Raw genomic sequence first — 58,903 nt, 5'->3', positions numbered from 1 at the left:
CCTTTGACTGCTGATCATGGAAGTAAACAGAAGTCGGTTATCTGCTTTTTTTTATCCTTACGCTGTCAGCATGAAGAAAAGAAGAAAGGCATTACCGACTACTGTTAGAGGAACATCGGTCCCTTTACTGCCCACCGGTGCTGCTAATTAGTGCCCTCCAATGCTGCTAATCAGCCATTTTTTAGTGCCCATCAGTACTGCTAATCAGTGCCCACCAGTGCCACCTATCAGTGCCCATCAGTGCTGCCAATCAGTGCCGCATCATCAGTGTCACTTATCAGTGCCGCCTACCAGTACCTATCAGTGCCATTTATCAGTGCCATCTGTTATTGAGCAACATCAGGTTATTATTATTCAGTAGTACGGTAAAAATATATAAGTACACAACCTAAAAATGTTCAATATCAAACTCAATATTCATGCACAAAAAGAATAAAAAAATAATATACATAATTAATTTGTTCATAAACGACCTGGAGGATGGGGGAAACAGTTCAATCTCTGTGTAGCAATTACTCTTGGTGGAGCTGCTGGTTTAAGCGGGCTGTTACCGTCACCTTTGCTACCTCTATTTCACCAGAACTGGGTCTAGGGTCCCGTTGAGTTTAACACCAAACAATGTAGGCACCGGACACTTGAGTATCTTTTCCAATGCTTTAATAAACGTGAATTAAAGGAAATAGCAGGAAAGAGGTTGAAGGAAAGTTTCAGGGAAGTTCAAATACCTTTTCTTAGTGTAGTATTAGGAATTGAAAGCTTGTAGATGAATATACTCTCTCTGTAGAGTTCAATCTTTGCTCGCCCGGGTAGGTTTCTCTCACTAACCTAGCAGCCAGTACGCAGCACGAACAAAAGTCTCTGCCACAGACTTGATCGGAATGAAACCCGTACGATCCTCTGCCACAGGATGTATTGGTTTATGATGAACAGCAAACACAGCACTAGAACTTTTAAGCCAACTCGGCAGTACTATGCGGTAGGATTACTTTAGGATGCGTCCTCCAACAAAGTCACCAGGCCCCTCTCCAGACCAGCACTCTGCATGATCCTTCCATGGCGGGTCCTCCCCTGGGATCTTCTCAGTTGTCCAGCTTCTTCTCAGCTCAGGACCATTCCTCTGCCGCTGTGGTAGACCCCAGACAGGCTTCTGGGCCCACCCATGCGCCGCAGCGACATGGGCCTCCCGATCGAAGGACCACAAGGTGGTACTCTTAACGCATACCTGTCGGCCAGGAGGGGCAGCAGGTGGCTGAAAACGAACCCCTAAACATGGCGTCTGTCCCATAAATACCCTCCCCCAGAATGCAACTCAGAGGACCACCTCCACCGAGTTACCTCCGGGACAGAGGAGCACTCATACGCTTCAACGCGTTGCCTTTCCAACACCGACCCATGGTGACAACGACACCAACAGGCACAGTGTGAAACTACATGCAACTCAGCCAAGCTGGAACAGAGGCAAATCTGACTACGTATAACAGATAACCCACTAGGTTTACCTATCAGCAGTAGATTGAAAATCTACCAGCGCTACATTTGTATTTGCGGACGATACTAAGCTAAGCAGGGCAATAACTTTTTTGCAGGATGTGGAAACCTTGCAAGAAGATCTGAACAAATGAATGGGGTGAGCAACTACACGGCCAATGGGGTTTAATGTAGAAAAATGTAAAATAATGCATTTGGTTGGCAAAAATATGAATGCAATCTATACACTGGGGGGGGGGGCCTCTGGGGGAATCTAGGATGGAAAAGGACCTGGAGGTCCTAGTAAATGATAGGCTCAGTAATGACATGCAATGCCAAACTGCTGCTAACAAATCATACAGAATATTGGCATGCATTAAAAAAAGGGATTAACTCCAGAGATAAAACGATAATTCTCCCCTCTACAAGACTCTGATCCAGCAGCATCTAGAGTATGCTGTCCAGTTTTTGGCACTATTCCTCGGAAGGATGTACTGGAAATGGAGCGAGTACAAAGAAGGGCAACAAAGCTAATAAAGGGTCTGGAGGACATTAGATATGAGGAAAGGTTGCACTGAACTTATTCTCTCTGGAGAAGAGACGTTTGAGAGGGGATATGATTTCAATTTATAAATACCATACTGGTGACCCCACAATAGGGATAAAACTTTTCAAGTTTAATAAGACACGTGGCCACTCACTAAAATTAGAAGAAAAGAGGTTTCACCTTAAACTACGTAGAGCACAGGTGTCAAACACAAGGCCCGCGGGCCGAATCCGGCCCTCCAGGCCATTTTATGTGGCCCTCACACCTCTCCTGCAGCTGCAGGAGAGCTCCAGCCCTCCTCTGGTCCTCCTCCATACCCCTAGTTTCTGCTTTCAAGCAATGCATCCAGCTTCTTCCCAGCAGCAGCATAAGGAAAGGGGGGTGCACTGTGATGTTAGGGAGAGTAGGGGACTCAACTTCTGATGTGGGGTGGCTCTTGACATCTAATTTAAGGGGAGGGGATGCGTTGGACATCTAATCTTACAGATACAACCGGCCCTTTTGAGGACAATCATGGTGCTGATGCGGCCCACGATGAAGTTGAATTTGACACCCCTGACGTAGAGGGTTCTTTACTGTAAGAGCAGCAAGAACGTGGAATTCCCTTCCACAGGCGGTGGTCTCAGCGGGGGGTTTAAAAAAGCTATTAGATAAGCACCTGAACGACCACAACATACAGGGATATACTATGTAATACTGACATATAATCACACACATAGGTTGGACTTGATGGACTTGTGTCTTTTTTTAACCTCACCTACTATCTAACTATGTAACTATGTACATAATAAGTCCATAAAATAATAAAAAAATGAAAGGGTAAGCGCAAAATAATTTCTATATACAGTATATTATTGTTCAGTAGTATGCTGACATCTAGTGGTGTTTTATTAACAGCTTGTTTTCCGTGTGATCTGGTATCGTCCTCTGTCCTCTCTTCCTGTTTAGTGCTAGTTAGTTCAGTCCTAGCTAGACCCCATTTCTTTCATATTCCTTCAATCCGTGTTAGTATTTTGCAGAGACAAGGCTAAGGAAAGTCATCATATTCTTATACTTTAAAAGACTGGAAAAACTGCAATTAGCTGAAATATCTTTTCATTAGATTCAACTTCTGGGTCCTATTGAGTGGAACTGCAATCAGCAGACAGGTGACCACATTGTCTGGACAGACTGGATCTAAGGATATGTCAATGCATAAAGTGGCTTTTGAAACAGAACGCTGTCGTAAAAGAAAATGAGGCAACCATTATATCCATCTTTAAAAAAGATGCTAATTGTCTGCATGTAATTCTGGTCTTTTTTTTTATTATTTATAATATACTGTATATGGGTACAACAAAATATGTCCATTATTATTTAGAAGTCAGGTAACACTGAGGATTCGAGGAACAAAATAAAAATAAAATAATAATTCAAAAATGGGTCCTCAATTAAATGCTATTGAGATTAAATTGGGAAGTTAAAGAACACTAAGAAGCCTATTTATAGCAGAGAGCGGATATCGCTATACATGGTCAACTATACGCCACAAAGTTACTCCACACTGCAGCCATCATTTTACATTGCATTTATCAGGCTATGATGTGGAACCTATGGTGTGTCACAGAGCTCTAAGTCCGCATTTCTTTATTAATTTTAATTGCAGTGGAGCGCAACACAGAATTGTGCAGATTAATAGAAGTGCAGTGTGGTTTTTTTTAAACAACGGTAAGGCTACAGAAAGGAGCATTCACACTTTTATCTCCACCCTTGCTATAAGAATACCAGACCGGTCCATTCCAAAAGCCTATTCCCGTGACTATGAAAATGGAAAAAAAGGCTCATCAGACGTCAGCTGGTAGTCACCCCTCCAACAATTTCCCACTCCTCCTATTTTCTTGTTGCAGCTTCATTATGTGGTGGAGTTATTTTTTCTTGGGGGGGGGGGGGGGGGGCAGTTGCTATTTTTGATTTATATAAATATGGCGTCAGTCATAGTAGAGTTGGGCGAACAGTTTGGACCGAGCAAAAGTTTGGCCCAAACATTGTCTGTTTGGCAAACACCCGAATTTGCGGGACGCTTGACGGGATGTTCGCCCACTGAGCACCCGACAATGCACTACACGCTTCACGGTGCATTCTAGGGCCCTAATTAGACCACTGGCCAGGTTTGCCAATTAGGCAAAGTGATGATGACTTTGTCCAATCATGGCTCAGTGCTCATAGTTCCATCCCACACCATAAACGGTTCCTTCCCATAGGAAGCAGTGTGTTGTTGGAGTGGAGATATATAGAGCAGGGCTCAGTTTGCTACTAGCAAGTTAGTGTGTTCACTTATTGTGACTCTGAGTGTAGAGTGTTAAGTGTAGTGTTAGTATAGTGTGTCAGTATACTGTAGTGTAGTATGAGTATAGTGTGTAAGTATAGTGTGTCAGTATAGTATGAATATAGTGTAGCAGTAACTCACGGTGGAGCTGCTGATTTTCAGCGGGCTGTTACCGTCACCTTTTTCCCCTGTAATTTCACCAGTACCGGGTCTAGGGTCCCGTTGAGCTTACTGTCAGACAATGGAGGCAACAGTCACTTGAGTACTTTTCCAATGCTTTAATGGGGAGTAACTGGAAGAAGTAGCAGTAAAGAGGTAGAAGAAGAGTTGCAGGGAAGTTCAAATACCTTTTCTTGGTGTAGCATCAAGGAATTTAAATCTTTAGGATGAATGTATCCTCAGCTTAGGATTAAATCTTTGCCCGCCCGGATAGGTCTCTCTCACTAACCTAGCAGCCGGTATGTAGCATGAACAAAAGTCTCTGCCACAGACTTGGGTGAAACAAAATTGCACGATCCTCTGCCACAGGATGTAGTAGTTTTCGATGAACAGAAAACACAGTACCAGAACCTTTAAGCCAACCGGCAGTACTTGTGCGGTAGTGTAGCTTAGGATATGTCCTCCAACCGAGTCACCAGGCCCTTCTCAAGACCAGCCTTGCACGGTCTCTTCCAAGATGGGTCCTCCCCTGGATCTTCCCGATTGTCCGGCTTCTTCCCACAGGACAGACAGCACAGGACCATCCCAGCTATAGCAGGCCCCAGACAGACCTCCGGGCTTACCTGCACGGCTGCAGTAACGCAACCCTCCAAGCCGGAGGGCTACAAGGTATAACTACTGACACATACCTCTAGGCCAGGAGGGCCACGAGGCAAGAAGACCCTGAAACATGGCGTTTGCCCATAAATACCCTCTCCCAGAATGCAACTCGGAGGACCACCTCCACCGAGTTATCTCCGGGACAGAAGAGCACTCATACACTCCAGCTTGTTGCTTTTCCAACACCGGCCCATGATAACAACGACACCCACAGGCCCAATGTGGAACTGCACACAACACAGCCAAGCTGGAACAGAGGCTAAACTAACACTATATTGAATCTGAACTATGTACAGAACAGATGACCCACTAAATTTACCTATAAGCGGTAGATTGAAAAATCTACCAGCGCTACATACTCCCCCCACTACAATAGACGTTGTCCTCAACATCTGTCAAAATATAACTCTCAAGCCTGAGAGTAGGTATTTGAACTTAGAACTTGGATGAGAAAGAAGAAAAGACAGTATAGAAATGTTACAGTTTTAACATTTATACAACAACATATTCACATCAGTAAAAGAAATCACGTTAAACATGTCACAAAACCCCACTATCTACCTAGCTGAAAAGCCTAACAGCTTGATAGGAGATCTAGTTGTTCCTGAAAGAAACAAAGTTAGACACACACAAAATATGTATGGTAGCATCACTAAACAATTTAGGAGCAAAGCCTCATTCCACAAAAGAATGACACTCTTTTCCCATATATTTTCCTCTAATGAAAATAAACCAAAATAACTTCAAAAGTCCATCCCTATCTCTGGGTGAATTATATCCTTTCGATAAAGGAAATCCAGCTAGCCAAAAGTCTTTGGATTTAGAAGCGTTGAGATGAACAAAATCTCTTGACCACGGAGATCTCTAAACACTAACACTATCTGGCTATATACCCCAAAGTTCTTTTTCTTTTAGAAAAATAGAAGACAACAGTTCCTTTGAATAATCACCAATAAAACCGGGGATCTGGTAATGTCAGTTTCTTCCCTAGTTTATCCACAGTAGTGATAAAGTACACAATGTCATCTTTTCCGGGTCTGCAAATGACCACCTTGTCCGCATAGATGTGCCGACCATAGTTCCAATGCAGCAAACATCTATTGAAGCGTTCATCCATGGCAACAGAATACCCAGCTCTCCGGAAAGGTTTTGGCACAGACAAATGGTCCCAAACAGCTTCACGGTACCACTGTTCCCGGCTGGCCTCAATTTCCTGCATAATTTCCTGAGTAACATAGGGAAAAATTGAAATTGAAAAATCTACCAGCGCTACAATAGTATAGTGTGTGAGTATAGTTTGTGAGTATAGTGTGAGTATAGTATAGTGTGTGAGTATAGTGTGAGTATAGTATAGTGTGTGAGTATAGTCTGTGAGTATACTGTGTCAGTATAGTGTGAGTATAGTATAGTATAGTATAGTAGAGTATAGTAGAGTATAATATAGTATAGTATAATGTGTCAGTATAGTGTTAGTGTAGTGCAGTGTTTAACACAGCATTACATAACATTTAGTGCTGTATACAGTGCTGTATACCCCCCTTTTTTTTTGGTTGCTGCATGTTTTTTGGTTTGTTTTTGTTTTTTTTGTCTTTATTTTGTCCCCTGCCTGTCCCCTTTTCTTTAAATTGTCAGCCTCAGTTTTTTGACTGCGACGTTGGTGTCCCCCCCCCCCTTTTTTTTTAAGGTGGCAACGTTTAGAAGCAGTTGGGCGTTTTTTCAGTTGCCCCTGAACTCTCCTCTATGTTATCTTATCAGTACATGTACACATGTACACAGGGTCGTTTATAATTGTTTCTAGGCAGTTGAGATTAGAAGCATTTTTAGGAAGGCAAAAAAATGCATTCAGGACGGATGTTCAGAGGCATTTAAAGCGGGGTTCCACCCAAATTTTGAACAATATCTGTATGTATTCTCTTCCTTGCCTAGATGCTGACATGCCGTTTAAAAAAATTTAAATCGCCGTAATTACCTTTTATTTTTCTATTCTTCTTTGCACTTCCTGGTTCTCCTCCCGTGTGAGTAGGCGTGTTTCTAGCCTCTCCCAGACTCCTGGGAGCTAGTCTCAGGCTTCCCAGGATGCCACTGAGCATGTGCGGGAATGAGCAGTGAATGCTGGGAGCTTAGCATTCACCACATCCAGGAAATAAATGCTTGTGGGCTTCAAATGCCCACAATGAAGATGGAAACCGCCTGCAGTGAATAATATAAGTTATTCTTTCCGACGAAATCTGAGACGAGGCGGACATATTACACACAATATGTGAGTATGTAATGCTGAGAAGAAAAGTTTGTGAATGAACTCAAAAAAAAAAAAAAGATGGATAGGTGGACCCCCGCTTTAAAACCCCAAATGCCTGTAACAGCTTGTAAACACGGTAACTCGGGTTTAGCCGGTTTTCGTTTGCAGGCGTTTTTAATGGAGATACATTTTTGACTATTTAAAAAAAAAGCTTTTAAACACAATAGCGGCTAAACGCGACATGTAAACATGGCAAAACTGACGTTTTTAAATGTCAGTGACTATCTGTCAAGTTAAATCGTTCAGTAGTGGTTTCAAAATGTCCCACATACATTAAGCCTAATCGTTTTTACATTTCTTTCAGCATCAGTCCTCAATTTAAAGTGCACCAAACACCACTATTCATTCAATAAAGTGCATCCAATCACACATTTCCCCATTTCTATTAAATTTGGGTAATAACCCCCCCCATCATGTGTAGGAGGCCAACAAGGAGAGGCAGATGTTCCCACGCCACTATGGGGGAGCAAGCAGCGTCTGTGTTCAGAGGCAAAGGTGGACGTGGTCTGTCCTCAGGTAGGGCACGTTTGTCTCTCTTTAGTGAAGTTGTCCGTGCTATCCAGCCAGCCACAGCGAGCAGAGGAGGTGATGGACTGGCTTACTAAACCACCCTCATCCTCCATGACCCAAGCTGATACTAGTGCGCAGTCCACCACAGCTGCCAGAGCGGCTTATTCTGCCTCCTTGTCCACAGCTACTGCTGCCATAGCCACAGTATCATGCATGAAGGAATCAGCTGAATTATTTGAACACAGCATCAGCCACTTGCTTCTTGAGAATGCACAGATATTACTTGATTCTGATGTTGGTTATGAGGTTGGGGAAGGGAGTAACATGAGCCTACAGAGAGGGGATAACACTGATAAACCACAAATTGGCAGTCATTTTCCCCCATGAACTTGGGCCTAAGTGTACTATAATTTGGCCTCTTCACATAAGGCCAAATGTTCTAAAATGTGTTATTTCCATCCAAAGTCTGCCAAAGACACACCAAAATTTATCCAAAAAATCTCTAATCTTGTTCTGAGTGCACTAAGTTATGGCCTCATTAAACAGACTGGCTCCCCAAGCCGTTGTTTACAAAATAAAACGCTAAATATCCTATCAAATACTTACCATAATTTTCCTTTCCTAAAAGACACCATGGCAGCCTACATATGGGTTAATCCCGCCTCTCATACCTCATAGGACCCTTCTCCCATAAATCTTTGCTCATAGCCAGAGGCCATGTTCCCTAACTTAGCCTACTCCAGCAAATGGGAGGGAACTCCTGCTGCCATGGAGTCCATCAGGAAAGGAAAATTACGGTAAGTATTTGATAGGAAATTTTAGTTTTCCTGACAGACTTCATGGCAGCCTACGTATGGGAAATAACTAGCCATCCGGAGCGGTCACCACCTCCGGAGGTGCCAAACCCTTAGCCTTATAGGCCCACTAAATGGCCTGAACAATCCATGCTGCGATAGATCTGGAAGAGGCACGCAAGCCTTTGTTTTTCCCATGGAAGAGAACGAACAGATGCTCAGACTGATGAAAAGGAGCTGTGGCTTTTAAATACTGTTTCAGAGTTTCTCCAACATCTGGAGGGTGAGCACTAGAGTCCTCAGCTGACCTGAACGTTGGAAGAGCAATCTCCTGATTCTCATGAAAGATGGATGATACTTTGGGGTTTGAACCCAGCATAGGAATCAAAACTACCCGATCAGGGAAAAACGTTAGGAATGGCTCTTTGTATCCTAGAGAGCCAATTTTGGAGACCCTCTTGGCTGATGTTATGGCCACCAGAAAGGCAACTTTTAGAGAAAGTTCCTTGATAGAAAACTGATCCATTTGTTCCATCTCTCTCCCTGAGAAGAAGTCCAGGACAAGGGGAAGATTCCACTTGAAAAATCTTGGCTTTCTCTGAGGTCTGAGGGTTATTGCTCCTCTGAAGAATTGCCTAGTAAGAAGGGGTCTAGCCCAGGATATGCCCGTAAAAGCAGAAATTGCAGAGACTTGAACCCGTAAGGAGCTGACTAACAAGCAAAGATCCAGGCCCATTTGTAGAAAACCTAGGATATTCTGTATCTTTGGGTTATTGTAGGAACCTTCAGTGGTGGAAACTTAGGGGGAGATTTACTAAAGTTGGAGAGTGCAAAATCTGGTGCAGCTCTGCACAGAAACCAATCACGTTCCATGTTTTATTGTCAAAGCTTAACTGAACAAGCTGAAGTTAGAAGATGATTGGCTACCATGCACAGCTGCACCAGATTCTGAGTACTCGAGTTTTAGTAAATCTGCCCCTTAGTCTGCAAATTTTGACCAGATCATTTGGTAGACTCTGTTGGTACCTGCTATTCTGGCATTCAGCAACAAAGAGATTACCTTGCTTGGACAACCTAGTGCCTCCAGCCTTCCCCTCTCAAAAACCAAGCCATCGGGTGCAGATGGGCCGGCATTGGATGTAGAGTCATCCCTTGCGACAAGAGATCTGGCCTGGAGGGCAGAGGAACAGGGTCTCAGAAGCTGAGTTGCATCAGCAGAGGAAACCATGGTCTGTTTGGCCAGCATGGGACTATTGCCACTATCTCCGCTTCTTCCCACCTGAGTCTTGACAGGAACCGCAGAATGACAGGAACCGGGGGGGGGGGGAAGCATAGGCCCTGTGAAATCTCCACTGGTCTGTCAGGGCATCCACCCCAGGCCTGGGGACAATGGGGACAATGACACCTCGTGTAGTACCTCTTCAATTTGGAATTGCATGGGGAGGTAAACAGGTCCACCTCCGGGATGATTCCCAGAGACAGGACCCAGTTGAAGACCTCGGTGTGGAGAGCCCATTCCTTGTTGTCCAGAGATACTCTCGAAAGAAAGTCTGCCTGGATGTTCTGATCTCCTGGGAGAAAGACAGCTATCAGATTTGCCAAGTTCACCTGGGCCCAGGTCATGATAGGCCCCACTTCCTTCAGCAGTGAGAGACTGCGAGTACCTCCCTGCCTCTTGATGCATGAGACTGCTGTTGTGTTGTCCAGTCTCAGGAGGACTGAGGCTCCCGCGGTCAATTGGTGACATGCCTGTAGAGTGCAGAACGCTGCCCATAGCTCCAGAATATTCAAGACTACCCCTCGGGATGGAAAGCTCCATTTGCCTTGGGCTATTTTCGCCAGGCAGAGAGCGCCCATGCCTCTGTTGCTGGCATCCGTTGTGACCATAATCCAGGAAAAAGGTGCTATGGAGTGACAGTTGAGGAGATTCTTTCACTGCAGCCACCAAGCAAGGCTTTCCCCCATGGACGGGGTTATCCGGACAGAATGATCTTGGGACCTTGCTGGAGGGGCCGCATCTTCCACTGTGCCAATTTCACCATAGGCGCTGTGGCCACCATGGTGCCAATGATCTTCAGACACAGTGAGGCCCTGAGATGAGAAGAGGACATTGCAGGACAAACTTTGTCTCGAATCACCGGAATTTTCTCCAGGGGCAATGAGATGGTGTTCTTCAGTGTATTGAATTGAGCCCAGAGGAATATCAGGGACTGTATAGGTTCTAGGTGGCTCTTTTCCCTGTTCAACAGCCAGATGAACTCGGTCAGAGTGGAGATGACCTGAGATGGACTAACAGCTGCTCCCTGTCTATAGATAGTAACAGTAGGTTGTCCAGATAGTGATGCAGCCTATCTCTGATCCTGATTAGTGCCACGACATCCAATAAGAGCTTTGAAAATACCCGAGGTGATGTTTTGTCTACTGCAAATCGAAGACACTTCTGGAACTCTCCTGCTATCGGGACATGGAAATAGGCATCCTTCAGATCTATGGACACAAGCCAGTCGTTTGGCTGAATTGCCTGACGGATTGTGAGCAGCGTCTCCTTGATGAAAGAATTTAAGTGGGTCAGGTCTATGACTGGCCTCTAGGAGCCGTTCTTTTTCAGGACCATGAAGAGGGGCGAGTAGACCCCTTGAAATCTTTTGCCGGTTGGAACTTGTATGGCGGCGCTCTGAGCCACTAGAGAATCTGCATATGAAGAAGGACTTAAAATTGATGAAATAATTTTGAGCAAATATTAATAAATGATTCAAGATATAACTATCAAGTGAGGGTAAATAAATAAATAATAACTAGGATAAAACAACACAAATGTGAACAGTGAATTATATTAAAATGATGTGTTAATTAATACTAGTATCTTAGTGAATAAATTAAAGATGGCTTGGTGAAAGCATAATACAGTGAAATTATACTATATATGTGCACTTCAAATAGTGTATATAAAAATAAGCAAAAAATGGAATCATAAAATATAAGAAGTCCAGAGTTCTTGCAATTGGCGAAAAATGTGGGATTCAATAGTGTAAATAATTATTTTGCCCTCGTGGTCTTAATGCAGCTTCTTTAGTAGTCTGGTCTCCCAGAACTCTTACCTCAGTGCTAGTTATAGCATGCAGTCACCACTAGAGGGATCTCCCGTCCTTCCTAGATAAAATGTGTGATTCCTCTGGTTGGTTTAATGTATCCGTCTTTTTTCTCTCAGGTTGCAGCGGTTCACTCAGAGCTGGTTATAGCATATAGTCGCTACTAGAGGGATCTCTCGACTTTCCTGGATAGGGGATGTAGTTGCTCTGGCTGGTGTATTACATCCGTCTTTCTCCTTAGACTGCAGCGGTTCACTATCCAATCACCTAGTGAGGGCGGTGCCTCAATGCAGGGGGAACATAATGCAGAATCAGTGGGAGCCCCGAGCGTGTCACTAGCCACATCGCCTGCCACCAGATGCCATCAGGTGTCCCCAACGGAGTCCCTCCTTACATCAGGTGCCCCCAGCGGAGTCCCTCCTTACATGCAGCCTTTCACTAGAAACATTAGTTAGTCCAGTCCTGGAAATCTGCATCTGCTTTACTATTAATTTCCATAAAAATTGGTTTCCTGCAACTAGATGCGCCAAATGTATCTGGATGTGCGACCGCTGTGTATGTGACTTGCTTCTTCTCTTCTGAGTGAGGCAAGACTGTGGGTACAAACCGGAGTGTAGATGGTTTGCTGAACGTCCAGGCATGTCCTGAGGAGACCATTTTGACGGTCCAGTAAGATGCTCCCTTTGAGGATTTTTGGCCAGAAGGCTGGTTTCTCTTCCAGTTCTTCTTGAACTCACGGCAGGTCTATAGCGGCGAGCGTCTCTTGCACGATCAGGATCTTGCCTGGGTTGAGCTCTTCTCTGACCTAGCAGGCGACGATCCTGGGGTAAGAACCCTGACTTGACCCCCCCGTGGCATGGGTGATGGCACTGTCTAGCTTGTTCCCAAAGAGAGAGAAGCCCTCAAAGGGAATCCTGCACCACGCCTGCTTAGAGGCAGGATCAGCTACCCACGGGCGCAGCCACAAGGCATGCTTAGCCGTGACGGATGAGAGCATGAGGCTTCCCCCAGAAAGACTGACACCAGCTTTAGTTCATGTACTGGTGAACTCCTGGCTATCTCTTCAGAGACGCTTCCTAAGGATGCATCCACTTCATCTATCCAGGCCTCCATCGCTTTGGACAGGGCTGCAAGGGCCAGGGTTGATTAACAGGCCATACCCGCTGTAATATAAATGCGTTTTAGGTCGGTATCAATCTTCCTCTCCAAGCCATCCCTGAAAGAAACAGTGTCCTCCAGTGGGAGCGTGATGTGCTTCACCAATCTCATTAGGGCTGCGTCAATGAGAGGAGTCGACACTAGATGTTTTACATCCTCGCTCTTGAATGGGTCAATTTTTGCTATTTTAGTCAGTAGCAAATTTTTGCTCTCAACGCCACCCCATTCATCTGTAATAATTTTGCCAAGTTCACTCAGGAAGGGGAAGTTTGGGCACTCTTTCTTGAGGTGTTTGAAATACTTCCTCTGCTTAGAGGGTGCTTCCACTGGCTCTTCCCACTTCAAAGCTTCTTTGACTGCCTTGACCAACTGTGGTACTAGGGAAAAATCAAAACCCACGCCAGGGTCATCCACCTCACTGTCCGAGGCTTCACTTAAGGAGTGGCTATGATGAGAGGGACCTGGAGCCTGGAGCCTCAGGGTCGTCCCCCGCAGCAGGAGGATTGATGGTATGGCCAGAGTCCATTCTGATCAGGGATTCCTGAACCACCTTTCTGACCAGTGCTTCCACTTGTTGGTCTCCACCTCCTCTTTCCCTCGCAGTTCGGGTATAGCATGGCTCACAGAGGGATTTACCCTCAAGGACCTGAGCCCCACATTCCCAGCAAGCTTTCTTTTCAGAGCGGCTGGAATGGCGATGAGAATGGTGCCCAGACATGGTTTTGGGCTCTTCTCTGTGACGTCTGGAGGATGATCTAGGACATCTGGAACTTGATGAAGAATGATGGCATTGTGACCTAGAATGGTTATTATCTTTGCGTGCCGCATGCTGGTGTTCAAACCTAGAGGGGGCGAGGGGAAAAAAATAGAGTTAACATACTCCTGGTGAGTAACCAGACAAGCAGAAGTAAAATCCAATCCTACCTGCAGTGTAATAGATGGCCAGGGGAGGGGGGGGGGGGGTATGGGCGGTGACACATCCATGGCAGAAATAGCTTGGTAGCTGAAAGGAACCAATAATGCACATAAGAAGGGAGATGCCATAAGCCAGACCATTATCAGCAGCCAGGAAGTGCAGCATAAGCCCCTTACCTTGGCAACAACGAATATGTGCCCAGGGAAGCCACCGCCTAAGCCCGCAGAGCATACCAGGTAATAGCTGTATCTGACAGCTGTTTAAACTTGCTGCTGACGATGACGTCACTGTGCCCCACAGCGTGCCTGCGCTGGGACCGCCACCGCCTAGCGGTGCTCACACGCATGCGTGACCGCCTCCATCTTGCTGGGACTGCGCATGTGTGAACCAAGCCTCGATCGTGCCTTGGAGTTGCGTGGACAGCCTGGGACCCTTGAAACAGTGGACTGGAACGCAGATGTGTTCCAGCCCCCATAGCCAGAAACCGGAGCCAGAGCAGGAAAGTAGACAAACAATACCACAAATACATACACTGCTGCCATGTGTGATCATATATATACGTTACCACCACTGCACGACCTCGATCCAGCCTGGGACTGGGAGCTGTGTTGCACTCACTGCATGACCGGGGTGTTCAGGAAGGGCCTCCCGCTAATAGCTGGGACGTTTGGCCGTGTTGCTGCTTGCCTGCCAATGACCAGGCTAGTAAGCTCTTCATGGCATCGCATTTATCGCCCGTGTCCACCCTGCTAATAGCTGGGATTGCTGGACTCCAGAAAAGAAAAACACCTAATCCATCACTTTACGTGCAAACCGCCAGGACTGGATCGCAGAAATCTTCACAAGGTAAGACTTCACCTTGGTCCTAGGAGGAGGACAAAAAAGGAACACGGCCTCTGGCTAGGAGTAAAGATTTATGGGAGAAGGGTCCTATGAGGTATGAGAGGCGGAATTAACCCATACGTAGGCTGCCATGGAGTCTGTCAGGAAAGAAAGCTTGCAGGGAAAATCAATTTAAATGTAATTTTTTTTCTTTATAAATGTTAGTTTTGCTGCAGCAGGTTCTAAACAGGGTACAGATGCGTCGCTTTACAGGCAGACTAAGGGGACCCCCCCCCCCCCAGGCACAATATTTAAAGGAATTTTTCATCCTTATTGTTTCATTTTAAGCACCATTAAAATGACTTCTCCTTTAAAAAATGATCTTTTTAACAAAAAAATGTTTTTGCAATGATACATGTCCCCCAGGGCAGTACCCGGGCCCCTATACCCTTTTTATGGCCAACAACTTGCATAAAACCCCACCCCCATCAAATCATTCTTTGCAGCTATTACCTTTTGTACCACCACCCCCTCCCTTTAGAATGTAAGCTCTATGAGCAGGGCCCTCCTGTACCTTTTATATTGAACTGTACTGTAATTGTGTTGTCCCCCTTATACATTGTAAAGCGTTGCGTAAACTGTTGGCGCTATATAAATCTCGTATTATAATAATAATAATAATGATAATAATAATAAAAACCTTCAAAATGGACACTTATGATTTTTTCAAGTTTGGGTCCGAACTTTTATGATTATCGAGAGTTCTGGCGCGAACTGAACTGGGGGGGGGGGGGTTTCAGCCCATCTCTAAGCCATAGTCACTGATCTGACCGTACATGTGTTTATTGATACTTTAAATAAGGCTTATTTGATCATTTTAATGCCATTTTTTTTACTTTGCAGCTCCTCCAGAGTTACCATGGGTCTCTTGGCTGCTTCTCTGATTAATGCTCTCCTTGCCCGGCCTGTCAGTTTAGGTGGATGACCATGTCTTGGTAGGTTTGCAGTTGTGACATACTTATTCCATTTTCAGATGATGGATTCAACAGTGCTGCATGAGATGTTCAAAGCTTGGGATATTTTTTTTATAACCTAACCCTGCTTTAAACTTCTCTACAACTTTATCCCTGACCTGTCTGGTGTGTTCCTTGCCCTTCATGTTGCTGTTTGTTCACTAAGGTTCTCTAACAAACCTCCGAGGGCTTCACAGAACAGCTGTATTTATACTAAGATTATAATACACACAGGTGGACTCTATTTACTAATTAGTTGACTTCTCAAGGCAAGTGGTTCCACAAGATTTTAGTTAGGGGTATCAGAGTAAAAGCGGCTGAATATAAATGCACGCCACACTTTTCACATATTTATTTGTAAAAAATTTGGAAAAACATTTATCATTTTCCTTCCACTTCACAATTATGTGCCACTTTGTGTTGATCTATCACATAAAATCCCAATAAAATAAAGTGATCGAAAGAAACAGTACAGATTCTCCCATCCACACAAGCATGGTGCATGGAGCAATCCTCCCTCACAGCAGGCACTCCTCTGTTGTCAAAATACCGTGTTTCCCCAAAACTTATATTAATTTTGGCTACAAAAAACAGACTAGGGCTTATTTTCAGGGGATGTTTTATTAATTTACGGTATGTATAATAATCTACATTTATTCAAATACAGTCATTTCCTCTTCTGGAAAAATAAAATAAAATATCCTGATCCTTTAAAGCATGATAGTGCTTGTGCTGTTTCATTTATCGCTCTCTATATTCTAAAAAACCTGGAATAAAACAATAAAATATTTTTTTTAAAAGTTCCTGTGTCCCCTGTCTTCTTTCCCCCCTCTCCCCCTGTCAGCTCAGGAGTCAGCATTATGACATTCTGTAATCCCAAAACCTCGATTGAAGTCCTTGTACAATTATCTAATCTGTTCTGTTAAAAGATTATATAATGTGCAGTGTGCAGGGGCGGACTGACCTATCGGGCCCTCGGGCACTGCCCGAGGGCCAGAGCCGTTGGGGGCTTGTGAGAGGCTAGCAGGGATTCAGGAAGTATCTGTAATAATACCTCACACAGTAGGCTGCTCCCCGCGACCCCTCCTTCTCTCCGTCCACCCCAGGTGCTTGTACTGTACAAGACATCACCTGGGACGGACGAGAAGAGAGGAGGGGCCGGCAGGGAGCAGCGCGCTGTGAGCGGTATTACAGGCAGCGGGTGAGGCACTGTTTTTTTATTGGAGTACAATGGTCGCCATTGCAGGGGCTGGAGCGGGTGGCGCGGCAGGCAGTACAGGTGTAGGGGGCCCAGGCCCCAACAGGACTGCAGGAGGCCCCATGTAACTCTCACGGCCCTCCCCCTGCATGGTCTCCTCCTGTGCCCCCAACCCACACAGTATCCCCCTATGCCCTCAAACCCACCGTGTGCCCTCCACCCCCCCACAGTGACCCCCTGTGCCACCCCCCCCCACAGTGTCCCCCTGTGCCCTCCACCCCCTGCACAGTGTCCTCCTGCGCCTTCCATCCCCCCCACAGTGTTCCTCTGTGCCCTCCACCCACCACAGTGTCCCCCTGTGCTCTCCACCCCCCCACAGTGTCCCCCTCTGCCCTCCACCCCCCACAGTGTCCCCCTGTGCCCTCCACCCCCCACAGTGTCCCCCTGTGCCCTCCACCCACCATGTCCCCCTGTGCCCTCCACCCCCCACAGTGTCCTCCTGTGCTCTCCACCCCCCCCCCCCACAGTGTCCCCCTGTGCCCTCTAACCACAGTGTCCCCCTATGCCCTCCACCCACCACGTCACCCTGTGCCCTCCACCCCCCACAGTGTCCCCTTGTGCCCTCCACCCCCCACAGTGACCCCCTGTGAGTGTCCCCCTGTGCCCTCCACCCCCCCACAGTGTCCCCCTGTGCCCCCACCCCCCCCCACCATGACCCCCTTTGCCACCCCCCGTGTCTCCCTGTGCCATCCACCCCCCACAGTGTCCCCCTTTGCCTTCCACCCTTCAGTTACCCCCTGTGCCACACACCATGTCCCCTGTGCCCTCCACCCCCCACAGTGTCCCCCTGTGCCCTCCACCCACCATGTCCCCCTGTGCCCTTCACCCCCCACAGTGTCCTCCTGTGCCCTCCACCCCCTCACAGTGTCCCCCTGTGCCCTCCACACCTCCACAGCATACAGTGTCCTCCTGTGCCCTCCAACCCCCACAGTGTCCCCCTGTGCCCTCCACCCCCCACAGTGTCCCCCTGTGCCCTCCACCCCCCTCACAGTGTCCCCCTGTGTCCTCCACCCCCCCCCACAGCCCACAGTGTCCTCCTGTGCCCTCCACCCCCCACAGTGTCCCCCTGTGCCCTCCACCCACAGTGTCCCCCTGTGCCACCCAACCACAGTGTCCCCCTGTGCCCTCCACCCCCCCCACAGTGTCCCCCTGTGCCCTCCATCCCCCCCACCGTAACCCCTGTGCCACCCACCCACCATGTCCCCCTGTGCCACCCCCCACAGTGTCCCCTGTGCCACCCCCCACAGTGTCCCCCTGTGTCCTCCACCCCCCCACAGTGACCCCCTGTGCCACCCACCGTGTCCCCCTGTGCCCTCCACCCCCCCCACAGTGTCCCCCCTGTGCCCTTCACCCCCACAGTGTCCCCCTGTGCCTTCCATTCCATCCCATCCCCCCCATGGTGTCTCCACCCAAAACATCCCCCTGTGCCCTCCACCCACCTACAGTGTCCCCCTGTGCCCTTCACCCCCCACGGTGTCCCCCTGTGCCCTCCATCCCCCCATGGTGTCTCCCTGTGCACCAACCCAGAGTGTCCCCTTGTGCCCTCCACCCCCCCACAGTGCCTCCTTGTGCCCTCCATCCACCCCCCCCACGGTGTCCCCCCCACGATGTCTCCCTGTGCCCTCCAACCCCCCCCAACGGTGTCCCCCTGTGTCTTCTCCCCTAACGATGTCCCCCTGTGCCCCCCCCACGTTGTCCCCCTGTGCCCTTCTCCCCCCACAGTGTCCCCCTGTGTCGTCCACCCCCGCGATGTTGCCTCCCCCCCATGGCTACCCTGAGAGACACTGTGCTGAGTTTGGAGGATCCCAGTGCTCTATTGTGTGCCCTGTGTTTTGGTTTGTGCCCTGCTATTTGCCCTACTGCGTATCCCATGATCTGTGATGTGCCCTGCTGTCTACCCCCTGATGTGCCCTACTGTGTGCCCCTTGCCCTGTGATGTGTCCTGTGTCCTGTGCCCTGTGATGTGCCCGATGCTCTTCTGTGTACACCTGTTGTGCTCTACTATGTGCCCTGTGATGTGCTCTACTGTGTGCCCCATGCTCTGTGATGTGCTGTGTACTCCCTGATGTGCCATACTGTGTGCCCCATGCCCTGGGATGTGTGCTTTATGCCCTGTGATGTGCCCTGCTGTGTACCGCCTAATGTGCCCTGTTCCCAATGATGTGCCCTGGGATGTGGCCTACTGTGTGCCAGGTGCTCTGCTGTGTGCCCTACTATGTGCCACATGCTCTGTGATGTGTGGCATGCCCTGCTGTGTACCTCCTGATGTACCCTGTGATGTGCCCCGCTGTCCACCCACTGATGTGCCCTGTACCCCCTGTGATGCACCATGCTGTGCTCAATAATGTGCCCTGCTGTGTACAGCATAATAAACCCTGCTGTGTGCCCCCTGATGTGCCCTACTGCGTGCCCTGTGATGTGCCCCATGCCCTGTGATGTGCTCAGTGCCCTGCTGTGTGCCCCATTATATGTCCTCTTGTGTGACCTGCGATGTGCCCTACTGTGTGCCTCGTGTCATATGATGTGCTCAGTGCCCTACTGTGCGCCCTGTGATGTGCCCTACTGTGTGCCTCATGCCCTGTGCCCCATGATGTGCCCTGCTGTGCACCCTATGCCCTGTGATGTTCCCCCGTGCTCTGCTATGTGCCATGTGATGTGCCTTACTGTGTGCCCCATGAATTATATAGGTAGGGCTTTGTGTAGGTGTGGCTTGCGTGCGGGCAGGGACACAGGGGGCCCCATGATCTTCTATTGCCCGGGGGCCCCATGAGTTGTTAGTCTGCCCATGGCAGTGTGCCTCCTTGTATAACTTTATTGTGAAAAATACCTTGTTCACAGCGCCGCTGGGCACTCACCTGACCCGCCGGAGTTCTTCTTCCCCCTCTGCAGAGGGAGGGACCAAGATCTCCGCTAACGTCAGCCCCGCTTCGAGCACTGCAGAGAAGATCTCTGGTGGGTCACGTGAGAGCCCAGTGGCGCAGTAAATAAGGTATTTTCCACAATAAAGTTACACAAGGAGAAAAACTACACATTATATAATCTTTTTACAAAACGAATTACATGTTTTTACAAGGGCTTTAACCACTTCAGCCCTGGAAGAATTTACCCCCTTCCTGATCAGAGCACTTTTTGCGATTCGGTACTGTGTTGCTTTAACTGACCCATTGCCATGCGACGTGGCTCCCAAACAAAATTGAGGTCCTTTTTTTCCCACAAATAGAGCTTTCTTTTGGTGGTATTTGATCACCTCTGCGGTTTTTATTTTTTGCGCTATAAACAAAAAAAATAGCGCCAATTTTGAAAAAAATGCATTATTTTTTGCTTTTTGCTATAATAAATATCCCCAAAAAATATATAAAAAACATTTTTTTTCCTCAGTTTAGGCCGATACGTATTCTTCTACATATTTTTGGTAAAAAAAAAATCGCAATAAGCGTTTATTGATTGGTTTGCGCAAAAGTTATGGCGTCTACAAAATAGGGGATAGTTTTATGGCATTTTTATTGCTAATTTTTTTTTTTTTACTAGTAATGGCGGCGATCAGCGATTTTTATCATGACTGCGACATTATGGCGGACACATCGGACAATTTTGACACGTTTTTGGGACCATTGGCATTAATACAGCGATCAGTGCTATAAAATTGCATTGATTACTGTAAAAATGTCACTGGCAGTGTAGAGGTTAACCACTAGGTGGCGCTGTAGGGGTTAAGCGTGTCCTAGGGAGTGATTCTAACTGTGTGGGGAGAGGCTGTGTGTGACACATCACTGATCACCGCTCCCGATTACAGGGAGGGTGATAAGTGTCAGCGTCATTAGGCAGAACAGGGAGATGCTTTACTACATTAGCATCTCCCCTTTCTTCCTCACCGTGAGACGATCGCGGGTATGCCTGCAGACATCAAGTCCGTGGGACTCGCGATCCCGGTAACGGAGCTCCCGGCGCACCTGTGAGCCGCCTCTTAAAGGGCAATGTACAGGTACGTTAATCTGCCTGTACGTGCCCTTCTGCCGCAGTATATCTGCGTGAGTCGGGAATCGGTTAACTAGGGCTTATTTTTGGGGTAGGGCTTATATTGCAGCCATCCTAGAAAATCACACTAGGTTTTATTTTCGGGGTAGGGCTTATTTTTGGGGAAACAGGGTACACTGATGGGTGCTGCAGCCGATTGGCTGCAGGCGCTGATTGAATGAAAATTTACCAGCAGTCCTTTTCAAGAGGAGTCGATCACAAGACCCCTTTCACACTGAAGTGCTGCTAAAACAGCCGCTAAAGCGACGGTCGTTTTTGTGGTGCTTTAGCAGCGCTTTTCAGGCACTAGCGGAGAGCTATTTTTAGGCCCCTTTCACACGGACGGACCGTCTATCCGTTTTTCTTCCATCCGTCGACGGACGACAATGCATTCCTATGGGTAAACGGATGACCATCCGTTACCATCCGTTAACCTCCGCTTGGAAGCGCTGCCCATTCATTTCAATGGACAGGGGCGTTTTTTAAGCGCTATTTATAGCACTCCAAACATACCGCAAAGATGCTGCTTGCACACACATCGTTGGACTTGATGGACTTGTGTCTTTTTTCAACCTTACCTACTATGAAACTTTTTCTACCATCCCTCAAGCGCACCGCCCCAGTGTGAAAGCACCTATTCAAATGAATGGGAGGCAGTTTTCAGGCACTTCAGTGTGAAAGGGGTCTTATGCCACGTACACACGACCGTTTTTTCCATCAGAATAAACTCTGACGTTTTTTTCGACGGGGTTCCGATGGAGTTCCGCTGAAACGGACTTGCCCACACACCATCACACCAAAGTCCGATCATTTAGAACGCGATGACGTACGACGGGACTAGAAAAAGGAAGTTCAATAGCCAGTAGCCAATAGCTGCCCTTGCATCGTTTTTGGTCCGTCGGAACAGCATACAGACGAACGGTTTTCCCGATAGGAATTGATTCCGTCGGAAAGATTTAAAACATGTTCTATTTCTAGGTCCGTCATAATTTTCGAAAGAAAAAGTCTGATGAGGCCCACACACGATCGGAATATCCGATTGAATGATTCCGTCTGACCTTTTCTGCCGGAAAGTCCGGTCGTGTGTACGCGGCATTAGATTGACTCCTAGCGAGTGGGAACAGGCATAGATTGATCGAGAGTCGTCTGGTTCCTGCTGAATGGAACTGCTGATATATTCTGCCCTGCAATCAATTGTCTGTGTTACTGATCAGTGTATTCTGACTGTGGAGGAATCCCCACTGTCAAACAACAATAGAGCAACAACAATAGAGCAATAGTCAGTAAATCAGAGGGTTTTAAAGACACTGGATCAGCATGACCACCATTCTGGGTTGGCAACCACCCATTGCCTGTAAATATAAATTATAGCTCACCTGTATGGCTGCTGGTTTTATAGCTCACTTGTGCATGTATGAATTGGAACCTTTTAGGCAAGCCTGAGCAGAAATCCAAAGGAATGTTGTAAGATGGATGGCGAACCAGAGCTCCATACAGTCTTCCCTGTCAGCACCAGATGTCGAGCTGCTGCAAATACTACCTTGACTATGGTAATAATCAGGAAGCAGCCATAGCAGGTAAAGTAATGCTGGTTTGCAGGAAGTTTATGCAGTTGCAGGCACAGCTGATGTATGCCTGTTGCAAAAGGCAACACCTGAGATAGAGATGTGTTTTGATCCAGCATGTCTGCATTTTATTAGTGTGAATAGGATTGTATTCTGTGTGTCCTAGCAGTGAATTGCGTTCATCCAGTGTGATAAAACACAGGTCACCACACTATGTGTGAACAAGCCCTTAAACTGTAAAATATTACATTTTTTGTTTTTAGGTTTAATACTGCTTTAAGTGTCGGTTCACACCTGAATCGCATTTTGAACCCAGTGTGAGAAACGCTCAGAGAACAAAGGTTTCCCCCGTGTTCTGGTGTGAATGAGCCCTTAAGATGACAAAAAACCAACATCCTTTATAATATTATAATATTTTGGTTACTCTTCGTGCATACATAACACACTCATATACAGTAAATAATAATACTAGGGTTGCATCGATACCGATACTGGTATCGGCGCCAATACAAAGCATTTTGGTACTCGTGCAAATGCGCCGATACTAGAAACCGATACCTTCAGGTTCGTTGCTTTCATCTGTCAGCGGGATTCTCCCGCTGACAGCTGAAATGTATACAATAGAATGCCGGCAATTATCGGTTGTTAAGGAGCGGGGCCGATGCTGTTTCAGCTGTCAGTGGGATTTCCCTTCCCCGCCTCCTCCTTTCCCACCCACCAGCTCCACCGGGTACCTTCCACACCTCCTTTCTCTCCCTCCAGCTGCAGAGTGTTCTCCTAGCGGCAGGGGCAGACTGACCGGTCTGTCAGTTTGGCCATGATTCGAGGGCCCGGCCGTGAAAGGGGGCCTGCCAGCAGTGGCGTAGCATGGGGGGGGTACAAAATTATTACTGTGCTGAGTCTGCCAACAGTGCTGTCCCAAGTGTGCTGTGTGTTGCGGCCAAGTGCCTCCCCCCAGCCCCTACCCCTTCCGATGAGGCATATCCCGGGCATTGATCCACAGCACTCTCCCCCCGCCCAGGGAATCCTGTGGTTCAGCCTGTCCCCTGTGATCCCCCTGGTGTGGCCGGCCAGTGTGTGTGAAAACAGCGGGGGCGGGAGTGGTGCTCAGTGCAGAGCGTACGGCTGCTGTTGGTGGAGCTCTCGGCGGGCTGGGAGATACAGAGGAGCGGCTGGGTGGCAGGACTCCAGAACAGTACCGGTGCTGGGGAGAGCCCTGATCAGATGGATGATCATGGAGGCCACGGAGAGGTAAGCAAAATCCACCGATCTACATTGTACATGTGGGGGAGGGGGGGGGGAGTGTGAGTAGTGCAGGAAGTAGGAATCAGGTAGATCAGTGTAGGAATCAGGTAGGTTAGTATAGTGGTCAGGTAGGTTAGTGTAGGGATCAGGTAGGTCAGTATAGGAATCGGGTAGGTTAGTGTAGTGGTCAGGTAGGTTAGTGTAGGGATAAGGTAGGTCAGTATAGGAATCGGGTAGGTTAGTGTAGTGGTCAGGTAGGTCAGTGTAGGGATCAGGTAGGTCAGTATAGGAATGGGGTAGGTTTGTGTAGTGGTCAGGTAGGTTAGTGTAGCGATCAGGTAGGTAAGTATAGGAATCAGGTAGGTTAGTGTAGTGGTCAGGTAGGTTAGTGTAGCGATCAGGTAGGTAAGTATAGGAATCAGGTAGGTTAGTGTAGTGGTCAGTGTAGTGGACCCTCAGACAGATCTGTGTGTGATAGCCTGCATTGGAAGCCGTAAGAGAGATTTGGGGTCTAACAGACCCCAAATCTCTCCATAAAGAGGACCTGTCACGGCCCATGCTATTACAAAAGATGTTGTTCATCCCTTGTAATAGCAATAACATTGATCAAAAAAAAGTTACAGGTACAGTGTTAAAAAAAAATGTAAATAAAAAATAAATAAAATAACAAAACAGTTTTTTAAAATAGGTATCAGTAATTGGTATCGGCGGGTACTTGAGGAAAAGTATCAGTACTCGGTCTTAAAAAACTGGTATCGGGAAGGTGCAACCCTAAAAAATGCATACTGTAACATAAACACAACATACATTGACGCATGATTTAGAAATACTACAAACTAGTTTATTGTAAGATGTACTGCCTTCTATCTTTCTGGTTGACATCAGGAAGAAGCATATTCATTTTATAAGCCAGTGACTACAGGCCAATACAATTGCAGCACGGCTATCCAGGTCACCAGCAGGTCGATAATTAAGAGTTTGAAGACGATTATTCTGATGGCCAAGACAAAGAGGAAATCTTGCTTCACACGAAGAGCTAAAGAAAACAAAAGAGTCATTTAATATAAATTCAAGGTTTTTAATATCTGTGAACAGTAATTCCATGAATTTAGAATCATAAAGCAAAGTTTCCAGTATAATGCTGTTTTATTTAACTTCTAAGTTACCCACCTCCCTATATATTTAAAGTTGAACTCCAGGCCAAACCTTTTGTTTTTAGTTTTGTATAGCAAGAGAAAGCATTAGATCCCCTGCCAGGTTTTTATTGCTGTCTGGTGACAGTGCGATTAGCTCATTAGTAAATTTCCTGTAGATACATTTGGGGAATGCACTCCAGAGAGGAAAAAACAGGAAAGTTACATCGTTACATAGTAAGTGAGGTTGAAAAAAGACACAAGTCCATCAAGTCCAACCTATGTGTGTGATTATATGTCAGTATTACATTGTATATCCCTGTATGTTGCGGTCGTTCAGGTGCTTATCTAATAGTTTCTTGAAACTATCGATGCCCCCCGCTGAGACCACCGCCTGTGGAAGGGAATTCCACATTCTTGCCGCTCTTACAGTAAGGAACCCTCTACGTAGTTTAAGGTTAAACCTCTTTTCTTCAAATTTTAACGAGTGGCCAGGAGTCTTGTTAAACTCCCTTCCGTGAAAAAGTTTTATCCCTATTGTGGGGTCACCAGTACGGTATTTGTATATTGAAATCATATCCTAGTGAGCTCTTGGCAATGTCAGGGGAGTCACTGGGACAGGAAGTGAAGGAAAATCCCACAGACAGGGACACAGACAGTAGATCTTACCCTTCTCTACTTTAAATAAAAGGTATTAAAAATATTATTTGAGCTATCTTCTGCTTTAAAGTGATCTTGTACTTTGTCAATACTAGGTAATTTACCAGGTTTGCTTCATGGGAAGCACCATACTTTATTTGCCATCCCTAAGTGTCCCTGCTACTCCAATTTGCCATCAGAGAACCAAGAAATACCTGGTACCCCTGGAAATGGGAAGCATGGGACACTCCTTTTGCCTCTCCAGCATCTATCACACAGGGTGGGGAAGTGGGGAAGATTTAGCTTGTGTTAACCACTTGAGCTTCGGAAGGTTACACCCTTCCTGACCACACCATTTTTTGCAATACGGCACTGCGTTACTTTAACTGACAATTGCGCAGTAATGCAACGCTGTATCCAATTTTTGTTCTTTTTTTCCCACAAATAGAGCTTTCTTTTGGTGGTAATTGATTGGTTTTTATTTTTTGCGCTATAAACAAAAAAAGACAAATTATTTTGAAAAAAAAAACAATATTTTTTACTTCTTTGATATAAGACATACCCAATAAAAAAAATGTAAAAAAATCAAATTTCTTCATCAATTTAGGCCAATATATATTCTGCTACATATTTTTGGTAAAAAAAAATCCCCAAAAGCGTATATTGATTGGTTTGCGCAAAAGTTACAGCGTCTACAAACTATATATATATATATTTTTTTAAACTTTTTTTTTACTAGTAATGGCGGCGATCAGCTACTTATAGCAGGACTGCGATATTGGGGCGGACAAATCGAACACCTAACTGACACTTTTGGGGACCAGTGACACTAATACAGTGATCAGTGCTAAAAAAAATATGCACTGTCACTGTGCTAATGACACTAGCAGGGAAGGGGTTAATATCAGGGGCGATCAAAGTGTTAAATGTGTGCCTCGGGTGTGCTTATTCACTGTGGGGGAAGTGCTTTGACTAGGGGAAGGCAAAGATCCATGTTCTAGATTAGCAGAACGGACAGAGTGACAATCTTCCTCGTTTACATAGACAGATTGTCATTCTGCCTGTGTTTAGCGCCCTGGGGTTTTGTCAGGGAGCTCCTCGCCAAATTCCTTGTCAGGAGTAGCTACTGTAGTTAATTATTAGGGATCCATTGACTTCTCCCTAATTTTGGCCTGGTTGTACTTTCCTCTTCTACCACCAGGTGGCCGGGCACTTGGAGATATTAGACTGAGAAGGACAACTGAAGGTCAGGTTATGGGTATATGGGGTATCTCAGCCAATAGGCAGGGATTTTGTTGAATCCCTTTGGCCTCCTGGGAGAGCCTATATATTCGGGTGAGGTCAGGTGATCCAGGTTCTTGTGTGCCACCCAGACCGTCATCTCAGTGGACTGGTGTCGTCTACCCCAGGCTGCTAGGCCGGAGATTGGGCCTATCCTGGGGGCATCAGGCTGACAGGCTGTGTGAGGGCCTATCCAGAAGTAAGAGGGCAGCGCAGGGTTGGAACTGCGGCTTGCAGTCCAACCAAAAGTGACAGTTCTGCCGGCCAAAGAACCTGTCATGGTCGGAGGTAGAAGGGAAGCTGTTGCCACTAAGGGACAAATCGCCTTTACCGGGGACCACAGTGAGTAACTGAAGCAAGTAACGGAGCAGTATTCTCACCGAACGAGCATGGTGGAAAATCAGAAAACTTCAGGCGGTGATCAAGTCAGGGACCCAACCAGCGGAGGTGATGCTTGCAGAGCAGCCTTCTGTGCCAAGCTAGGGACAGAGCCGGTCAGCAGTGGTGAAGCTTGAAGGCAGTGGCGGAATTACCAGGGTCCCAACAGTCGCACTTGCGACGGGGCCCTGGCATTCCATCACTGTTGGGGGGCCCAGCGGGGTTGCTATTCACACAGCTCTGAGTGGAAAGCGTGTCTCTCATGGAACAGCAGCACAGAGACACCGGCATTGACAGTTCTCTCTCACGCAGCTGATCTGCTCCCCCTTCTCCCCCCTCCCCTCTCCTGTGTGTGCTCCACGGGAAATGTGAGCTTGTTAGCTTCACACTTGACTGCGCGTGGAGCACACAAAGGAGAGGGGAAGGGGAGAAGGGGAAGCAGACCAGCTGTGTCCTCTGTCATCCCATGCGAGAGAGGACGCGTGGAGAGGGAAATAGGACTGTCAATGCCGGTGTCTCTGTGCTGCTGTTCCATGAGAGACACGCTCAGAGCAGTGCTGTCCTGAGAAGGCAGACGGCACTGATGAGCACTGATAGGATTCACTGATGAGCACTGATAGAAGGCACTGATGGGCAGAGATAGAAGGCTCTAATGGGCACTGATAGAAGGCACTAATGAGCACTGATAGAAGGCACCAATGAGCACCGATAGAAGGTATTAATGGGCACTGATAGAAGGCACTGATGGGCACTAATAGAAGGCACTAATGGGCACTCATAGAAAGAACTAATGAGCACTGATAGAAGGCACTAATGGGCACTGATAGAAGGCACTAATGGGCACTGATAGAAGGCACTAATGAGCACTGATAGAAGGCACTGATGGGCACTGATAGAAGGCACTGATGAGCACCGATAGAAGGCACTGATGGGCACTGATAGCAGGCACTAATGGGCACTGATAGAAGGCACTAATGAGCACCGATAGAAGGCACTAATGGGCACCAATAGAAGGCACTAATGGGCACTGATAGAAGGCACTGATGGGAACTGATAGAAGGCACTGATGGGAACTGATAGAAGGCACTAATGGGCACTGATAGGAGGCATTTATGGGCACTGATAGGAGGCACTGATGGGCACTGATAAGAGACACCGATGAGCATTGATAGGAGGCACCGATGGGCACTGATGGGAGGCACTGATGAGCACTGATAGGAGGCATTGATGGGCAAACTTAAGGGGCATTGATGGGCACTGATAGGAGGCACTAATGGGCACAGATAATCTGCATTGATGAGCACTGATAGGCAGCACTGATAGGAGGCACTAATGTGCACTGATAGGCTGCACTGATAGGTGGCATTGATGGGCACTGATAGGTGGCACTGATGGGCACGAAAGAACATTGATAGGCAGAAATCAGGCAGTATTGATGGGCACTGATGGGCAGCATTGAAGAGTACTGATAGGTGGCACTGATGGACGCTGTTAGGCGGCATTAATGAGCAATGATAGGTGGTGCTGATAGGCAGACTTGATGGGCACTAATAGGCGGCATTAACAAGCACTGATGGGTAACACTTGTAGTCGGAATTGATGGGCACTGATAGGCAGCATTGATGGGCACTAATACAGTCAGGTCCATAAATATTGGGACATCGACACAATTCTAATCTTTTTGGCTCTATACACCACCACAATGGATTTGAAATTAAACGAACAAGATGTGCTTTAACTGCAGACTTTCAGCTTTAATTTGAGGGTATTTACATCCAAATCAGGTGAACGGTGTAGGAATTACAACAGGTTGTATATGTGCGTCCCACTTTTTAAGGGACCAAAAGTATTGGGACAATTGGCTGCTCAGCTGTTCCATGGCCAGGTGTGTGTTATTCCCTCATTATCCCATTTACAAGGAGCAGATAAAAGGTCCAGAGTTCATTTCAAGTGTGCTATTTGCATTTGAAATCTGTTGCTGTCAACTCTCAATATGAGATCCAAAGAGCTGTCACTATCAGTGAAGCAAGCCATCATTAGGCTGAAAAAACAAAACAAACCCATCAGAGAGATAGCAAAAACATTAGGTGTGGCCAAATCAACTGTTTGGAGCATCCTTAAAAAGAAAGAACGCACCGGTGAGCTCAGCAACACCAAAAGACCTGGAAGACCACGGAAAACAACTGTGGTGGATGACCGAAGAATTCTTTCCCTGGTGAAGAAAACACCCTTCACAACAGTTGGCCAGATCAAGAACACTCTCCAGGAGGTAGGTGTATGTGTGTCAAAGTCAACAATTAAGAGAAGACTTCACCAGAGTGAATACAGAGGGTTCACCACAAGATGTAAACCATTGGTGAGCTTCAAAAACAGGAAGTCCAGATTAGAGTTTGCCAAATAATATCTAAAAAAGCCTTCACAGTTCTGGAATAACATCCTGTGGACAGATGAGACCAAGATCAACTTCTGCCAGAGTGATGGGAAGAGAAGAGTAAGGAAAGGAACTGCTCATGATCCAAAGCATACCACCTCAACAGTGAAGCATGGTGGTGGTAGTGTCATGGCGTGGGCATGTATGGCTGCCAATGGAACTGGTTCTCTTGTATTTATTGATGATGTGACTGCTGACAAAAGCAGCAGGATGAATTCTGAAGTGTTTCGGGCAATATTAAATGCTCATATTCAGCAAAATGCTTCAGAACTCATTGGACGGCGCTTCACAGTGCAGATGGACAATGACCCGAAGCATACTGCGAAAGCAACCAAAGAGTTTTTTAAGGGAAAGAAGTGGCATGTTATGCAGTGGCCAAGTCAATCACCTGACCTGAATCCGATTGAACATGCATTGCACAAAACTAAAGGGAAAATGCCCCAAGAACAAGCAGGAACTGAAGACAATTGCAGTAGAGGACTGGCAGAGCATCACCAGGGATGAAACCCAGTGTCTGGTGATGTCTATGCGTTCCAGACTTCAGGCTGTAATTGACTACAAAGGATTTACAACCAAGTATTAAAAAGTGAAAGTTTGATGGATGATTGTTAATCTGTCCCATTACTTTTGGTCCCTTAAAAAGTGGGAGGCACATATACAAATTGTTGTAATTCCTACACAGTTCACCTGATTTGGATGTAAATACCCTCAAATTAAAGCTGAAAATCTGCAGTTAAAGCATATCTTGTCCGTTTCATTTCAAATCCATTGTGGTGGTGTATAAAGCCAAAAAGATTAGAATTGTGTCGATGTCTCAATATTTATGGGCCTGACTGTAGGTGGCATTGATGAGCACTGATAGATTACACTGATGATTGGGCACTGATTATCACTGTAAACAATTTACTGACATTCTTGACAGTTAACAGCAGTCCTTTCCTAAAACAGACACAACGTGAGAGGAAAGGGCTGCGGATAACCAGAAAGTCTGTTTACATGTGATCAGCTGATCACCTGGTAACGGGCCATTGTGATTATGCTGGATGCATGTCCCAGGGGGCATGCGGGAAGCACGGTTTTGGGAGGATGTCCATGGACACCCTCCCAAAATTGGAAGCCCGGGGCTCGGATGGAAGGGGGCAGGGGGGCCCATAATAGTTTCTTGCACGGGGCCCTGAAGGTTCTAGTTATGCCTCTGCTTGAAGGTATCCGGAGTGCCAAGCTAGGGACCCAGCAGGAAAGCGTGGGTGATGCTTGAGGGAGATACTACCACAAAGGCCTTTGAGGCGCTCATAAGATTCAGAGTCAGTGGATCAGAGGGTCTAGTGAGAGACCGGGAGTTCAAGGGGCTGAAGAACTACAAGCAGAAGTTCTAGTACAGCTGAGAGAACTGTTACTTTGAGTTAGGAACTGTTTAACTACTGTTACCATAGGAGACAGCAATTCTGCACACGCAGAAGTGGCACCTTGCAGTGGCCTTTCCCTGTACGGCTGTCCTCCTGTTGAAGTCTCGGAGTCTGCCATTTGAAATTGTAACTACTTAAGGGTGTCCTGGCCCTAACCCACTTTCCCTTGCAAAATATAAAAAAGGACTTCAAAGAAATAAAACCTCTTTTACATCCAAGAAGTGTCTGGCGCCCAATGACTTTTACCACCTTTGCACCCACTATGCCTCACAACCCACCACATATTGAAGGATGTCAACTATCTTTGGCCTTGAAGGTTCTCATTAGGCTAAGATTCTGCTACATGTGTCTTGTGTAATTGGCGGGTGGCGGCGGACATCGAGTCCGCGGTACCTGCTGCTGGGTTCCAGCTGTGTAGAATCACAAGGAGTTGCCAGTGGCGCACATGTGTGTGCCCCAGACCCGGAAGTGTCAGATCATGTACTAGATACGTGATCTGGCGCATAGCGGCCTCCCTGCCACAGTAAATGTACAGTGGGTGGTCCGCAAGTGGTTAAAGTTTTGACTCTCAAATTCAGCAAGAACCATGTGGTTGTCCACACAACTGGCACCTGTACATGTTGAGAATGAGGAGTATGTTCTATTTTTTTTTTTTTAAAGAGAGGGAGAGACTTCCATAACATTTCTGCAAACTAAAAAAAAAAATGACGTATTGAGAACAAAAGAATTTCCATACCCAACGCTGTAGAAAAGTCTTCATCATAGCACAAGGAGCGACTTGATCTTCCTGGAAACAAAAAATGTTAGAGTAATATCTACTATTTCTGCTTTCATGCATACAAGCCTTCACAATGACTGAAAAAATTAGGAATGCAGCTGCAAGAGTTTATAAAGGCTCCCACAGGTAAAAAAGGATCACAAGGATCACCACAATAGAATCTTCAAGGGATATAAGAAACCAGAGATTTAACTTTTTGGCATTCACCAAAGCGAATATATTCAACTTGGTTGAACACAGTTGTGTTACTACAAACCTAACAAGCAGTTACCTACTGGGGTGAATTTACAAATACTGAAGCAGGCAGAACCCGAAGCAGCTGTTCATAGTAGCCAATCAGCTTTTATCCTTAGTTGTTTAGCTGAGCGTTGAAAATTAAAGCTAGAAGCTGATTGGTTAAAAGGCACAGCTGCACCAGATTCAGTCAGCTTCAATTTTAGTAAATTCCCCTCGGTGTGTATTTTCAGATATATTGAAGGCTCTTTATTAAGGGGAGCTTGACTTCAGGAGTTGAAGGTGAAAGTTGTAGATTTGTGATTCAAGAATTAAACCTTTAAGAATGTGTTTTTCAGATATTCAGTGAATTCATTAGGTTTAGATTGAAATTATAATGTATTTTCAGTCCATCCTCCATTGTAGGGGACATTATGTATCTCATTTCAAGCAACTAGAGTTAACTCAAAAGTGGAACTTCCGCTTATCTGTCTCCTCCCCCCTCCGGTGCCACATTTGGCACCTTTCAGGGGGGAGAGGGGAACGGTTACCTGTTTTTGACAGGTACCATTCCCCACTTCCGGGAGACGGGGTCTGAAGTTCTGCCCCCTCTTCCTTCCTCCGCCGCCAGACCAATTAGAAAGCGCAACACACATGCACGGTAGGGAACCGGCTGTGAACCCGAAAGGCTTCCCTTACCAGGAATGGTAAGGGTTCCCTTACCAGGAATGGTGGCAGCTACACCCGATAGCCGATTCAAAGATCGGCTAGGGTGCCAACATCGCAGGCTCCCTGGACAGGTAAATGTCCATATATTAAAAGTCAGAAGCTGCAGTATTTGTAGCTGCTGACTTTTAATTTTTTGTGGGGGGGCTGGACCTCCTCTTTAAGTCAACAGCCACAATCGAAATGCATTTATTTCAGTGGGTTGGCAACATACTTTGATCTAAAAGTCAAAGTAGCTAGACAAGCAAATGTTGGCCAAACAGCTGTTGCATCCAAGGAGATGCAGCCACTATTCTGTATTCTGACAGCAAAGGGTGCTGGCTCTCAAAATACAGTAGCTGACAGGGAAGATTTGTCCATCCATGCTGTTTAGTGTGGATATGGGAAATTGATAGATTTTTACAGTGTATAGCCAGCTTTATATTGTAGAAATAAATGGTAAAATAACCACATGTAACACTGCAAAGCAGGAAGCAGAGGCTGCATATGTAATTAGCAGATATGGATATGGTTGCCCTCAAAGACTAGGCAATGATTACAATACAGTATATGTTAATAGTACAAACCTCAGCAAACATACTTGGCACATGTGACTTCAGCAGGAAAAGCTATTGGCTGGTTTGATTTGGCCAGCTATAGAAGCAGATGGCAATAGAAGCAATGCTAGTGCATAGACATGTATGACCATACTATATAATTGTGTAAGACAGAGACAAGAAAGAGCATATTATTGTTGATTATTCATTTTCCATTAGTCTGTTGCCACCATTGGACTAATAAAATAGAGTTAACTGCGCTAACCCCTCATGATGTGTGATAGGGTATATGTGAAGGAACACCAAATTAAATGTGAAAATATATATAAATCCTACAAAAATGGATTATCACAACAAAACCAATTATAAACAGTCCATAATAAGTGCATATGAATGAAAAAGGTGCCAAAAGCACAAAATAGTGAAAAATAAATATATAATGCAAAAAAAGTCCTAGGACCGGAAAGGAAATCTTCTAAAGAGATGGGACGAGTCCCTGATTAGCTCTTCATAGGGATCAGTGAATGAAAGTGGAAAATGGGAAAAACACCCCTTGCAGTGATCCTCCACCTTTAAGAGTACATGCTTACCAGATAGTAAGCTCAACAAGCTCGTAAATAAACCAAGGACCCGATAACCAGCAGGTATTGGAGCATCCCTCTGTTAGCGTGGCAGATGGCAGGCAAACCAGGTATATGCAGGACCTTGAATCCAGATAATCACCCAGCATTAGGACATCACTCAGGCAATATGCCGCAGGCATACATGGAGAGGGAGGGGGTTGCCACAACCCAAGTCACAGACATAGGAGCAAAGAAGAGAAGCCCATAGCGTAACTCCGTACAAATAATGTATTAATAACAAGTAGAAAACTTACATTCAGCATAAAAAGAGGAGCAAAATCGCCGGCCGGCTGGCGAGCGCCCGTTCAGAGTGAAAAGCGATGACGTTAGAGCGTCAACCTCCCGACGTACGTTTCGTCTGTATCCGACGTCGTCTGGGGAACGGGCGACGCTCTGAGTCATCGCCATTATATAGACAAATAAAACCACGCCTCAATGTGATCTCCCAAAGCCGCAGGCGCATGTGTCGAATCCACAAGAACGGTCGAAAACAGACCGTCCACGTAGCAAACAACCATCTTAACTGGTAAAATTAAAAAGGGGGAAATGTAAGTAAATATGTTAACCCCATATAGTACGAGCCAAACTAAAAAATAATTAATAATAATCAATAGGTGTTCGGCCATTGGAATAGAAAATATATACCCACATAATAATAGCAGCATAGATTGGCTATAAGACAGTATAACGCCATCTTGTGGGGAAAATGAATTTAAAAGGATGAAAAAATGAAAATTTATTTAAAAATAATCATAAAAATATTCAAATGAGAATAAAAATAAAAATAAAAATGAATAAAATAGGAAAAAATGAAAATAAAAGAATATTATAAAAATAAAAATAAAAATAAATATTAAAATAAAAATAAAATGAAAAAACTACAATGGTGTTAACACTGTCTTCTATCAATTAGAAAATGTAAACCATATATGTATAGACACATGAGATAACGGCACCGAGAAATCACATCGAGTTTACATAAATCTAAAAATGAACTCGAACTCTATAAAAAATTTTATTTTTATAATATTCTTTTATTTTCATTTTTTCCTATTTTATTCATTTTTATTTTTATTCTCATTTGAATATTTTTATGATTATTTTTAAATACATTTTAATTTTTTAATCCTTTTAAATTCATTTTCCCCACAAGATGGCGTTATACTGTCTTATAGCCAATCTATGCTGCTATTATTATGTGGGTATATATTTTCTATTCCAATGGCTGAACACCTATTCATTATTATTAATTATTTTTTAGTTTGGCTCGTACTATATGGGGTTAACATATTTATTTACATTTCCCCCTTTTTAATTTTACCAGTTAAGATGGTTGTTTGCTATGTGGACGATCTGTTTTCGACCGTTCCTGTGGATTCGACACAAGCGCCTGCGGCTTTGGGAGATCACATCGAGGCGTGGTTTTATTTTTCTATATAATGGCGATGACTCCGAGCATCGCCCGTTCCCCAGACGACATCGGATACAGACGAAACGTACGTCGGGAGGTTGACGCTCTGACGTCATCGCTTTTCACTCTGTACGGGCGCTCACCAGCCGGCCGGCGATTTCGCTCCTCTTTTTATGCTGAATGTAAGTTTTCTACTTGTTATTAATACATTATTTGTACGGAGTTACGCTATGGGCTTCTCTTCTTTGCTCCTATGTCTGTGACTTGGGTTGTGGCAACCCCCTCCCTCTCCATGTATGCCTGCGGCATATTGCCTGAGTGATGTCCTGATGCTGGGTGATTATCTAAATTCAAGGTCCTGCATATACCTGGTTTGCCTGCCATCTGCCACGCTAACAGAGGGATGCTCTAATACCTGCTGGTTATCGGGTCCTTGGTTTATTTACGAGCTTGTTGAGCTTACTATTTGGTAAGCATGTACTCCTAAAGGTGGAGGATCACTGCAAGGGGTGTTTCTCCCATTTTCCGCTTTCATTCACTGATCCCTATGAAGAGCTAATCAGGGACTCGTCCCATCTCTTTAGAAGATTTCCTTTCCGGTCCTAGGACTTTTTTTGCATTATATATTTATTTTTCACTATTTTGTGCTTTTGGCACCTTTTTCATTCATATGCACTTATTATGGACTGTTTATAATTGGTTGTGTTGTGATAATCCATTTTTGCAGGATTTATATATATTTTCACATTTAATTTGGTGTTCCTTCACATATACCCTATCACACATTATGAGGGGTTAGCGCATTTTTTTCTTTGTTTTTTTCCCATTGTTGTGTATATTGCACATTTGAACTGCAGCTCTTGTTGGTTTTTTCTAGCGCAGTGTTTTTTTGTATAATAAAATAGAGTTGTACCTCATTGCTCTTACTTTATTAGATATTACTGTAACAAACAATTAGGAAATAAATTACCTGAGAGGATAATATCATTAATGTCAACACTTTCAGCTTGAGCTAAAAAACAGGAGGCCGCTGAGTCCCATAATTTGAGGCTGTCGATTGGTAGACTTAAATGGGCAAAATTCTGGAGATTTCCAGTTAATACAGGTTGACCAATGTGAATATTGAGGTCCTGTTGAGAATCTGAGGTAAGGGAGCCAGCATTGTTGCTCTCAGTTAATTCTGGTGTAACGATGAGACCACTTTCACGGAAAGGTGAAGGAACAAAATTACGGACCTCTTTGCTAGAAGATAAGGAGGGCACCGCAGAATGAAGAGGCATATTCAGTGAAGTAAAAGGGGCAATGATGGGCAGCCTCTTAATGGACAAAGATATGGAAAGTTGAAAGCCAGCATTCCTGGTAGAAAAAAATGAGGAGGGGCCCCCAGGAGATGGAACTACAAAAACAGGAGGTTGATCATTGCCGGATGAATAGATGTATTGTTGGGTGGAGGATGCCGGCATAATGTTCATTTGAATGCCATCTAAGGTCCTTTTATTCGTTTCATTAACATTTGATATCCACACTGTGAAAATAGCATCTGGTCTGCTGTTCACCAAACATACGAGATTGACCTGATTTAGCCCATTGTCCAGCACACTCCAGACCACAGTCATTGTAGATGGGAGAGGTAGTGTCCAACACCCTAAAAATGAAAGAAACCTGTTCATACTGTGGCTACCAGACAGTTTTTCTGAAAAAAAATGCTTTAGGTGTAAACTAAATTATCATTAAAAAGCAATAGATAAAAAGCAAGGTCCATTCCATGCAGTTCACTACATTTTGTACTACTTACTGGTCCTCCACTATGATGAGGAAGATCTGATGTCCCTGGCCATTTGGTAGGTTGCACAGGCCCCTGTATCCAACTGTGGTATACAAGAGACTTAACTGCTATCTTATTTCAGAAAAATGCTAATTTTATAGGGAGTTTGAAGGACTCTGGGGACACTAAGGTAGGCTCTTCATCAAAGTGGGAGGCTTGCCTTGGCCTCTTTTGTTGCCAGTCTTTCTATGCATGTTTTACATAGTTTGTAAGGTTAAAAAAGACACATGTCCAACTAGTTCAACCTATAGAAACAAAAGTAAATTTGTTTTTGCTGGTTTTCTTTAATGCCATTTTCCCCAGCAGCACATGCTCACCTTTCCCTAAAGTGTTACTAAACCCACAGCAGCTGCAGGCGCCTGTTACTACCCTGACCCGTCTTTTACAGCCAAGACGTTCAGGAAAACATAGTGCATATGGAGGACCTGGGGGGGATTAGTTCACCTTTACCAAAAAACTGACAATACAGCATTGACTACAGTTGAATAATAAAAATGAGAAAAGAGAGAAAAGGAGGGCGCACCGACCTAGTGCATTACCACTGGTAAAGCTTAATTAAAGCATAAAACAGCAAAATATATACTCACAAACGAGCATGGATAACAGGCATTGACATTACAGGTACGCAGTTCTGAACATTGACAAATCAGGACCTGACGTCAAGTGGATATAGTGATGGCTGACGCGTTTCAGGGGAGAACCCCCTTCCTGAGAGCCCAATGGCGACCCTAGGGGGGGGCCAGAGGGGGCCCTGACCCCCCCAACATTATGCTGTGCCACACCATGTGCCCCCCCCCCCCCCCCAAAAAAAAAAAATTTTTTTTTTTTTTTTTTACAAAAAATCAATGTCTAAGAGGGAGAGAGTCCCCAGTCAGCTCCTGCGGGTGATTCCTCCCCCCTCCCCTGCTCGCTGACACTGCATAATGCGAGCGTTCACACAACCACGGCCGCCTGATCTGCTCCTTCACCTGCATCCTCATTGGCAGGGAGAAGAGCGAGTTGCAGGAAGGACTCCACCAGGACTTTCAGTTACGGAAAAAACAGACTGATTTCTCCCGTCCTTAGGACAGGAGGACCAGCCTGTAAATTCCAAGAGATGCCAGACCAGAGCTGTCAATAGCAGGGGCAGGACAGCAAGAGGAGGCTGGGGAACCCCACAGTGGCAGAACACCAGGGCCCAGAGGCAAGACAACCTTTGCAACCCTGATAGTTCTCCCACTGCTTTGGATCCTTATATTTTCTTGATATGCTGGTGACATATATCTCTTGTTTTTTGCCACCCTGGGGGACCCCAATACAGTAGGAAGGGAGCTCACTGCAGAACATGTGAAAGGGCCCGTTGTGGGGTCGTAGTAAAGGGCCCCAGGATATATATATATATATATATATATATATATATATATATATATATATATATATATATATATATATATGCATTTTATAGTTGCCCCCCTACTTTTGTCCCTGTCCCCCCATGTGCCCCCCCTAAATTTGAAAGCTGGAGACGCCACTGTCAGAGCCTAAGCGGGCAATGGCTGCTCACATGCACAGTCTCCTCTATATATGTGTGTCTGTGCATCCCAGTCACCACCAGCACCCACCCACACAAGTCACGCCCACCTACACAAGTCACGCCCACCTACATTGTAGGGCCCTCCCTGACTGCACCCAATCGCTAGAATGTAACACCATAGGGGTTAAGGCCAGTGACCCCATACATGCATGGCCAGTGATTAAATTGGTAAATAATCATAGTCCTAATGAACTGGTGGAGAATACATGGGGAGGCTGTTTAGCCTCCCATTCAGAGGTGGTCAGGCATAGAATCTACCTGTACCACCCCCAAATCTGTTGCATATTATGGGGATAGTGGGGTGAACCATACCAGATGGAGTGGCGCCTTCGGTCGCTGTCCTTCGCCGGTGGAACACACGCCGCTCCGATATCCAGGAAGTGCGGGTGTATCTGCGTTCCACCGGTGAATTCCGGCCAGCTCAGGCGTTACTTTCGCTTATGCGCATGCCAGAGGATTGACGGCGTGTGCAGAAGACGCGTCCGGAAGTGCGGGTGTATATGCATTCCACCCGCTACTTCCGACCGCTACAACGTAGGCACTCACTGGAGTAGTAATTTAGTGGTAACCCCGCGCAATGGACGTAGGTGAGAAATTGGTTTAGAACTGCTGCCTCCACAGATGCAATCACCACCTAAGGTGGAAAAAGCTGAGCTGTAAGGAAGTTTCAAGTGTGGGTGTGGCGCTGTTCTAATTGAGAATTATAACTCTATAATGACTCTATGGTACCATGCTGAGCTCACCTTTAATGGGTGAAAAAAGTAGTGTTGGTAGTTATGAGTGTCTGTGGCTCAAAAAAAAGAGGGGGAAGGGGAAGGGGGATGAAGGGGTGGGAAGGAAAAAAGGGGGGGGATCAGTGACTGGTACTTGAAACAAAAATATGAAGAGATGAAGAGAAAAAGATGAAGAGAGAAGCGTCACACAGCGGGAGCCTCCCATCCAATCATGGATGCGGAGCGGCCCGAAAAGAAGATGAAGAGAAGAAGATGAAGATAAGTAGATGCAGCGGAGGGAGATGCCGGACGAGAACACAGGAGAAAGAAGCAGAGGATCGGAGGAAGAAGAAGATGGAGTAAGAAACCGAAGGAAGATAGAAAATAGAAGAAAGAACATAGAAGATAGAAGAAAGAAGAAGCATTTAAATAAAGGGATTGTCAAAAACTGTCTCTTGTCATTTTTAAGATTTTTGACAGTTTTTTTGTGAAACGGTAGGCCCTTACCATTTCACATGGGGGGGGGCAGGGATCTGGGGGTCCCCTTGTTAAAGGGGGCTTCCAGATTCCGATAAGCCCCCCGCCCGCAGAACCCCACAACCATCGGCCAAGGGTTGTGGGGATAAGGCCCTTGTCCTCAACATGGGGACAAGGTGCTTTGGTGGGCTACCCCAAAGCACCCTCCCAATGTTGAGGGCATGTGGCCTGGTACGGTTCAGGAGGAGGGGGACGCTCTCTCATCCCCCCTCTTTTCCTGCAGCCTGCCAGGTTGCGTGCTCGGATAAGGGTCTGGTATGGATTTTTGGGGGGACCCCACGCCAATTTTTTTTTTTTTTTTGACGCGGGGTTCCCCTTAAAATCCATACCAGACCTGAAAGGTCTGGTATGAATTTTGAGGGGGACCCCTACGTCATTTTTTTTTTATTTTGGCGCGGGGTTCCCCTTAATATCCATACCAGACCTGAAGAGCCTGGTATAGAATTTAGGGGGACCCCCACGCCACTTTTTAAAAAAATTTTGGTTCGGGGTTCCCCTGTGGGGAAATCCCATGCAGTTTTTATCAATGAACTTTTATGTGTATTGTCGGACCAGCAATTCATTAATAGTCTTATTAATAGAGTAGTTTTAAATGACTTTTTTTCCTTTGAAATGTCATTTTGCTGTCAGACTGTTCTAAACACGGGAAACATGCGCCTCTTTACAGGCATACTATAGACACCCCCCAGGTACGAAATTTAAAGGAATATTACACTTTTATTGTTTGACGTTAAGCATTATTAAAATCACTGCTCCCGAAAAAAACGGCTGTTTTTAAAACTTTGTTTTGCATTGATACATGTCCCCTGGGGCAGGACCCAGGTCCCCAAACACTTTTTATGACAATACCATGCATATAAGCCTTTAAAATTAGCACTTTTGATTTTTCCCATAGACTTTTAAAGGGTGTTCCGCGGCTTTCGAATTTGCCGCGAACACCCCAAACTGTTCGAACTGGCGAACAGCCGATGTTCGAGTCGAACATGAGTTCGACTCGAACTCGAAGCTCATCCCTACTCAGCACCAGCATTATCGTACAGCAGAAGATATTTCTGAAAGGCTTCCTCTATATGTTCATCTTTGTACTCCTTCTCTTTGAATTTGCTTTTAGGACAAGACTTTGTTCCTCATAATCATGTTTCAGGGTGCACGTCTGCCTAAGTCTACAAAACTGGCCAAATGGGACATTACGAATCCATCTAGGGTGGTGATGACTACGGGCATGAAGGTAAGAATTGCCAGCACTTTTCTTAAAATGGGTTTTTGAATAGATACCTCCAAGCTCGTCAACTCGCAACTCCAGATCCAAGAAGATCAAAGATGTATCATCCACCACATGCCTGAATGAAATACCAAAGGGATTCTCTACACAATGTGCTAGAAACCCATCTAGCTCTTCGTTGGTGCCACTCCAGATTATGAGAACATCATTGATGTATCGTGCATACAGTACCAGTGTTCTTCCAAATGGGTTATTAGCCCAAATGTAGTTGAGCTCCCAGTATCCCATAAATAAATTTGCATAACTGGGAGCGAACCTGGCACCCATGGCTGTGCCCTTCACCTGCCTGTAAATGCCATCCATGTACATAAAATAATTATGAGTCAAAGTAAATTCCATACACTCATAATTATGTTATGTTCATGGATGGCTTTGGGAAGAATAGAGCACTGGTGTGTTGGATTGGGAGGGTACCCGCCTGGTTTGTTGAGATCTTAATTGTAGTATATAGTTAGTACATGTTTTAAATAGATAGCACCTGTGTATTTTTAGCTTAGATTGGTCAGAATGTCAGATTTTTTCCTTGTTATTTTGTAACAGCATATATGTAATTCCATCCAGCCTATTTTCACTTCATGCAATTTATCAGATATTAGCGGGTACATGGCGTCTGAGAGTCCCTAGAAGTTTTTGCAGCACTTATTTGGGTGTTTTATTTAATTTGTTTTTAGATTGGAGGATATTCTAGAGACCGCTACTGGGTGGGGTGTCCCATTTGACTTCCCATCGCTTAGTTGTCGATCTTTAGCCTTTTCGCAATAACCTTTAAGATGTTTTGTATACGCATACGTGCACATGGCTTGTTATGTGTGTATACATGTGCACATGTGTTTTGTCCACCTTTGTACATGGTTTATAATTTTTATGTAGTTTTATGATATATATGTTTTATATATATATATATATATATATATATATATATATATATATTTACTTATATTCTCCCTATGGGGATCGTTAAAAGGCTAAAAGTCCTATTTAAATTATTTTATATAATATATATATATATATATATATATATATATATATATATATATATATATATATATATAATTTTACATCTTTTACAATTATATATATCTATTTTACATCTGGGGACACTTAAATGGCCAATATCAATCGATGTTGGGCTTCGTTGTTTCGTTTCCTGTGTGGTTTTGTGCGCCTCGGTCACCTTACAGCATCTGTACATGCAGCATTAGTCCTCCTTTCCCCCATTCGAGTTATTCTATTTAAGTTCTATTTTTCAACTGGGCCTTTAGGGGGGGTGATTCCTGAGCAGACATCCAGTGTGGGCGTGCTCATTCATTCCAAATGCGCACGCATCCACACACTCACTACTTCAGTGAGTGCCTACGTTGTAGCGGTCGGAAGTAGCGGGTGGAATGCATATACACCCGCACTTCCGGGCCGCGCCTTCTGCGCACGCCGTAAGCGGAAGTGACGCCTAGGCTGGCCGGAACACGCCAGTGGAACGCAGATACACCCGCACTTCCTGGATATCGGAGCGGCGTGCGTTCCACCGGCGAAGGACGGTGGCCGAAGGCGCCACTCCATCTGGTATGGTTCACCCCACTATCCCCATAATATGCGACAGATTTGGGGGTGGTACAGGTAGATTCTATGCCTGACCACCTCTGAATGGGAGGCTAAACAGCCTCCCCATTTATTCTCCACCAGTTCATTAGGACTATGATTATTTACCAATTTAATCACTGGCCATGCATGTATGGGGTCACTGGCCTTAACCCCTATTATGTTACATTTCTAGCGATTGGGTGCAGTCAGGGAGGGCCCTACAATGTAGGTGGGCGTGACTTGTGTAGGTGGGCGTGACTTGTGTAGGTGGGCGTGACTTGTGTGGGTGGGTGCTGGTGGTGACTGGGATGCACAGACACACATATATAGAGGAGACTGTGCATGTGAGCAGCCATTGCCCGCTTAGGCTCTGAGGAAGGGGGTTCTCCCCTGAAACGCATCAGCCATCACTATATCCAGATCACAATCAGGTCCTGATTTGTCGATGTTCAGAACTGCGTACCTGTAACATTGTCAATGTCTGTTATCCATGCTCGTTTGTGAGTATATATTTTGCTGTTTTATGCTTTAATTAAGCTTTACCAGTGGTAATGCACTAGGTCGGTGCGCCCTCCTTTTCTCTTTTTTCTTTAGCCTGTGAATACCCATTATTCTGAGGAGGGCTGCAAGACGGCAGATACTACTGTATGAAGTTGGTCACACCACATATTGAGGAACCAGACACCTGAGCGCAGGAGAGATTTCTATTGTGTTTACAGTTGAATAATGCCTTAGCTACAGGTGTAGGCCATTTATGAACTTGCTGAAGCTTGGCCAAAAAACTCACAGTGATGGCGTCATCCTATCCTGTTTTGTTGATAGGATGTTTCTAAGACACTCTCATCCACTACTGTTCATCCCCACCATCACAGGAGTGAGCTTTCAAACCCCTGCACACGTGTGTTCCATTATCACCTCTATCGTAGCACCATTGAGCTCAGAGCTACCCAGACAGGGGAGAAGGAGGGCATGAAAGTGGGTTTGAATTGGCTGATGGTGTCTAAGCAAAGTCCTAGCAACAAGGTCGAAGGGAATGATTCCATCTCTGGAAGTTTTTCAGCCAGGCATTGGGGGGGTACATACTGTAAATGGCCTACCCCTTTAGCAAGGGCATTATTTTAAAGAGAAGTATGGGATTATAAAAAAAAAACAACCATACTTACCTAGATGGCTAAAACACAGATCCCATCTGCAGCTGTCCCGTGCTGCCTTCCCTGATTTGAGTGATTAAACACTGTTGATCACTCAGCTCTCGGTCTTCAGCCTGCAGAGAGCCAGAGACTGGTAATCACCGTCTCTCTGCTCTTCCCTTCCAGTGCTCACTGGAGCACTGGGCTGTGGAGGGGTCGTGAGCGGCTGGCTCAGGCTCTCAGTGGCTCACTGAGAGGCGGAGCCAGCTGCCAGTCCAGGCATCTGGGTGGATCCTGACCATATGTTCGGCATCTTTTCAGAGCCTGGACCTGCTCAGTTACATCAACTTTAGCCTGCTGTCGGCTAAAAACTGGTCACAGGAGTGTAGAACTAACTGCACTCCTGTGATCCATAGGAAAAGTGTAGCCAAAAAAGCTTTGACTATACTTCTCCTTTAATTTTGGTCAAAGCTGCATATTGTTTTTATCTACAGGCATAACTTACCTGCATAGGCAGTTGTTTTGGTAAAGGTGAACTTATCCTTTAATGCTGTAAATGCATTAAGGTAAAAAATGTTTTTCATTTAGTACTACTCTTATGCCACGTACACACGAGCGGACTTTACGGCAGACTTTGCCCGGCGGACGGGATTTCGTCAGACAATTCGATCGTGTGTGGGCTCCAGCGGACTTTGTTTTCTCAAAAGTTGGACGGACTCGAGTCCGGTCGAAAAGTCCGCTCGTCTGTATGCTAGTTCGACGGACAAAAAGCCACGCTAGGGCAGCTATTGGCTACTGGCTATGAACTTCCTTATTTTAGTCCAGTCATACGTCATCACGTACGAATTCGACGGACTTTGGTTGATTGTGTGTAGGCAAGTCCGTTCATTCAGAAAGTCTGTCGTAAAGCCTGTCGAAAAGTCCGCCGGGCAAAGTCTGCCATAAAGCCCGCTCGTGTGTACGCGGCATTATAATTCCCCTGTCTCTTTGGTACCCTGGCAAGATTCCTCTGCTTAGAATTTCAGTTTTCAACACTGCTTCATAAATTATAAGGAGTTTAATCTTCCTGACAATTTTTTTTTTTGATGATGCTATAGGGAATGCAACAGGGGGAGTAAAACTCCAAGGTAACTGGGGGTGGGATATGGAATGGGGCTTGTGGAAATGGCTAGAATATCTGTCAGGAAGACCTCATTGGAGTCTTTGGCTGGTAGTCTTTATTTCCACTGGACTGCTCTCGGAGTTACAACAATGTTTAAATACTGTACTTGTCAATACCTCTGGCCTGAACTGTGACCTTCTTGTGCTACCGTGACATATCTGATGGAATTGTAACAATTTTTTTTGCCTCTGATGTTTCTTGTACGTTGCTTCATAGTGTATCTGTTGAGCTTACCTCCATTGACTGAAGCCTGTGTGAAGTCGGTTTTGGTAGTAGCAACTGTGGACCTTGGGCCAAATACAATTGGGCGGTAACCTGGGGTGCCATTATGGTGTTGTGGAGCAGGCCTTCCACTTGGTTACAAGCCTATAGATGATTCAATGATTCATCCAACTAGCAACTATCTATTAATTAACATGGGCTCATATGAGATCCAGCATAACCATAAAAGCTGGATGAGATTGTACAAAACAGTGATAAGGTACAGTAAATTTAAATCGTTTAACAGATCTATGCAGACTGGAAACCTGTACACTTTAACAATCTCATTTTCAATTACTTGCTTTACATTTTGAATCAAATTATTTTTTATTGAACATTATTGAATATTTTACTTATACCCAAAACAATATAAAAAAACCTTTAAAAAAAACTTGTTTTACATTTTGACTGTACAATTTTTTAACCACTGAGTTACTGACCCTCAGGGCTTTTTTTCAGCGGGAATGTGGGGCACCTCTATCACTGAATGTATGTAATGGCAAGGGGTGCCGGGAGGTGCTGGAGGGTCTATTGCTGGCTGCTGGGGAATCTGTTATCTCTGGAAGGATCTATTGTTGCAGGGGGACTATTGTTGCTGGTGGGGGATATATTGTTGCTGGGAGGGCTCTACTATTGAGGGAGGGGTGTATTGATGCTGGCTGCTGGGAGATCTATTTTGTTGGGGGGAGGTATTGTTTTTGGCAGGAGGTCTGTTGTTGCTGGGGGGGATCTATTGTTGCTGGGGGATCTATTGTTTGTGCTGGCTGCACGAAATCTATTTTACTGCTTTCCTTGTTATCATTAACAAATTCCATACAAATTACAAATCAGCACAAAATGATACTTTGTTCTGTATTTTCGAAAAGGGAGTGATACTAGGAGGTGGGTAGGGGTGGAACCAAGGGACAGTGCTAGGAGGTGGGTAGGGGGCAAAGAAAAGCAGTGACTCGGAAGGGGAGTACCTGCACCTATTCTTTGCGGAAAAAAAAGCCCTGCTGACCCTTAAGCCCCGGTTCACACAGGGGCGGCACGACTTGCAGGTCGCCTCACTGAGGCGACCTGCACACGACTTCCACGGTGACTTGCAAAACGACTTCTGTATAGAAGTCTATGCAAGTCGCCTCAAGTCGCCCCCAAAGTAGTACAGGAACCTTTTTCTAAGTCGGAGCGACTTGCGTCGCTCCTATTAGAACGGTTCCATTGTACAGAACGGGAGGCGACTTGTCAGGCGGCTAGGTCGCCTGACAAGTCGCCCCTGTGTGAACCGGCACTAACAAGTATGCACTAACACAACACCAAGGCAACTGGAAATTTTAAAACGAGAGGTCAAGCAATAGCAGCCTTCATGTTTCTTTTGTAGCAGGGTTCTTTTAGGCTAGCTCCATACCTATAAGTTGCAGTAACGCACGGTAACGCACAATCCACATTTATATGAGCTGGCATGGTGCACTGGGGTGCCATTCAATGAGAACAGTCACATGCCGAAAATACATCTCCAAATGGCAAAAGCATATGATTTATAGTTTTTAGTGAATTGAGCCTATCATCAGATAGTGTTTTATGCCGCATACACACGGTCTGACTTTTCGGCAACAAAAGTCCGACAGACTTTCGACGGACTTTCGACGGACTTTTGTTGGACTTTTGGCGGACTTGCGGCAGACTTTCTTACGAACAGACTTGCCTACATACGATCACACAAAAGTCCGACGGATTCGTATGTGATGACGTACACCGGACTAAAATAAGGAGGTTGATAGCCAGTAGCCAATAGCTGCCCTAGCGTGGGTTTTTGTCCGTCGGACTAGCACACAGACGAGCAGATTTCTGGGTCCGGCGTAGTTACGACGTAAAGATTTGAAACATGTTTCAAATCTAAAGTCCGTCAGATTTGCGGCTGGAAAAGTCTGCTGAAAGTTCGGGGAAGCCCACACACGATCGGATTGTAAGCCAGCTTTAGTCCGTCGGCGTCCGTCGGACTTTTGTAGACGAAAAGTCCGACCGTGTGTACGCGGCATTACAATTGATCTGTCACATCTGCAAAATTTAGCAAAGCCTGTGCAGTGTGAAGATCTAACTGACTAATCAGAATTTTAATGAATGGTTAAGAGAGGTCCTTACACAACAACATGAGTAAATTACAAATTTGAGAGTTCGGTAATAAAATGCAACTACAACGTACAACTACAACTGCTGAATAAACCAAACAGTCTCAACAGAATTGCACATAAATAATATTATACTTACCATATATCATGAGAAGTAGTAGGGGACAAGCAGAGGACATAGTCTGTACCAGGACATCAGTGGCATGTATTATTATGGAGGGATGTCCTGTTCTTCTGTGAAGTCTTCCGTTAACCCACGTTCACATCTGGAGAGCCACCTGCTGAGAAAACCACCACCACATCAATTCTGACTTCATGAATAATTAGCACTTTAAAGCAGAACTCCAGTGTGAAATGTTAACTGCAGCACTTATACTACTAAATGTCAAGTTTTTATTTTTTTATTTCCTAAACAGCAATTTTTCTATAAATATAGTGGACTTTAGACATACCACACAAAACAATATATTTCCTTAAAAACATTAGCTTTTATTAGTAGCCACCTGTAGTAATTAACAACAATTTTAAAATGTTCTTTGTAGTCAATCAGTCATTGTAAACTACAACCTACAACCTAAACTACAACAACAACATTATGACCACCCACCTAATATTGAGTAGGTCCACCTTTTGTCACCAAAACAGCTCTGACCCATCGTGGCATGGACTCCACTAGACCTCTGAAGGTATGCTGTGTTATCTGACACCAAGCCATCAGTAGCAGATCCAAAAGCTGCACTCCTGCGTTCCAGTGGTATGCTTAGAGGTATATAGTCTGTGAATTCTTCATCAGCGCCAGAGGCCTTGCTGCCCCCTCAGGACAATGGGTATCCTTGTATGCTGCAAAACAACAACAGGAGAAGGGCGCACCCACCTAGCGCATTACCAAAAATACATTTTTATTTAACTACTTCAATCCAGGGCATTTTCACCCCCTTCCTGCCCAAGCCAATTTTCAGCTTTCAGCGCTGTCGCACTTTGAATAACAATTGCGCGGTCATACTACACTGTACCCAAATGACATTTTTATCATTTTTTTCCCACTAATAGAGCTTTCTTTTGGCGGTATTTGATCACCTCTGCGTTTTTTATTTCTTGTGCTATAAACAAAACAAAAGTGACAAGTTTGAAAAAACACAATATTTTTTACTTTTTGCTATAATAAGTATCCAAATTTTTTTTTTTTTTTAAACAAATTTTTTCCTCATTTTAGGCCGATACGTATTCTTCTACATATTTTTGGTAAAAAATATCGCAATAAGCATATATTTATTGGTTTGCGCAAAAGTTATAGCGTCTACAAAATAAGGGGATAGATTTATAGCATTTTTATTAATATTTTTTTTTTTTACTAGTAATGGCGGCGATCTACTATTTTTATCATGACTGCGATATTGTGGCGGACACATCGGACAATTCTGACACATTTTTGGGACCATTCACATTTATACAGCGATCCGTGCTATAAAAATGCATTGATTACTGTATAAATGTGACTGGCAATGAAGGGCTTAACCAGGAGAGGGCGCTGTAGGGGTTAATGGGCTGCCTGGAAGGCTGCGCCATCATATGACGGCGGCCCAGAACAACAGCTGCACCGTCCCGCCGTCATATGTTTTTTTTTTTTCTTTTGATCATAAAGAAAGAAAAAAAAAAAAAAAAGCAACAAGTGTTATATTCACAAATGCATAGCATGTATACGCATATCATAGCAAGTGAGAACAATCGCCTCCAGGACTGTTGTAATCAACCAGTAGCAAGGGAAGACCAGACAGCATCCGTAATGGCTGACTCGTTTCAAGGGAGAACCCTCTTCATTAGAGCCAAAGATATGCTACGATATGCGTATAGATACTATATATTTGTGATTATTACACTTGCACTAGGTCGGTGCACCCATTTCTTGTTGTTTTTTTGCAGATCCTTTAAGTCCTGTAAGTTGCGAGGTGCGGCCCCCATGGATCAGACTTGTATTTCCAGCACATCCCACAGATGCTGGATTGCATTGAGATCTGGAGAATTCAGAGCCCAAGTCAACACCTTAAACTCGTTGTTGTGTTCCTCAAATAATTCTTGAACCATTTGAACCAGTGTAGCAAGGTGCATTATCCTGCTGAAAGAGATCACAGCCATCAGGGAATACCATTTCCATGAAGGGGTATACTTGGTCAGCAACAATATTTAGGTAGGTGGTATATACCAAAGTAACATCCTCATGAATGGCAAGACCCAAGGTTTCCCAGCAGAACCTTGTCCAAAGCATCATACTGCCTCTGCAGGCTTACCTTCTTCCTAAACACGCACCCAGCCATCCATATGATGTAAAAGAAAACGTGAATTATCAGACCAGACCACATTCATCCATTGCTCCGTGGTCATTGTACTGTAGGTGCTCTTGGCTGTGGCCACGGGTCAGCGTGGGTCTAGCCATTACAATTTGGCCTTTGCCAAAATAACTCAAATCCTTACGCTTGCCCATTTTTTCTGCTTTCAGCACATCAACTTCAAGGACAACAATCCCCCCCCACACACACACACACACGGGAGGGGAGAGAGGGCTCAATCTGCTCCTCTTCCTCCTGCTCCTACCCCTCTGTGTCTGCCCACCCTCCAATCCCTGGCACTGTGCCTCAGAAAAGGAAAGTGGGGGTCGGAAATTTGAAGTCCAGCAGCCTCAGATACATCTGGATGAGAGGTGCTGACTGCCAAGGGGTGAGTGAGCTCACCATCCATCCCTGTCTGCAGAGGCGGCTCTCTAATTAGGCAAATTAGGCGATGGCCTCGCCGCCGCCTAGTTTGCATAAAGAGCCGCCTCTGCTATCCTCCTGCATCAATCCTAGTACAGTCAGCGCAGCGGAGCTTCGTGCCCGCCTTGTTCAGTTTACAAACAGTCCTCCTCCTCTCTGCTCTGTAACACCACGCCCCATGAGATCACGGCCCAGTCTCCACTCCTGTCAATAAAACTCCATTGGAACAGCTGGCAGAGACACACACAGAGACCGACAACTGACCCGCCCCTCACTGCCCCACCAGCAAATGCTGTCCGTCCCTTGAGTCGATATCTTGTGCAAGGGCCGGGCACAGCTAGCACCTCAGCAGGATCGTGAGTCCACCCTCCTTCCAGGACGGGGCTTCTGTGGTGGAGGCGGAGCCCATTCCAGTTCACTCGCTGTAGCCTGTCTGTGTGCAGTCGACTGACTGCTGAGCTGAGGATGCGCCGACTGAGCTGTGAGGGGACAGAGCCTCTATGTGTGAGGTACATGTGACTGGGGGGGTGTGCATGTCACTAGGGGGGTGAACATGTCACTAGGGGGTGTGTGCATGTGACTGGGGGTGTGTGCATGTGACTGGGGGGTGTGTGCATGTGACTGGGGGGTGTGTGCATGTGACTGGGGGGGTGTACATGTGACTAGGGGGGGGTGTGTGAAAGTGACTGGGGGGTGTGCATGTGACTGGGGGTACATGCGACTGGGGGGGTGTGCATGTGACTGGGGGTGTGTGTGCACATGTGGCTAGGGGGATGTGCATGCGATTGGGAGTGCGTATGTGACTGGGGGGTACATGCGATTGGGGGTGTGTGCATGTGACTGGGCGTGTGTGTGCATGTAACAGGGGGTGTGTGCATGTGACTGGGGGGGTGTGTGCATGTGACTGGGGGGTACATGCGATTGTGGGGTGAGCATGCAACAGGGGGTGCGAATGTGACTGGGGGGGTGTGTGCATGTGACTAGGGGGGTGTGCATGCAACAGGGGGTGCGAATGTGACTGGGGAGGTACATGCGACTGGGGGGGGTGTGCATGTGACTGGGGTTTACAGTCAGGTCTTCTCAGTCCTCTGCCAGTGTCCCAGTGTGCCTGCCTGTGATTGACAACCCGGGTCCCCCTGACCTGACTCCACCCAACTCTCATCCCCAGCCACCCAGGGCTCCACTGTGGTGGTCGGGAGGTCCCAGCTCAGTCCAGTGCCGATCCTCAGCCATGGTGGGCAAGGTGCTCTTCATTCTGCGCTGGCACTGCTCATGATCGGCTTCTTTGCGGCTATCTCCCACCAGGAGCTCTTCCACTATGAGGAGTCCGAGGGGACCTACTGCTGCCCAACAGGGATGATGAGACCTCTGAGGTGGTGAATTTTCGCACAGCCCCTTCTCTTCTATGAGGCCGAGTTCAAGAAGCTCTATGTGAGTACAGCACAGAGAGAGACAGAGCACTGACACCAGCACCGAGAGAGACAGAGCACTGACACCAGCACTAGCAGAGTGTACACTGACGCCAGCACTGAGAGAGAGAGGTTACTGACATCAGCGCTGAGATAGAGCACACTGCACTGAGATGGAGTCCCCCGACACCAGCACTGAGAGCATGCCAGCACTGACACCAGATTTGAAATAGGGGACATTGACACCACCAGTACTCTTAATCAGGGTCGGTGCTACCACTAGGCAAACTAGGCGGCCGTCTAGGGTGTCAGGTCACTGGTTTTCCTACTCTCTTCTTTCTGCAGCAAGCAACTAAATCTCAGCATCAGCAGGCAGCCGCCGCTCCATTCGCACATAGTGTCAGAGGTGCAGCAGTGGTGGAGGACTGTGTCTGTGTCCCGACTCCCGCAGCAAGCAAACATTCATTGATGGGCACTGGTAGGCTGCATTGAAGGGCGCTGGTAGGTTGCATTTGATGGGTGCTGGTGAGGCTACATTTGATGGGCGCTGGTGAGGTTACATTTGATGGGCGCTGGTGAGGTTACATTTGATGGGCGCTGGTGAGGTTACATTTGATGGGCGCTGGTGAGGTTACATTTGATGGGCGCTGGTGAGGTTACATTTGATGGGCGCTGGTATGCCTGCATTTGATGGGCGCTGGTGAGGTTACATTTGATGGGCGCTGGTGAGGTTACATTTGATGGGCGCTGGTGAGGTTACATTTGATGGGCGCTGGTATGCCTGCATTTGATGGGCGCTGGTGAGGTTACATTTGATGGGCGCTGGTGAGGTTACATTTGATGGGCGCTGGTGAGCCTGCATTTGATGGGCGCTGGTGAGGTTACATTTGATGGGCGCTGGTGAGGTTACATTTGATGGGCGCTGGTGAGCCTGCATTTGATGGGAGCTGGTGAGGTTACATTTGATGGGCGCTGGTGAGGTTACATTTGATGGGCGCTGGTGAGCCTGCATTTTATGGGTGCTGGTGAGGCTACATTTGATGGGCGCTGGTGAGGCTACATTTGATGGGCGCTGGGGAGGCTACATTTGATGGGCGCTGGTGAGGCTACATTTGGTGGGCGCTGGTGAGGCTACATTTGGTGGGCGCTGGTGAGGCTGCATTTGATGGGCGCTGCTGAGGCTACATTTGATGGGCGCTGGTGAGGCTACATTTGATGGGCGCTGGTGAGGCTACATTTGGTGGGCGCTTTATTAAAAAGGTGGGATTTACATGGGCAGGAAAAAGGGGGCAGAGTCAGCCGGGGGGGGGGGGGCAAAATGAGGTTTTGCGTAGTGTGTCAAAAATCCTTGCACCAGCCCTGCTCTTAATATATGCAATTCAATTTTATTGCTTGAATTATTTTTTCCCTTATGGACGTGAGTGGGGCCTCATGTCCAAGTTATGCCTAAGGCCTCACAAAGCCTAGAGCCGCCTCTGCCTGTCTGTGACTGAAGTCTCCCCCCTTCTCTCTCCTGTCTCTAAGTAAGTACACTAAGGAAAATCAGGGTTCTCAGAGCACCCCTTACATCAGAGTTCCCCTTTACACCAGAAGCCACAGTGTTCCCCCTTACATCAGATTCCTCTCCATATATCAGAGTTCTCAGTGTTTCCCCTTAAATCAGGGTTCCCAGAGCATCCCTTATGTCAGAGTCCCCAGAGTTCTCCCTTACATCAGAGTCTGCAGAGTCCCCCCTTACAGTGTAAGATAACTCTGCAAGTGGATTCATATGTAAAAGGGGAACTCTGTGGACTCTGATGTAAAGGGGGACTCTTGTGATTAACTTCATATCATTAGAAATGTTACTTAATTGCAAAATATATGTATAGTTTATAGTATAAAAAAAAACATTTCTGTGCGCCGCTAAAGTGTTCGGGTTTGACTTGAAGAAAAGGTGGCAACCCTATTTATTAGTACCCACCAATACTGCTTTAGGCTTTATGTCAGAAGGGTGATTCTAAACTTATGTTATTCTAATGCCGCGTACACACGGTCGGACTTTTCGTCTACAAAAGTCCAACGGACGCTGACGGACTAAAGCTGGCTGGTAATCCGATCGTGTGTGGGCTTCTCCGGACTTTCAACGGACTTTTTTAGCCTAAAATCCGACGGACTTTAGATTTGAAGCATGCTTCAAATCTTTACGTCGTAAGTACGACGGACCCCGAAGTCCGCTCGTCTGTATGCTAGTCCGACGGACAAAAACCCATGCTAGGGCAGCTATTGGCTACCGGCTATGAACTTCCTTATTTTAGTCCGGTGTACGTCATCACGTACGAATCCGTCGGACTTTTGTGTGGTCGTGTGTAGGCAAGTCCGTTCGTTAGAAAGTCTGCTGCAAGTCCGCTGAAAGTCCGCCGGAAGTCTGTCGGACAGGCTGTCGGACTTTTGTAGACGAAAAGTCCGACCGTGTGTACGCGGCATAACAAGTCACTTCTTTGCTGATCCCGCACAAGAGAATGATTTTTTTTTTAGCATTTCAGGCAGTGACTTCCACTAGTTGAAGTTGAATATCGATGAATGTGATACAGGCGCAGTGTTGCTGTAACAGAATTGCCCATCCGATATGGCCTTTATTAGAGATGAGAAAATCAATGTGCTCTGTTTACTAGCAAACCCAGTTCTAAAACAACTATCAGGATTCAAAAGGATTTTGGTTTTAAAGATACAGGGCTTATCAACTTTATCATGATTTCCACTTATTACAGGGTAAATGGAACTTTAATCTAGATAACTAGATAAAAGGAACATACATTCCACATTAATAATTATGCTACCAAAATGAATGACAGCTGTAAATTGCCTCCAGCATTGCTACTGTTACTTCTTGCTGGAGGCTGCCATATTGCTGAAGCCCAGAGCACCTGAGCAGAAGTAAATCTTTAGGCTATCAGCAGATCAGAGTAGCTCTGATTTTCATCAAAGTGCCCAAAATAAATAGCAACTGAGCATGTGCAGAGAAGGGTGAGACAGTGGGGCTGATTTACGAAGCATTTGTGCCATGAGTTGCGGCGCACGCCGATGCGCAAATTACATTTTCGTATTTACAAAACATATGCGCCGGTAACACAGTACAATCCCCCATTTACTATTCTCTTCCTGGCGCATGGGAGGAGCCGATCGGAGCGCCACTATAGACATGGCGCACGGCATCTTTAATTTAAAATTTAAACAAGCTGGAAGTGCCAATAATATGGGGGTGATGTGGGGAAGTGTAGTACTAACTGCCCAAGTCACAAATATGCCCAAAATAGAATGAGAAAGTAACTTTCTCTGAACAATCCTGCAGCGCCGGCAAATACATTTAGAACTGCGGGAGGTCAATTTATGCACCCGCATGCTCAAACAGCATTTGCGATTGTTCAAATGCATTGGTTCAGTGCGCCGGCAAAATCTTAGTAAATATCAAGCAACGTAAATGCATTTGCATAGGTTGAACGGACGCACCTCTAAACTTTTGTTTTGTTTTTTTTTTACGCTGGTTCACTTCACGGCTATAATGAAATGTCGGTCTGGCAAATACACATGAAAGTTCATTGAAAAAACAGCATTAAGAAAACAAACACAATTCAGAAAAAAAATGTGTGGGGTTCCCCTGAAATTCCATATTAGTCCCTTCAGGTCTGGTATGGGAATTAAGGGGAACCCCACGCCAAAAAACAAAACAAAAACATGGCGTGGGGGTGCACCTCAAAATCCATACCAGGTCATTCAGGTCTGGTACGGATTTTAAGGGGAACCCCGCGCCAAAATAAAAAAAATGGTGTGGGGTCCCCCTCAAAATCCATACCAGACCCTTCAGGTCTGGCATGGATTTTAAGGGGAACCTGCTCCAAAATTAAACAAAAAATGGTGTGGGATCCCCCTAAAAATCCATACCAGACCCTTATCCAAGCAAGCAACCTGGCAGGGCGCAGGAAAAGAGGGGGGACGAGAGAGCGCCCCCCCTCCTGAACCGTACCAGGCCACATGCCCTCAACATTGGGAGGGTGCTTTGGTGTCCCCCCCCAAAGCAATTTGTCCCCATGTTGGTCAGGACAAGGGCCTCATCCCCACAACCCTTGCCCGGTGGTTGTGGGGGTCTGCGGGCGGGGGGCTTATCAGAACCTGGAAGCCCCCTTTAACAAGGGGACCCCCAGATCCCGCCCCCCGTGTGAAATGATAATGGGGTACAAAAGTACCCCTACCATTTCACAAAAAAAGTGTCAAAAATGTTAAAAATGACAAGAGACAGTTTTTGACAATTCCTTTATTTAAATGCTTTTTCTTTCCATCTTCTTCAGGTCTTCTTCCTTCCTTCATCCTTCGGTTTCTTCCTCCATCTTCTTCTTCCTCTGGTTCTTCCTCCGATCCTCTGCTTCTTGCTCCGGTGTTCTCGTCCAGCATCCTCCTCTGCGGCGTCTTCTTCCCCGCTTTGTTCTCAGGCCGCTCCGCATCCATGATGGGAGCCTCCTGCTGTGTGACGCTTCTCTTCTTCTGACACTTCTTATATAACGGAGGGCGGGGCCACCCAGTGACCCCACCCCCCCTCTGAAGTACGGTTCTGTTATATAAGTGTCAGAAGACGAGAAGCGATACACAGCGGGAGCCTCCCATCATGGATGCGGATTGGCCCAAGAACGAAGCGGGGAAGAAGACGCCGCAGAAGAAGTTGCCGGACGAGGACACCGGAGCAAGAAGCAGAGGATCGGAGGAAGAACCAGAGGAAGAAGAAGATGGAGGAAGAAACCGAAGGATGAAGGAAGGAAGAAGACAGAAAGAAGAAGCATTTAAATAAAGGAATTGTCAAAAACTGTCTCCTGTCATTTTTAACATTTTTGACACTTTTTTGTGAAATGGTAGGGGTACTTTTGTACCCCATTACCATTTCACACAGGGGGGGGGCCGGGATCTGGGGGTCCCCTTGTTAAAGGGGGCTTCCAGATTCTGATAAACCCCCTGCCCGCAGACCCCCACAACCACCGGGTAAGGGTTGTGGGGATGAGGCCCTTGTCCTCATCAACATGGGGACAAGGTGCTTTGGGGGGACCCCAAAGCGCCCTCCCAATGTTGAGGGCATGTGGCCTGGTACGTTTCAGGAGGGGGGGCGCTCTCTCGTCCCCCCTCTTTTCCTGCGGCCTGCCAGGTTGCATGCTCGGATAAGGGCTTAGTATGGATTTTTGGGGGGACCCCCACGCCATTTTTTTTAAATTTTGGCACGGGGTTCCCCTTAAAATCCATGCCAGACCTGAAGGGCCTGGTATGGACTTTGAGGGGGACCCCCACGCCATGTTTTAAAATTTTGGCACAGGGTTCCCCTTAAAATCCATACCAGACCTGAAGGGCCTGGTATGGATTTTGAGGGAAAACCCCACGCCGTTTTTTTTATTTTGGCGCGGGGTTCCCCTTAATATCATACCAGACCTGAAGGGCCTGGTATGGAATTTCGGGGGAACCCCACACATTTTTTTTTTATTAATTTTGGTCTTTTTCTTAATGCTGTTTTTATCAATTAACTTTTTTATGTGTATTCCGACATTTCATTATAGCCGCGAGTAGTTTTAAATAACTTTTATTCCTTAAGGGCCAGTTCACGCCACATGCAGTCCAGTGTGTTTTTTTTTCTGCATCAAAAATGCATGGAAAGTAGGTTATATGGTTTTCAATGGCATAGTTCACACCACTGCTTGCAGTTCCAGTGCGTTTCCAGTTCCCGAAAAAAAAGTACAACATGCTGCATTTTTTATGCACTGGACTGTACTGGAACGCTGTAAAATGCATCAAAAATGCACTGGAACGCACCTAAATGCACCAAAAATGCACTGCAACACACTTGTCCTTATTTAAGGTTAAGAAAAAAGAGGGGGAAAAAGCACTGGACTGCATCAAAAACGCACCAAAAACGCACTGAAACGCATCAAAAACGTGCATGCAGAAAAACACCTGGAACGCATCCGGACTGCGTTTCTATGGTGTGATCTGGCCCTTAGGGCCAGTTCACACCATAGAAACACAGTCCGGATGCGTTCCAGGTGCTTTTCTGCATGCGCGTTTTTGATGCAGTCCAGTGCTTTTTTTCCCCCTCTTTTTTCTTAACCTTAAATAAGGACAAGTGTGTTGCAGTGCGTTTTTTTGGTGCATGTAGGTGTGTTTTTGATGCATTCCAGTGCTTTTTTTTCCCCCTCTTTTTTCTTAACCTTAAATAAGGACAAGTGCGTTCCAGTGCATTTTTGATGCGTTTTACAGCTTTCCAGTACAGTCCAGTGCAGAAAAAATGCAGCATGTTCTACTTTTTTTTAATGGAACTGGAACGCACTGGAACTGCAAGCACTGGTGTGAGCTATGCCATTGAAAACCATATAACCGACTTTCCATGCATTTTAATGCATAAAATATGCGCTGGACTGCATAGGTGTAAACTGGCCCTTAAGCAATTTGGCATATTTAAAGGCATTTCTCCTTGTTTCGTTTTAGGGGTTGTACATTGATATATGTCCCTTAGGGTGGGACCTGGGCCCCATACCCATTTTAAGGCCAATAACTAGAAGATAAGCCAGCCAAGTGGGGACTATGGTTGCCACCTCATCCCTTTAAACCCGAACACATATTAATTACACAGGTTCTGTGGCTGATTAAGTTGGTAATTAAACTCACTTGGTGCCTTATCTGCATTTAATTAGCCTCAGAACCTGTGTAATTCAAAGGTGTCTGGGTTTAAAGGGATGAGGTGGCAACTCTAGTGGGGACTAGTAAAATTGCCAAGTCAGTTCCCTTAGACTGCAATGGTATTTGTTGTATAACTTTTGCACATGTTAGGCTCTTTAGTTGCCCCCTGGACTGGGGGGTGTTTTGCCCCATCTGTAATTTTGGTGCATGCTGGATGATGTGCTTAATTTTGGACAGGGGGGTGGCTTATTTTGTGCTAGCTGCATTTGGGTTGTTCTGGACATGCTCAGGGACTTTGTTTTTTTCCTGTGCCTTTTGGTGTGTGAAATGCATTTGGGTTGGTCTGGGCATGCTCAGGGACTTATTTGGTGGTGCTTTTTGTGTGTGAACAGCACTTGGATGTTTCTGGGCATGCTCAGAGTGTGTTTTTTGGGTTAGTAATTTAAGGACATCCTTAACAGGTGTACCCACTTTGAAGTTCTGTCTACATTGGGTGAACTTGCATTTTGTGTGTTTCA

General features: G+C 45.9%; 1 protein-coding gene across 1 annotated transcript; it reads right to left on the bottom strand.

Moving 5' to 3' along the window:
* Positions 1–24,640: 24,640 nt before the first annotated feature.
* LOC141105399 (uncharacterized) lies at positions 24,641–48,268 on the bottom strand. The gene is made up of 5 exons (XM_073595265.1): positions 48,153–48,268; positions 47,685–47,823; positions 36,347–37,021; positions 31,826–31,876; positions 24,641–24,857 (listed from the first exon to the last, which is right to left on the bottom strand). The coding sequence occupies exons 2-5, from the start codon at positions 47,722–47,724 to the stop codon at positions 24,724–24,726; spliced, it is 900 nt and encodes a 299-aa protein (XP_073451366.1). The 5' UTR covers positions 47,725–47,823; positions 48,153–48,268; the 3' UTR covers positions 24,641–24,723.
* Positions 48,269–58,903: the final 10,635 nt, after the last annotated feature.

Source organism: Aquarana catesbeiana, linkage group LG08, assembly GCF_042186555.1.
Source record: "Aquarana catesbeiana isolate 2022-GZ linkage group LG08, ASM4218655v1, whole genome shotgun sequence".
Lineage (NCBI taxonomy): Eukaryota > Metazoa > Chordata > Amphibia > Anura > Ranidae > Aquarana > Aquarana catesbeiana.
The sequence above is the reverse complement of the archived record's forward strand: the minus strand, read 5'-3'. Positions and strand labels throughout refer to the sequence as shown.

Bases quoted from the DNA above. Each gene is read 5' to 3' on its own strand.
- LOC141105399 (XM_073595265.1), bottom strand. From the start codon at position 47,724: ATGTCCTCTGCTTGTCCCCTACTACTTCTCATGATATATG. The intron at 37,022-47,684 runs GTAAGTATAATA...TTTCATTTTTAG, and splicing joins ACTACTTCTCATGATATATG to GGTGTTGGACACTACCTCTC. The intron at 31,877-36,346 runs GTAATTTATTTC...TTTTGTTTCCAG, and splicing joins TAATGATATTATCCTCTCAG to GAAGATCAAGTCGCTCCTTG.